The 72,089-nt window shown below is 34.7% G+C and overlaps 3 protein-coding genes and 1 long non-coding RNA gene across 6 annotated transcripts; 2 read left to right on the top strand and 2 right to left on the bottom strand.

The window, feature by feature from the left end:
- Positions 1 to 33,452: 33,452 nt before the first annotated feature.
- Positions 33,453 to 38,487, bottom strand: LOC108211486 (silicon efflux transporter LSI3). 3 transcript variants are annotated; one of them, XM_064088545.1, is made up of 4 exons: positions 38,331 to 38,487; positions 35,633 to 36,861; positions 35,292 to 35,481; positions 33,453 to 33,937 (listed from the first exon to the last, which is right to left on the bottom strand). In XM_064088545.1, exons 2-4 carry the CDS (start codon positions 36,797 to 36,799, stop codon positions 33,735 to 33,737), a joined length of 1,560 nt encoding a protein of 519 aa, XP_063944615.1. In that variant the 5' UTR covers positions 36,800 to 36,861; positions 38,331 to 38,487; the 3' UTR covers positions 33,453 to 33,734. The 3 variants fall into 3 exon arrangements, with proteins under 3 accessions (XP_063944615.1, XP_063944616.1, XP_017238583.1); XM_064088546.1 differs by having other exon boundaries at positions 33,453 to 33,932; XM_017383094.2 differs by lacking the exon at positions 33,453 to 33,937 and adding an exon at positions 34,743 to 35,115.
- Positions 38,488 to 46,376: 7,889 nt separating this feature from the next.
- Positions 46,377 to 50,012, bottom strand: LOC108210703 (uncharacterized). The gene is made up of 2 exons (XM_017382094.2): positions 49,774 to 50,012; positions 46,377 to 48,052 (listed from the first exon to the last, which is right to left on the bottom strand). The coding sequence occupies exons 1-2, from the start codon at positions 49,867 to 49,869 to the stop codon at positions 46,703 to 46,705; spliced, it is 1,446 nt and encodes a 481-aa protein (XP_017237583.1). The 5' UTR covers positions 49,870 to 50,012; the 3' UTR covers positions 46,377 to 46,702.
- Positions 50,013 to 61,172: 11,160 nt separating this feature from the next.
- Positions 61,173 to 63,077, top strand: LOC135151504 (uncharacterized). The gene is made up of 4 exons (XM_064089986.1): positions 61,173 to 61,962; positions 62,011 to 62,099; positions 62,240 to 62,374; positions 62,643 to 63,077. The coding sequence occupies exons 1-4, from the start codon at positions 61,173 to 61,175 to the stop codon at positions 63,075 to 63,077; spliced, it is 1,449 nt and encodes a 482-aa protein (XP_063946056.1).
- A 405-nt stretch (positions 63,078 to 63,482) lies between these two features.
- LOC135151736 (uncharacterized) lies at positions 63,483 to 66,203 on the top strand. Its single transcript, XR_010290623.1, has 2 exons — positions 63,483 to 63,795; positions 66,091 to 66,203. It is a non-coding gene; the product is annotated as an uncharacterized LOC135151736 (long non-coding RNA).
- Positions 66,204 to 72,089: the final 5,886 nt, after the last annotated feature.

Raw genomic sequence — 72,089 nt, 5'->3', positions numbered from 1 at the left:
TAATACTCTCGTATATCAGAAGAAATCCTTTCACCACAGTAAGACAATTATTAATTATTAATAAAAGTAAGGTCCTGCCCAAAACTTTCCAGTGCTTTCCGATAGAAACTTGAAGTTAAAAATAAATACAGTAGAGTGTACAACTTCTATCAGGATCTAGTATCCATCACAAGTCTATAATCTGTACTATTATTATAACACCTACTCAACCACATGTACGTGAATAAATAATTAATCAAATCAGTAACACATATCCCACTGGAGGTTATCCGCTAGCAGAAAAAATGATTTTGTTGAGAACAAATAAGATTAAATCATTTTTATTATTTAATATCAAAAATCACATTTATTAAAATCTATTGGCCCAAAATCAAACACAAATATTAAGTATAGTAAATGTCAGGACATAAATACTATTATAATTTTTATATTGAAAATAATCATTTATGAGCGTACGAAAATTAAAGACCTTCGAGATATAATAATAAATATCTTTATCAGGAGATCACATATATATGATGATGATACCTCAATTAAAAATTTAAACTACTTATACATATTTTAAGTAAATAAATAATACTTAACGCATCAAAATTTACTATAATAAATGTCACTAGCAAAAGAATAATTGATCACAATAGCAACCGATTTCAAGATAAATTAATTATAAAATATAAAATTTTATCAAAACAGTGCAACTGAACTGTGCTGTGTATAACAGATCCACCAGCAATTAACAGAGGTACTCATGCATGCACGACAAGCAAGACAGTGAGTAACAATTAAAATATACCGCCACGCCTCTGACTTAACCAATTCAAACCCAGCCTTACGAAGAATAAAATCTCTTGATTGTAGAAAGAATAAAAATAAATGTAATTTTATCGTTTATGAACGTCGCAAAATAATAATTTAAATTAATCATTTAACCCAACATGAAAATAAGAAATATTATAATAACACGCATATAATATTTATATCCTTAAAATATACAAATTCTTTTGCTTACCTTAATGGAGTCAAATAAATAGATAAAAATGGTGTAAATATTTGTCAACCTGTAACACACAAAGAAAGTTGGAATTAATATAAGCTGCAATACAAATTACAATAGAAATAACTAGTGCAACAACCTTAATATTGATGCACCTCCCAGTTTATGAACGCTAGCGGATAATTCTCAATGACAGTGTGCTTTTCATTCAATTACCAAGCATTCAACCAAACTCCTTTTTTATCGATCCGATCAATAGCTTAACTCGTTGACCACATGAACTCTGCCGGCCGTATACTTTGGTTCATGCGTGCTATAGTCGCGTAGTATATCATATAAATAATACTTGTATTATAGTTAGATAAGTATGGATAACTAAAATGTGAGAGACGTGTGATCGTTTAAATATTACTATCACGCAGTAGCTGATCCTAATTTTATGGCTAAGTTATAGAGCCAATAGGATTATCCAAACAAATTGATGTTTAAGATACAATTATAATATTATAATAACAAATAAATTAATAAATATACCGGTTATTATAATTCAGGCCTTGATCCCATTCTTTGATCAACCTCAAGGTGAAGAGCCAGTCATGATTGAACCTATCTCTGCATTGCCACTTGAAACAATGGCAGCTGACATCCAAATGTCAGAATCAATCCCTGAATATCATGATCAAACAGCAGTGGCAAAATCAGCTGAGGTGTTGAAGTTGAATCAGGAATCTCTGATTCAACATGAGGAGATTACTGCAGCTGATACTCATGGGTCAGATAAAAATCCTGAGGCTCAAAGTAAATCAGAAGATGCCCAAATAGAGGTTGTGCTAAAAATGATTCAAGACTCATTGATTCACTCTGAGGCTAATGTTGCAGCTCCTGTTCAGGAGGTTCCTACAGCTGCAAATTCTGATGCAGCTACTGAAGCTCTGGCATCTCACACTCTAAGCATCTTTGTTGATGATAATGAAGCTGATGATCCAACAGAGGTCACATCCATTCTTATGCAGACTTCTGATCTTCCAATTCCTATCTCTGATCCAGTCAGAGATACTACACAAGTCAGGGTTGATTCTCCAGTTAAAGCACTGTCACCAGTCAGAGAATCTTCTCCTCTTAGAGCTCCTACTCCAGTTCCAAGCTTTCCACTTCCATCTTCTATGCCTGCACAGAGAAGAGTCTGTCACTTAACTTACTTTCAGTGGATGTGCAGAGCTACACCTCCTTCTGTTGAAGACAGACTTGCGTCTATTGAGGCCACCCAGACATCAATACAGCATACTCTGGCTGATTTGAGCTCCTCAGTAGCTCAGCTGGTTCAAATTCTCACATCTGCTGATGTCAAAAAGGGGGAGAAAATACCTAAAGACAAATGCAAATCTGACCAGCAAATGACAAAGAAAAAGCCAGATGGTGATGAAGAAGGCAATAGGGAGATTGCTGAAAAGCAGTTAAAGCTGCGGCAAATCAAGGATAAGGAAAGGAGTGATAAGGGTGCAAACTCTGAGAGACCCAGAGATTCTCAACAAAAACTCAAGTCTATGGAGTTGATTGTTATGTCTCAAGTTCAGAGCATAAGTGAAGTAGTCAGAATTTCTGATGTTATATCTAAAGAACTTGCTGTTGTGAACTCTGAGGTTGAGAAGAAGAAAGAAGATCTGATTCTTGAATCAGATAAGCTGATCACTGATCTCTCACAGAAACAGACAAGACCAAAGCAAAAAGAGATAGTGATCAGTGAGGTGAACTATACTGATATCAACAGACCAAGAACCAGATCTCAAACTCAATCTGAGACTGATTCAAAAGACAAAGGAAAGAAACCTGTTGATGGAGTTCCTCCTGTGATCAAGAAGTCAACTGTCAAGATAGCATCAGAGAATCCTTCTCAGAGGATGATAAAGCTAAGCAGAAATGCAAATATAATCACCGATGTATCTGATCAAACAGAAGAAGAAGAAAATGGATTAACCAGAAGAAGAAAGGGTGAAGACAAATCAATCTCTGATATAACTTACCTCTGACAATGCTCAAGTTAAAGTTCCAGTAACAGAAGAAAAGACTAAGACTGAAGATGCTAAAGTCTCTTGGCTGAAGATAAAATCTGAGAAAACTCAAGATCAGAAAAAGAAGAGTCTCTTTGGAAGCCTTGGTACAAGTCTGTACAAGGAAAGCTCAATGCTCACCAGGATCAGAACTCATGGAACCAGAGGAAAGGAAGCTTATGATACTACTGGTCTAGGTCACAGAAAGGAGAAGATACAAACAAGTTCAGCAACCACCTTCAGAGATCCTTATCCTCTGACTAAGAAAGTGGGAGAAGTTGTCACTCAGAAGGACTTAGATAAAGTAGAATCAGTGCAGATCCTCATGGATACTCATGATGGCACAGGAGACAAAGAGAAGATTGCCATATTTCTGGAGTCTGGCAGAGTTTACAGAGTCTCAGAAGCTGATCTATTGCTGAAATCTCTGAGAGAGTTTGAACACTTTCACTATATGCTGGAAATCAAGAATGAAGCTACTCAGAGATGGTCTGATCTAATGAAGAGGACTATTAATGAGAAAAGAAGATTCTATGGGATAAAGTCTGATGAAGAATATATTCCAAGAATAGCTCAAGATGATGGTTCTGAAATTCTTATGGAGAAGAACAGCTCTGTGATGGAGACTATTGCAAACACCAGAAACTTGGGTTATAATAATGATGTAGACAGACCAAGAGTGATTCAGCTGGGAGATGCAATGGCAAGAAGCAAGGTGAATGCATTGAGAGCAGCTATCAATCAGACTGGGGATGAAACTGAAGAACTCAGAAATGTTAAAGCTCAGATTATACAGACCTTAAAGCTGAAGGAAGAAAATCTGATCAACCAGTTTGTCAGAGAAAGTTTTGGATATAGGTTGATTTGATAGATAGTTCTGCTGGTCCTGTAAGTTGTAATTAGTTCTGTAAATTAATTATTTCATGCATTTGTCCTTGATAGTTTTCGACATCATCAGTTTATATATATAACTTGTTCATTTTGTCTAATGTACAAGTTGGGGGAGATTGTTACATATTTGATGATGTCACAGGTATCTAACTTGTTTAGTGTGCAGAAGCAAATATCAGAGTTTAACTGGAAATCAGAGTTTAACGATTGCCAGCTGGATCAGAGTTTATTGATGATCAGAGTTTGCAGGCGGCTGATTTTCAGGAGCAGATCTGGATAAACAAGGAAGATCAAGATCAAGGAAGATTATGCAAATCAGGACAGTAAAAGGATAGCTACTGATTAGATTAATTTAGGAAGCAGATAATTATAAGTCAATCAGTAGATATCATGTAACTGTGTATATAAACACAGATTAGGGTTTACTCTACAAGAGTTAGAATATCGAGAGTATTATTCTTGTAACCCAGCAGCTCTTAGTGATAAGTTATAAATCACTAAGAGAGTATTTGTACCCTACTGAGTTTTGTGAATAAGAGTTTACCTTGTTAATTCTCTCGTTTGAGTATTCTGTTATTGATTGTGTTCACTATATCAATTCATATAGTGATTAATTTCGGCCTAACACTTTTGGCTTACTTGAAGACCAAGAAAGTAAGACATCTCACCAATCATACTCATTTCATAATTGCTCTGCATTAACTTAGCAAACCTCTTGCATAAGTTATCGTTAGTAGAACCAAATATAATATCATCAACATATATTTGTACAAATATCATATTATTATCATACAGTTTATAGAAGAGAGTTTTGTCTATGACATCTCTAGTGAAATTGTTTTCAATTAAAAACTCAGAGAGAGTGTCATACCATGTCCTTGGTGACTACTTGAGCCCATAGACAGATTTGAATAAGAAGTACACAAAATCAGCAAACTCTGGATTTTCAAAGCCAGGGGTTGTTCCAGATATACTTCTTCTTCTAGCTTTCCATTCAGAAATGCACTTTTGACATCCATCTGATAAACCTTGAAGTTGGAATGTGCAGCAAATGCAAGAAATATTCTGATGGCTTCAAGACGAGCGACTGGAGCATAGGTTTCATCGTAATCAATTCCTTTTTCTTGAGAATAACCCTTTGCGACTAATCTGGCTTTGTTTCTCACAACAATGACATCACCATCTAACTTGTTACGGAAGACCCGTCTAGTTCCAATCACAGACTTTCCCTTTGGTCTTGGAACAAGGGCCCAGACTTCTTGTCTCTCAAATTGATTGAGTTCTTATTGCATGGCAAGAACCCAATCAGGATCAACAAGTGCTTCATCCACTTTCTTTAGTTCTAATAGTGATAGAAAACCAGAGAATAGACATTCATTTGTCGTGGCACTTCTAGTCCTTACAACAGCATCTGGATCACCAATAATAAGATCAAAGGGATGATCTCTGCTCCAAATCCTTTCCCTTGGAAGTTATGTCCCTGATGATTCAGCTGTATTGTCAGTAAGCTGAAGTGTGTGACTAGTTGATCCACCAGCTCCCCCTGAGTTGCTGCTAGGTTGACTTGAAGATCCACCACTAGCATCAGTGGAATCTCCAGCATTATTGTCATTTCCTCCACCATTGCTTGGATCATTATCATCATTGTTATCATCTCCTGTTACAACCTCATGTGGCATATCATCATCTGAATCAGAATCTGGATAGTTGTCAAACTTCAGAGATTCAGATGGATCAGCAGATTGTAGACTTGGAAGTTTAGTGTCATCAAATGTTACATTGACACTAACTTTCACTAACAGAGTATCAATTACAAAAACTCTATAAGCAACGTTTGTATAACCAACAAAGATAGCTTCAGATGCCTTTGGTTCAAACTTATTCAAGTTCTCTTCTCCATCTTTGAGAACATAGCACTTAGCTCCAAAGACATGAGGATGTTTGACATATGGTTTCTTGTTGTTATACAGCTGAAATGGAGTTTTCATATGATCCCTATTGATCAAAGTTCGATTCTAGGTATAGCAGGCAGTAGTCACAGCTTCAGCCCAAAAGTACAGAGGAAGCTTTGCTTCAGCAATCATAGTCCTTGCTGCTTCAATAAATGTACGATTCTTTCTTTCGATGACTCCATTCTGTTGAGGAGTCCTTGGTGCTGAATACTGCCATCTAATTCCCTTTTCAGAGTCAAAGTTGATTAGGGTTTGATTCTTGAATTCCGTGCCATTATCTGACCTTATTTCTTTCACCGGCGCACCCTTTTCCAATTTAACTTGCTTCATATGATCAATCACTTTAATCGTAGTTTGCATTCAGTTGCAAAGTGTCCCGGTTCACCACAGTTGAAACATTTAAACTTGCTTTTATATACCATCCCAGTCTTGTATCCTCCCTTGCTTGTAGAAGATGTGTAACCTCCTTTTTGAAACCGGTTGACAGTAGGTTTGTACTTGTAGGAGGAGTTCTTCTTGAATCTCATGTTTCCAAATTTCTTGGCAAACAGTGATAGAGATTGATCTTCTAACTGTTCTAGCTCTTCCATTGTATAGGACTCTTCATCACCACTGGAAGAAGCAGTCTGACTCATCTCAGGTACAACAAATTCCTGAGGGGTTTTAGAAGGAACAACAACATCCTTCTTTTCTTCCGGTGTAGGTGATTCCACAACTAGAGCTCTCGAGTGGTTCAGTGTTTTACCCCAGCCATATCTCTGCTTACTTTGAACTTGCTCGAGTTCATAAGTTTTCAAAACTCAGTAGAGTTTCTCCAGAGAAATCTCATTCAGATCTCTACTTTCCCTAATAGCAGTGATTCTGTGTTCCAGATGTTCAGGAAGGGTTAAGAGAAACTTCATGTTGACCTCTTTCTTGTCATAGTATTTCCCATTCAGATTTAAGTTATTAATCAGGTTATTAAGTCTGATAAATACTTCTGAAATCCCTTCACTGGGATTGGAACCAAACTGTTCATACTGAGCCATCAGTATCTCTTTCTTGTTTTCTCTAACTTCTTCTGAGCCTTCGTTTATAATTTCTAGCGTACCCCAGATTTGCTTTGCGTTTGTACAATTTACAACAGCATTGTACATGACTAGATCTAGAGATTCGACCAAAATCAGTTGAAGAGCGTCATCTAAATTCATTTGTTCAGTCTCTTCATCTGTGTACTCAGAAAGTTCTTTCGGAACAGTTTTATGAGGTATTAGCACACCATCCTCTTCGTGTGCTAGTATGAGCTTCATCGGAGTAGAAACACCTTTGTTCAGAATCCCGATATATTTTCAATTGGCGGTGCGGAGGAACAACAACATATGCCTTTTCCATAGGCCAAAGTGTTCTTTGCTGAACGGTGGGATTTTGATGCTACTGATCTTTTGTGTACTCAGGTTTAATGATTTGAAGTGAATAGTGTTTGGATGAGATTTGGATTTTTGAAAGAAAAATATTTTAAATCTAAATTAATTATTGAAATAAAATTAATTCGAACAAAAAAATATTTGGACGTTACAGAGTGTGTATAGGATCTAATACGGTAAAATGGTATCAACCACTCTGATGCCAATTGTTAGGTCCTGGAACGATTGTAGAAGGGGGGTTGAATACAATCGTCACAAAATAATCGCGGCGGAATAATATGATTGGATATAAACTTGTTAATCAGATTTTAATTAATTGATATAACAATGTGTAAGTTGTTATATAATTAATATGGTTCGTTTTAATGTCCACTAGTTTGTAGAATAAATTCGATAGGAAGTATTCTAACCTAGCGGTATAAAACAACCGAATAACAAGTTTTGTGATAGCCCAAATCCAGGGTGGAGATTTGGTGTCGCCAACAATAGAAATAAAATAAATAATGAACTAAACTGACAAAAACTTAGTAGATAATTCTGATAATATTAAACTACACCCCTGAACAAGGATCTTGCCAGGTTTAAGTCTGAGATAGGTTCTAACAACTATTACAACTTATACCAACGTCACAAGTTTAGCACAACTTGAAAGCTTTACAATACTTTGAACAAGAACAAATGAAGAGGGGGAAGCCATATTTTTAGGCAAATCCCATGAACTAGCTAGACAATGGTGGCAAAAACAATCCTAAGCTTGCTAAGACAATTTGTCTAATTGTCTTGCTGATTTAAGCCTTGTAAGACAATCTTAGAGATTGTCTACAACTATTAAGACAATCAAATCCATGGGCAAGAAAATCCTAGGGTCAGTAAGACAATTACAAAACTCGGCAAGACAATCTTCCAGATTGTCTTGCTAAGATACATTCGGCAAGACAATCTCAAGGATTGTCCTGCAAGCTTCATTCGGCAAGACAATCCAAGAGATTGTCTTGCCTTGCAATGGCCAAGACAATTATTAGTCGGTAAGACGATCTGTAAGATTGTCATACTGTGTCTTAAAAGAGGGAAAAGTGCTTGGCAAGACAATCCTTTGTTTACAAATAGAAAGAAAATCCTTTTTACTTTTAAATAATTAACCAATAATTATTCACTTAATTATATTAAATGCATAAATTCATAAATTAAATTAATTCGAGATAGAATTAATTTAATAAATAAATTACACATCCAATATAATTATTTTGAGAAGTGAAATAATTAAATAGATAATCATTTATTCCTTTTCTTCTGCAGTAGAGTCTTCAGTCTTCTTTAAACAATTACGATCTTCGACTTAATTGAACGACCACCTTCTTTTGACGTAGAATATTTAATCTGATAAGCTAATACACAAATGTTCTGTCTGGTTCATATGTAATTAACTGAATCAAATATTCCTTGTCAATTAAACAATTAAGTTGTGGCTTGTTCGTCGATTCTTTGTCTTCTGAGTTCTTCTTCATTTGTAGACACACTATGGAATCTTCTGAATAAATAGAGTATTTAAACTTTATACCTTCTGATCTTCTGGACGTGCTAAAAAAGATTATTTGTACACTGAGGCTTGAACATATTAATGAACTTCTTCCAGTGGTTTGCAACAGCATCCTGAAATTCTTCTGACATAAAATCTTCAATAAATCATTTGACGTTCTTCGTACGGATTCCGATTAACAGTTCTTGCTATTTACTTGCTTTCTTATTAGAGTTGAGTTGATACCTCTTAAATACAAATAGGCTTAACATATGCCTTTCACTAAGGCATATGTTTAATGCTCAAGACCAAGAATGTATAAAACGTATTCTGTTGAGTGAGGCTTTTAGTGAAGATGTTGCTTATTGGGGCAAAGAGACTTCTAGGAAATATACTGTCCCTAGCACTTACAGACTTCTTCAGGAGCAAAAATACATGTGGAGAAGTGAATATTAGACTAGTACATAGAGGAAGACTTGGAGAATTAAAGATCCACCTAATATGTTAAATTTTATCTAGAGATCCTTATCAAAATGTCTACCTACTATGGTGAACATTAGGCAAAAAAATGTGGTTGTAAACTCTGTATGTCAGATGTGTAGATTGGGGAATGAAACATTGAAGCATATTATGTGTACATGTGATCTTGCACATCAATGTTGGCTTCGTATTCTACCTCAGGTGTAGTATGACGACGACACCGGCTTTTATTAGTGGTGGGAGAAGGGTTTACAGTTCGGCAACAATGAGAAAAGAGCAGAAATTGTGTCAGTGTGTTGGTCTTTATGGAAAGCGATAAACGATATCATTTGGAACAAAAAATATACTCGGCTAAATGTTGTTCTTGCAAACGCCAATTAGTGTCTTCTACAATGGACTATAGCCCAGAAGAATGCAGTTTAGTCCCGTTTTCCTCTTTCACTTGAGGGGGATGGATTAGAGCTCATGGTAGCACCACAGGTTGATCATATGAAGATTTTGGTGGACTCAGTAACTTTTACTAAGAATAATTCTTATGGTATTGGAATCGTTGCAAGGGATGACAAAGGTGCACTTATTCAAGCGAAAACGGTATTTAAGATTTGAACTAGTTTCAGCGTATATGGCAGAATCTCTAGAAATTAAGGAGGTACTTAGTTGGATCCAAAAAAGAGGATGGAGCAGAGTCATAGTAGAATCGGATTGCCTTACAACTGTTTGGGCAATTCGAAGTACAATTCCTATGCGGTCTCCTTTCAGGCATGTTGTTCAAAGCTGCCATAACATGCTAGGTTCCCTTAACACAGTGTCACTGTTTTATATTAAGCGATCTGCTAATAAGGCGGCGCATGAGCTAGCGCGTATGTCATATTCTTTCCCATATTAATTGTTCGATAATATGTATGTTCATGTTGGTGTCAAGAATGTTTTGAGTAGCGATTTATCGCATTAATAACATTCATACCGTTTGTCAAAAAAAGAAGATGTTAGGTCCAGATACGATTGTAGAAGGGGGGGTTGAATACAATCGTCACAAAATAATCGCGGCGGAATAATCTGATCGGAGTTTAACTTGTTAATCAGATTTAAATTAATTAATATAACAATTTTTAAGTCGTTATATAATTAATATGGTTCGTTTTAATGTCCACTAGTTCGTAGAATAAATTCGACAGGATGTATTCTAGTTTAGTGATTAAAACAACCGAATGATCAAAGCACAGGAAACTGTGGATTTAACGAATAGCAAGTTACAAACAACTTGAAAGTTTACAAGGCAATGAACATTGAACAAATGAAGTGGTGAAGCCATATATATAGGCAAACCATTGAACTTGTATGACAAAGCTAGGCATGACAACCCTTAGGAAGCTCTATGACAATTACACAAGTGCTATGACAAAAGGTATGACAATTACAAGCATTGTCATGGCACAAATGAGAAGGTATGACAATCTAAGGGAAGGTATGACAATCAGAATGACAATCAGTGGGAAGGTATGACAATTACAAGCATTGTCATGCTGATTTTGAATAGGTATGACATCCGTATGACAAACGGTATGACAAACGTGGGAAGGTATGACAATCGAACCTTGGAGGCTAAGTCATCAGGTGGTATGACAAACGGTATGACAAACGGTATGACAAACCAAGGCATTGTCATACCTTGAGACTTCGGTATGACAATGAGCCATTGTCATGCCTAAGTCATTCGGTATGACAAACCAAAGGTTTGTCATGCCTCCTGACTATGGCAGATGACATAGTGCGGTATGACAATCAAATAGATTGTCATACCGTGCTCAAAAACCATATAAAATGCAATTTCTTATATATAATTAATCCAATAATTATCCACTTAATTATATTAATTATATAAATTCATAAATTAAATTAATTCGAGTGTGAATTAATTTAATAAATAAATTACATAACTTATATAATTATTTTGAGATGTGAATTAATTAAAAGAATAATTATATTGAGCACAACTTCAGTAGCAGGTCTTCTGTCTTCCTTTAAACGATCTGATTCTTTGTCTTGATTGAACGACCACCTATTGTTGATGCAGAATATTTAATCGGAGTAGCTGACACACAAATGTACTGTCTGGTTCATCTGTATCTAGCTGAATCAAATATTCTTTATCAATTAAACATTTGTGAAGTGGCTTGTTCATCGAGTCTTTGTCTTCGTAGTTCTTCTTCATAAGTAGAAATAGTTTGGAATCTTCTGAATAAATAAAGTATTAAAACTTTATACCTTCTGGACTTCTGGACGTGCTACAAAATATTATTTGTACACTGAGGCTTGAACATATTAATGAACTTCTTTCAGTGGTGTGCAGCAGCATCCTGAAATTCTTCAGACATATGATTTTAATAAATCACTTGACGTTCTTCGTACGGATTCCTTCAATAGTTCTTGCTAATTTACTTTCTTTCTTATCAGAGTTGAGTTGATACTCTTAAATACAAATAGGCTTAACATATGCCTTTCAATCTCCCCCTATTTGTTTGTTAACATAACATGCAAATTATCGAGAGGATAACTCAACTAACTGATAAGACAAAGGATTAAACATGAATTGTAAATAGCAAAAAGTTTCTGGTATTTCATTAAACATTCACCAGAATTCAAACAAGTACATTAGATTACATAAGGATGTTCTTACTGAACATATATTACAAATTCCTTATCAAATCTAAAGATCAACTTCTCCTTCTTCGTTATCTGAACTGTGAAGGACAGGAGTTGACGGTTCTTCTCTGGATGGCACTTCTGATGTAGTGGACTCACCACGCTTCTTACGTTCTCGTGCCAGAGCCAGTTGATGTAACACTTCCATCTCTACAGGGTCTTCCCGGAAGTCTGATGGCTGAGCCTTTGTAACATTCTTCATCCTCCGGAAATATTGAGAAATATTCCTTCGGGTGCAGTAAGCTAGAATCACATCATCAGCATCAGACTTGGCTTTAGAAGCGAAGCCCTTGGTTCGTAGTAGAGTGGATGCTAGAGCCAGTCGCTTAGCAGGATACTTTGATAAAGCCTCTTCATTTAGATAGACAGTGCTTAAGAGCTCCTTGTGAACGAACTTTACACAATATGGATTCTTGACAACCTGTGGACTGTTGAAGACAGCACAATCCAACAGCTTATCACGAAGGAGTTCGTTCAGGTTGGAGCATCGCTTTACCTTATTGCGAAGTACCCAGAGCTCAGACACAGAGAATGATTTAAGAAATTCAACAGATAATCTGAATGAACCATTTCTCCGTGTATATACAATCAGCTCCCACTGTTCTAGCAAGTTATTGACTCCAACAGTCAAGTAATCAATTTCTAAAGCGAAGGCATGCATAAAGATATCCTCGTCAGGGTTTACCTCTCGAAGATCGTAGATCAGAGATAAGAACTTTCTGTCATTGAAAGACTCCCTTTGAGGTCCATTGAAAATCCTTTTTGCGATGTCCCAGCTTTTTCCAACTTTCCTTCTTATATCAAGATTCTTCTGCTTGCACGCAGCATCATAGATTTTCTGCTTCTCTATCTTGATTTGCTCTTCAGTTATCAACTTGTCCTCTAGAAGTTTCTGGTAATCACGAAGCTTACGCTTCCTAGCTTCATTCTCAGCTTTAAACTTCCGGACATTCTCTTCATGTTCAGGGTCAACAGGTTCTTCATCCTGAAACAGATAGCTCTCCTCAAATTTGCCTTCTTCCTCTGCTTGACGGTAGGTAGCATCGAAGACGTCATCATCATCCATGTCTTGTGGAAAATCATCATAGTTATCAGAATCAAAGACATTCTCAGATTGATGTGCCGGCTCTTTGCCTTTAGACTTTCCAGAATTGTCAGGAGCAGATTCAGAAGTATTCCCTTTGTTACTTTGATTCGAACTATTGCCCCTGTCACCTTTGTCTCCATCTCCTCCTCTATCTCTTCTATTCTCCCCCTTAGTTGAGGGATCCTCTCTGGAGGTATCAGCATCTGACTTTGAGTTACTGAGGAGTTGATCCAGCTTTCTGTCGATATCATCAAATTTTGACATATACAGTGCATGATTAGATCTCATCTCGACAGTCAACTCATGAATTTCTCCTTTAAGCTCATCCCTGGAAGAACTGGATGGGCTTTCATCAGCTTTCTTCTCTAGGGTCACCAACTGTGCACCCTTTAGCCTCTCATTTTCAGCTATCATCCGGGCTAATTCAGCTCTAAGCTTAGACATTTGTTCCTCAAACAGAGCCGGGTCAGTGTGTGCACTCACCTCACGTACACTCATAGCTGTTTCACTAGCCTCACGTGCATGTGTATCGCTCGGTGTTTGCCTTTCATCACTCATTGTTTGCACTCTTCCAGCTGTACCTGTATAAACTACCAATGCCCCCTGAGATGGGTTCAAAGGTAGTGGAGGAACAAACTGTCCTCCGGAAGCCTGTGAGGGCAAGTTTACTTGCACATTGCCAAGTACCGCCTGATCAGAAAAGAAAGTTTGATCAGAAAAGTTTTCATACATGATAAACTGGTTTTGAAAATCTGTGCAATCAGTAAACATTGGAACCTGTGTATTTGTTTGGTCTTGCACTAGCGTGAGTGCTAGCGCAGTGCTTGACTCTGTACAGGGTACCGTGGCAGAGCGGTCAACTTCAATGGCTTCATTCTGTTGAGAGAATGAGTCCAGAGACTGTTTCATTGCCTGTTCCAAGTCCAAGCCTTTTTGGGAAGGCAAGGATGAGGCTGCAGATGTCTCCAGGGCTTCCAACCTTGGCTTCTTAATGGAAGACAGAGCTGCGGGTTGACTTGTTAAACTACTCGAACTCCGTTTCCTTGCAACTTTACGAACAGGTTGCATTGAAGTGTTGGTTGATGTGTTTGGAGAATCGAATATTTGTTGAAGAGAATCTTCAGCTAGGTTATGAACCTGTGTGTTGTCAGGTTCATTGCTGGTAGTCTGGAAAACAAAATCAATGTCACCAACAAAATCAGATACATCAACATTAAAATTAGAGGAGAAGTCAGAAAGTACCTGAGCTACCTGTAGGTCCTGTCGAAAGGACTGCAACTCTGGATTTGATGTTGAGTCAGCAGGTAAAGGTTGGGAGGTTGATTGTGTTTGTGGTATATAGTGGGTGTATTGTTGTTGTGGTAGTGGTTCAGATGAAGACGGTTGAGCTTCGAAGAAGTTGTATTCCTGAGGTTCGTCTTCAAATGATTGTGATTGATGTAGAGGGGAATGGTGTGGTGATTGGTATGGAGATTGATGTGGTGATTGGTATGGTGATTGGTGTGGTGATTGGTGTGGTGATTGATGTTGTTGTAGTTGTTGCATTTGAAGTGGTTCTGGTTCTTGTGGTTGCTGTTGTTGTGGTTGAGCTTGTTGAAGCTGTTGCTGTTGAGGTTGTTGCTGTTGAGGTTGAGCCACTTGGAATTGATGAAGTTGTTGTGGCTGAGCATTGATCTGCTCCATCAGGTATGGAGTCACTATTAGTGGAAGATTCTCATATTTTCTTTTGTTTGTCAGAGCTTTCATCAACTTCGTACAGACACGCTGAGTTGGTGCAATTGGAGAGTTGAAGTATGAATTCTTCTCAGCGTCCGTCATCTTATCATTCAAAAACAGCATTAAGAACCGAGGGTAAAAACAGACAACCCTGGGATTCTGTGCAACGGATCGACTACTGAGTGGTCCCAACTTCTTTAGAATCGACTGAAGAATCAACTTGCCAAAGTTGATTCGTCGATTGTGAACAATGCAGAATCCAATGATTTGAAGAAGGGAGGATATGATATTGAAGTTACTTCGAGTGGTTGGGGAAAAGACCTTTGCCAGTGTATCGAAGAATAAATCCCACTCAGGTTTCAAGTTCCCTTTCAGCATTCTTGGTAGATGTATCTCTCCCTGATAAAGAATGGTCTGAAAGAATTGAGTAATTTCAGCATCTGTCGGAATCTCAGCAAAGTTGTTCCGTGGAAACCCAAGAATTCTGTTGACATCATCAACTGAAATGGTAATGCTCCGACCACCAGTAATATTTCCAGAAACCCTGTAGCTGTCCAAGAGAGTGGTATTAAGTGCAGAGGAGTAGAAGTCTTGGAGTGGACGAATCTGTAAATCAGCATGAGCAGTGATGGCCGTGCTGACTAAGCTTTGACTATTCAGAAACCTCACCCAAGGTCGGAATCTCTCTAAGCTGGAATCAGGGTCCAAATATCCGTTGTAGTTTGTCTCACCGATAACAAATTGGCCAGCCATTTTATAATTAAAAATTGAATTAAACGAGAATTTTTCAAATAAAATGTTAATTCTCAAATTTCTCGCAAATTTCAATTAATAATTAATTAACAATTAACCAATTAATTAATAATTCGAATTAATTGATTAAACTCGAATTAAAAATTAATTAAATTGTAAATGGCCAATTCAAATCCACAATATCCCAATTAAGTCCCACTAATCTTTACTAAGCCAAACAAGTCCCAAAATCCACACGAACCCTTCAAAATTCGAAACTTCACACCTCAAAGAATTCGAAAAGATACAAACTCCAAATCTGTCAAACTCTTCGCAATGCAGATGGAAATCCCAGGAGAAGATCACAGTAAAGATTTGAAGTCCCAAATTCGAGCAAGAGTCGCGTATTACAGCCTCGAAATCGTGAACGAGGGTTTGATTTTTAAGAAAAATTTGGCATTATAACGGCTTAGAACTTGATAAATCAGTAACCAGCAAGCGATTTAAGCTTGAAAAGAGAGTAACCAGCAAGTTTATAACGAGAAAACTTGAAAAACTCGGCGAAGAAACAATGGAGTAGTGTGTATTTCGGCAGTGTGTATATATATGAATTAAACAGCGGGTATGACAATGATAAGCATTGTCATAGGGGATTTTGACTTCGGTATGACAATGCTTAAGATTGTCATACCGAGGTTTTGATACGTCGTGTGGTAGGTGAATAAAAGACTCGGTATGACAATCCTTACGATTGTCATGCCGAGGTTTTGAAGCGTATAGGATACACCACTGAAACGTTAATATGACAAAGCAAAGTTTGTCATACCGAAGTAACACAGAACTCGTATGACAATCGATAATTGTCATACCGACGGAAATTAACAGAAATAAGCACACGGTATGACATTTTGAAAAATGTCATACCGAGTTTTTTAAAAGAATAAAAACTGAAAAAAAATACAAATATTATGATTTTTGATTTTCTTTTGAAATAAAACCTTTTTACACATAAAATCAAAAACCTAATAAATAATATCTAAAATATTACACAAATATTTTGTAAAATTCAACTTTAATTAAATATAAATATTTATGAATTTAACTTTAATTCATTAAAATGAATTAACTTAAAAACTAATATTTATGCTTAATTAATTTTGAAAAATACAAAATAGACACAAAAAATTATCTAAATGCTTGAAAAATAATACAGGGGAGTATGCAGCACTTAGAAAATTAACAGAGACATCTATGAACATGCATAATTACACAGAAAATTATCAGATAATTTACAAACAATTATATAAAATCTAATAAAATACATATAATTACACAGAAAATTCACAAAAATATATTATAATATATAAAACAAATATATAAAATATACAAAGAGAATCATGGCATATTTAACATCCCTAGCTCACAAACCAACTTAGAGAAAGTGGATTCATCAAGTGGTTTAGTGAAGATGTCAGCAATTTGATCAGCTGTGGGTACAAAATGTAACACCACAGTTCCATTCATGACATGTTCTCGAATAAAATGATACCTGATATCTATGTGCTTGGTCCTGGAGTGTTGCACTGGATTGTTTGAAATGGCTATGGCACTGGTATTGTCACAAAATATTGGAATTTTGTCGACAGAAATACCATAATCATTTAATTGATTCCTGATCCAGAGAATCTGAGCACAGCAACTGCCAGCAGCAATGTACTCAGCTTCAGCAGTAGAAGTGGACACAGAGTGTTGCTTCTTGCTGTACCAGGAAACCAACCGACGTCCTAGAAATTGACAGCTTCCAGACGTACTCTTTCTATCAATCCTGCAACCTGCATAATCAGAATCTGTATAGCCGGTTAAGTCAAAACCAGTATTCTTAGGGTACCAAATACCTAAACCAGGTGTACCCTTAAGATATCTAAAGATTCTTTTGACGGCTATAAGATGTGATTCCTTAGGATCAGCCTGAAACCTAGCACATAAGCATGTTGCAAACATGATATCTGGTCTACTTGCAGTAAGATAAAGTAATGAGCCAATCATACCTCGATAGCTTGTTATATCAACTTTCTTACCAGATTTATCCTGGTCAAGCTTTGTGGCAGTGGCCATGGGTGTCTTTGCCGGAGAAGAGTCTTCTAGATTGTACTTTCTTAGAAGATCTCTGACATACTTTGACTGGCAAATGAATATACCATCTTCCTTTTGGCTTACTTGAAGACCAAGGAAGTAGGATAGTTCACCCATCATACTCATCTCATAATTACTCTGCATTAACTTAGCAAATCTCTTGCACAAGTTATCGTTAGTAGAACCAAATATAATATCATCAACATATATTTGAACAAATATCATATCATTATCATGCAATTTGTAAAAGAGAGTTTTGTCTATGACACCTCTAGTAAATTTATTTTCAATTAAAAATTCAGAGAGGGTGTCATACCATGTTCTTGGTGACTGCTTAAGCCCATAGACAGCTTTGAATAGGAAGTACACAAAATCAGCAAATTCTGGATTTTCAAAGCCAGGGGGCTGTTCCAGATATACTTCTTCTTTCAGCTTTCCATTCAGAAATGCACTTTTCACATCCATCTGATAAACTCTGAAGTTGGAGTGTGCAGCAAATGCAAGAAATATTCTGATGGCTTCAAGACGAGCAACTGGAGCATAGGTTTCATCGTAATCAATTCCTTCTTCCTGAGAATAACCTTTTGCAACCAGTCTGGCTTTGTTTCTCACAACAATGCCATCACCATCTAACTTGTTACGGAAGACCCATCTAGCTCCAATAGTAGATTTTCCTTTTGGTCTTGGAACCAGGGCCCAGACTTCTTGTCTCTCAAATTGATTGAGTTCTTCTTGCATGGCAAGAACCCAATCAGGATCAGCAAGTGCTTCATCTATTTTCTTTGGTTCTAATTGTGAAAGAAAACCAGAGAATAGACATTCATTTGTCGTAGCACTTCTAGTTCTTACACCAACATCAGGATCACCAATAATCAGATCAAAGGGATGATCTCTGCTCCAAATCCTTTCCCTTGGAAGTTGTGTCCTTGATGATTTAGCAGTATCATCATTAGGCTGATGTGTATGACTAGTTGATCCACCAGCTCCCCCTGAGCTGTTGCCAGGTTGACTTGATGATCCACCACTAGCATTAGTGGAATCTCCAGCATTATTGCCATTTCCTCCACCATTGCCTGGATCATTATCATTGTTGTCATCACCTGTTGCAACCTCAGGTGGCACATCATCATCTGAATCAGAATCTGGATAGTTATCAAACTTCAGAGATTCAGATGGATCAGCAGATTGTAAACTTGGTAGTTTAGTGTCATCAAATGTAACATTGACACTAACTTTCACTGACAGAGTATCAATTACAAAAACTCTATAAGCATTATTTGTATAACCAACAAAAATTGCTTCAGATGCCTTTGGTTCAAACTTGTTCAAGTTCTCTTCACCATCTTTGAGAACATAACACTTGGCTCCAAAGACATGAAGATGTTTGACATAAGGTTTCTTGTTGTTATACAGATGAAATGGAGTTTTCATATGATCCTTATTGATCAAAGTTCTGTTCTGGGTATAGCAGGCAGTAGACACAGCTTCAGCCCAAAAGTACAGTGGAAGCTTCGCTTCAGCAATCATAGTCCTTGCAGCTTCGATCAGTGTACGATTCTTTCTTTCGACGACTCCATTCTGCTGAGGAGTCCTTGGTGCTGAATACTGCCTTCTAATTCCCTTTTCAGAGTAAAAGTTGATTAAAGTTTGATTCTTGAATTCTGTGCCATTGTCTGACCTTACAGCTTTGACTGGCACACCTTTATCCAATTCAACTAACTTTATATGATCAATCACTGTCAACGGGGTTTCATCCTTAGAAGCCAGGAAGTAAACCCAAGTAAATTTTGAGAAGTCATCCACAATAACCAAGGCATATCTTCCTCCATCAATGGATGCAACATTTACAGGGCCAAACAGATCCATATGTAACAAATGAAGTGGATCTGTAATGGTATTGATGGTTTTGCCTTTGTGAGATGCTCTCTTCGCTTTTCCTTTCTGACAAGCTTCACAAAGATCATCAGATGAGAATTCCAGGGAAGGCAAACCTCTCACTAGATCTCTCTTGACTAGAGAGTTCATGGTTTTGAAGTTGAGGTGTGAGAGCTTCTTATGCCATAACCAACTATCTTCAGCAGATGCTTTGGCGTAGAAACAGTGAACTTCGTTTCCTGGTCCTGAAGATAAATCAGCTACGAATATATTGCCTTTCCTTATGCCACATAGCGAAGGACGCTTATCCTTGATATGTTTAATGATACATATCTCCTTTTCAAAATGAACATAATATCCTTTGTCACAGAATTGACTGACACTCAGGAGATTATGTTGAAGTCCTTCAACTATTGCAATATCTTCTATGATGATCCTTCCAATTTTGTACTTGCCATATCCCACAGTACGACCTTTGCTATTATCAGCAAAACTGACTGTAGGGCCAGCTCCTTCTCTTATGTCCTCCAGCAGGGATTTGTTGCCAGTCATGTGCATTGACGCTCCACTGTCAAGCACCCAGGTAACACGAACAATTCCACTGGCACCCTGCAAAAGACAACTTGATTAGACATTCTTTGGGACCCACACTTGATTGGGTCCAGCAAACTTAAAAAACTGATTTCTATCAGGTGTAACAACAGAGCCCCTTGGACTGATACTTGGTTCAGATTTGACTGAACTTACTTCCTTAACAACAGCCTTATAAACCTTGGTTTTAGGCTTTGGAACATAAGTTTCCTTTCTCTTGTGAGAAGGACTAGCAGTCTTTGATCTAGCATGCTTGTTGTTTGTGTGTTGTCTAGGTGATGTGTTTTCATTTTTCGCATGCAAATTTTTAAAATAAGCAGACATCAAGTTGAAAGCACAAGTCATACAATTATCAACACCACAGTATTTATGACATGCATCAAAAGCAGGAACAACAGGAGTATCAGTCATAGTAGTAGGAACATCAATAGATTCTACTCTAACCTTATTATCAGATTTAAAGTTCTCAGTAGAATGACATCTATTGTTCTTGTTCTTACTATTCACAAAACTATTAGGCTTGTTGAATTTGGTTCTTTCAGAGTTGACACCTAAACCAGCTTTAGGCAACCTAACATTGCCTTTCACTTGATTGGTTTTAGTGATGTCGGGATCTCATCTTTCTTCTCATTACTCTCTTTCATTTTAAGGTCTTCCTGTTTGAGTTCATATTTAATGACAACAGGAGTTTCTAACAGAGGTTCAGCTTCTGAGGCCTTAAACAAAGGTTGAGGGGAATCTTTCAAAACAAAAGGAATTCCTCTCTCCTTTGCACTCTTCTTAAAGGGAGTAATGTTACTAGCCTTACCTACAGATTTGTTATAGTCAAAGCCTATTCCAACAGTTCTCTTGATCTCTTGTTTATCATTAAGTTCTTTGACTATCATGGAGGCATCTTTAAAGGCTTTACATTTCACTTTCTCTTCGTCTAGCTGAAGTCTTAAAGCAATCTCACCTTTCTCTAGAACTTTGACTTTAGCACATTGTAATCCTAAATCCATAGTCAATTGTTCTATTTTAGGTTTTAATACTTTCATCTCATTCATTTTATAAGCATGAATATCCAAGACTAAAGTATCAATTTTAAGATTGGCAGCTTTCAACCTTTTAATAGCATCATCTCTTTCGAGTCCTAATTGCATAAACAGTTTAGGGCATGTAGGATCTACCTGAAAGCTTCCAGCAGGAGGAGGTGAAGATGATCCAGCATTAGCCATGAGAGCAACATTCCCAATCTGCTCTTCTTCATCACTATCTGTATCATCCCAGCTTTTCCCTTCTGCTAGATATGATTTGCTCTTGAAGCTTTGACTTCCAGAAGTACCATGATGCTTTCTAACCAGTGCATCATACTTCTGCTTCAGCTCATCATACGAATCTTTTCTTTTTCCTTGAACCTTGGGCTGTTTGCATTCAGTTGCAAAATGTCCAGGTTCACCACAATTGAAGCATTTGAACTTGCTTCTGTCCACCATCCCAGTCTTGTATCCTCCTTTGCTTGTAGAAGATGAATAACCTCCTTTTTGAAACTTGTTGACAGTAGGTTTGTACTTGTAGGAGGGGTTCTTCCTGAATCTCATGTTTCCAAACTTCTTGGCAAACAGGGATAGAGATTGATCTTCTAACAGTTCAAGCTCTTCCATTGTATAGAACTCTTCGTCACCACTGGAAGAAGCAGTCTGACCCATCTCAGGTACAACAAGCTCCTGAGTAGTCTTAGAAGGAACAACAACATCCTTCTTCTTTTCTTCCAGTACAGGTGACTCAACAACTAGAGCTCTCGAATGGTTCTGTGTTTTACCCCAGCCATATCTCTGTTTACTCTGAACTTGCTCCAGTTCATAAGTTTTCAAAACTCCGTAGAGTCTTTCCAGAGAAATCTCATGCAGATCTCTGCTTTCCCTGATGGCAGTGATTCTGTGTTCCAGATGTTCGGGAAGGGTCAAGAGAAACTTCAAGTTGACTTCTTTCTTGTCGTAGAATTTCCCATTCAGATTTAAATTATTTATCAAATTATTAAGTCTGATAAATACTTCTGAAATCCCTTCACCGGGATGGGAACCAAACTGTTCATACTGAGCCATCAGTATCTCTTTCTTGTTTTCCCTAACTTCCTCTGAGCCTTCATTGATAATCTCTAATGTATCCCAGATTTGCTTGGCGTTCGTACAATTTACAACAGCATTGTACATCACTGGATTTAGAGATTCAACCAAGATTAGTTGAAGAGCATCATCTAAGTTCATTTGATCACTCTCTTCATCGGTGTACTCAGAAAGTTCTTTCGGAATGACCTGATGAGGTATCAACACACCATCCTCTTCGTGTGCTAAAATGACCTTCATCGGAGTAGTAACACCTTTGTCCAAAATCCCGATGTATTTTCTGTTCGCAGTGCGGAGGAATAGGAACATGTGCCTCTTCCATAGGCCAAAGTGTTCCTGGCTGAACGGTGGGATTTTAATGCTACTGATCTTTTGCGTACTCATTTTTTAAAGATTAAAATGAATAGTGTTTGGATGAGATTTGGATTACTGAAAGAAAAATATTTTAAATCAAAATTAATTTTTTTTAAAAAAAAATTAATTCGAATTAAAAAATATTTGAAATTGAAGTGAATAGTGTTTGGAGAGATTTGGATTTTTGAAAGAAAAAATATTTTAAATCAAAATTAATTTTTGGAATAAAATTAATTCGAATAAAAAATATTTGGACGTTACAGAGTGTGTATAGGATCTGATACTGAAAATGGTATCAACTGCTCTGATGCCAATTGTTAGGTCCAGATACGATTGTAGAAGGGGGGGTTGAATACAATCGTCACAAAATAATCGCGGCGGAATAATCTGATCGGAGTTTAACTTGTTAATCAGATTTAAATTAATTAATATAACAATTTTTAAGTCGTTATATAATTAATATGGTTCGTTTTAATGTCCACTAGTTCGTAGAATAAATTCGACAGGATGTATTCTAGTTTAGTGATTAAAACAACCGAATGATCAAAGCACAGGAAACTGTGGATTTAACGAATAGCAAGTTACAAACAACTTGAAAGTTTACAAGGCAATGAACATTGAACAAATGAAGTGGTGAAGCCATATATATAGGCAAACCATTGAACTTGTATGACAAAGCTAGGCATGACAACCCTTAGGAAGCTCTATGACAATTACACAAGTGCTATGACAAAAGGTATGACAATTACAAGCATTGTCATGGCACAAATGAGAAGGTATGACAATCTAAGGGAAGGTATGACAATCAGAATGACAATCAGTGGGAAGGTATGACAATTACAAGCATTGTCATGCTGATTTTGAATAGGTATGACATCCGTATGACAAACGGTATGACAAACGTGGGAAGGTATGACAATCGAACCTTGGAGGCTAAGTCATCAGGTGGTATGACAAACGGTATGACAAACGGTATGACAAACCAAGGCATTGTCATACCTTGAGACTTCGGTATGACAATGAGCCATTGTCATGCCTAAGTCATTCGGTATGACAAACCAAAGGTTTGTCATGCCTCCTGACTATGGCAGATGACATAGTGCGGTATGACAATCAAATAGATTGTCATACCGTGCTCAAAAACCATATAAAATGCAATTTCTTATATATAATTAATCCAATAATTATCCACTTAATTATATTAATTATATAAATTCATAAATTAAATTAATTCGAGTGTGAATTAATTTAATAAATAAATTACATAACTTATATAATTATTTTGAGATGTGAATTAATTAAAAGAATAATTATATTGAGCACAACTTCAGTAGCAGGTCTTCTGTCTTCCTTTAAACGATCTGATTCTTTGTCTTGATTGAACGACCACCTATTGTTGATGCAGAATATTTAATCGGAGTAGCTGACACACAAATGTACTGTCTGGTTCATCTGTATCTAGCTGAATCAAATATTCTTTATCAATTAAACATTTGTGAAGTGGCTTGTTCATCGAGTCTTTGTCTTCGTAGTTCTTCTTCATAAGTAGAAATAGTTTGGAATCTTCTGAATAAATAAAGTATTAAAACTTTATACCTTCTGGACTTCTGGACGTGCTACAAAATATTATTTGTACACTGAGGCTTGAACATATTAATGAACTTCTTTCAGTGGTGTGCAGCAGCATCCTGAAATTCTTCAGACATATGATTTTAATAAATCACTTGACGTTCTTCGTACGGATTCCTTCAATAGTTCTTGCTAATTTACTTTCTTTCTTATCAGAGTTGAGTTGATACTCTTAAATACAAATAGGCTTAACATATGCCTTTCAGAAGAAGAAAGGCACGTGTAACTTCTGTGATTATTTTCCCGGCACCGGCGAGGCAGAGTAACATTATTCCGGCTTCCTTGCCTGGAGGCTTTGCAAACTCAGTCCCTAAACACCACCGACCCGCCATCTTTTTCGGTAGTTGCAACCCTTGTGAGCAGCCTGTCATTCATATAAAAATAACGGATACCCCTTTAGTTAAGGCATAAAATTTTGGGCGTGTTGTATCAAATTCTCTCACAACACCTTGGAAACTCATTTTCCAGCTGCTGAGAAGTGATTCTGCGTGATGCATCTTTTTAATAATTGACTACTTTAATATGCACATGGAAAATGTTAAAAATGTAAAACTCAATCATAAAATGTCACATGCACTGCCTCATTATGTAGTCTAGTACTTCTTTATTTATTACTCCATGTTCATAATTTATTATTGTCAAAAGCTAAACTTAAATGCTTTCAATGGGTCATCAAACAAGCCTAAACCTCAGTGGAGAGGAAGTGGCTTTAGAGAAATTTGCAAATCTGTTGTATTTGTGAATTGGGTTAAATATCAAGTAGGTGACTAGTTGCGTCCAAAAAATTCAAATAGGTCACTCATTGTAAATTTGACTCAGATGAGTCACTCATTTGAAAATTTTTATCAAATATATCACTCTATCGTTGGTCGAAATTCTTAAAGTAGTATATATTGAGATTTGCACATCTTTTATGAATGGTATTGCATCCAAATGAAAGATTCTGAGTTCTAGTATTTTTGATAATATTGTTAGATTTTAACATTTTTATCAACTATTTATTTTTAATTTTTTATTTGATTAAATAAAAAACATTTTTATCAACTATTTTTTTTAATTTTTTTACTTGATTAAATAAAAATAAATAGTAGATAAATTTTTAAAAATCTTAAAATATTATCTAAAATACTAGATACGGAATTTTTCATTTGGATGTAATACCGTTCATGAAAATTGTGCAGAATTTAACATATAATACTTTAAGAATTTCGACTAACGATAGAGTGATATTTTTGATAAAAAAATTTAAAATGAGTGACTTATTTGAGTCAAATATATATGTAATGAGTGACCTACTTGAATTTTTTGGACGCAGCCAGTAGGGCTGAGCAACACCGAACCAGAACCGAACCGAACTGCGAAAATTCGGTCCGGTTCGGTTCTTTTTTTTCAAAATTTTGGTTTTTTCGGTTTTTCGGTCCAGACCGAATTAAATTTCGGTTCGGTCCGGTCCTTTTAAAAAAAATTCGGTTCCAGACCGAAAGAACCGAACTCTATATATTAATTAAATATAATATATATTAATATATTATAACTTATACGTGTACGCGTTCAGCCACACAACAGAGTAGCAGAAACCCGATTCCCACTTCCTTTCAGCCGCCTAAACAGTAAACCCTAAGTTCTAACTTCTAACCAAGAATCAATCCAAGCACAAGCATACACGATTTATACATATCTATCCAAGAATCTGTAATCAAGCATCAGAGATTCGATCGGAGACTCAAATTTTAGACTCTAATTGTTTGGTATTGTTCTAATCAAAGTATGTTGTTTCTGTTTTATCACCAGATAAATCTTTGTACTTTCTTTTGTTGAAAAATTTCTGTTGATTTTAAACCTTTGTTTCTTAATCTTGTATGTCATGGCATTTCCTGTTTGTTTTCAGTGTTCAAGTTCTGTTCGCTCTTTTTTTTTTGTTTTCTAAACGTGTTAATCGAAATTTGTTAACACTTTCAAACCTCCGAACTAGCACATTTGATTAGATTATGATTGTAATGATTTTTAAGTTTTGTAGAATTTGATTGCGGCTGCTGTACCTGTTGTTTGTTTTTTTAAGAAAATTCGGTTCTTAGAGAAAGAACCGAACCGAACAGAATTATTTCATATCGGTTCCGGTTCGGTCCATAACATAATTTCGGTCTGGTACGGTTTGGGAAAAAATAATAATTCGGTTTTCGGTTCTTTCGGTTCGGTCCGGTTCTGGACCGAACCGACCCAATGCTCAGCCCTAGCAGCCAGTCACGTACTTGATATTTAACCCTTTGTGAATAATAACCGAGAAATTTTCAACAATACAATTAATCCATTTAGTGTTTGTTTGGGGTTGAAGTTGTAAACCACACAGCAGCTTTTTATCAAACAACTCGTATAAAACTGTTTGGTAAACTCTGAAACAACTTTTTTTAACCACGCTTTTTGTCCAAAAGTTGCTTTTACAGAAAGCTGGTGTATCCCTACTTTTCACAAAAGATGCTCTTGCGCGCAGCTGTTACAGTTCCTGGTAACAAACCCTCACACTTGCAATTGTTTTATATGTAACTATGTTCTAGGGTTTATTCTTAAAATAAAATAACAAAACTAAATATTATCACTTTGTTGGTTCATTAATTTTAAAAAGAATTAATCATATTTAATTAACAAATTTGAAGAAGTTGATGAAAATATTGAGTAGAAATTGTTTTATATTATAAAAGTTGTTTTTATAAGCTGATGCACATATTTATAGATGTTTCGACTGAATACTAAAAATTAATATTTTTTTAATTATATTTTATGAATAAAAATTGATATTCAAAATTCATTAAAAGAAATTACAAAAATAATAATTTTTATCAGACAATCAATTTCACTAAACTTGTGTATCATGAGCCAAAGCATAAAATCATTACATCTAAATAAAAGTAAAATATGAGAGGGGATATTATAAAAGTAAAATGGTAGAAATATGAGAGGGGATATAATGATTTTATATTCCAAATAAAAATAAAATAAGATTTAGTACTCCAAATTAAAAATAAACCATTTCCTAAAATTATTAAATTAGCACTGTAAAAAAGCAAAAAACCTTCATAAATAGAAAAAATAGAGCGAAAAATAAATTGCAGTATTCAAGTACATGTAAAACACTTTTAACAATGTATTATAGTAAAAAAAACAATAACTCACTTTCTTATCAATATAGGGTGTTGGCCCTGAATACCCGTATATTCATGATTAATGCCCTAAATATCAGGGTCCAAAAAAATGGCCCCCAACTATCATTTAGTAACACCACATCGTCTAGCGTCTTGGTTATTACCAAAAACGTTAGACGATATAGCGTTCTGTTAGGTTATCCTGACAGAACGCTACATCGTGTGGCGTCTAATTAGGTTAACCCTAATTAGAACGCTACATCGAGTCGCGTCTTATTAGGTTAACCCTAATAAACGCTACACGCCGTAGCGTTTTGCTGGGGTTAAAACAGCAAAACGCTACACTCTCTAGCGTTTTCATCCTAAAACTGAAAATGCTAGATTATCAGCGTCTCTAACTGGTATTTGAGGATATTTTTTCCAACTATGTTATGTTGGACATTACTCCAAGAATATTTGAGATTTGGGGCCATTTTTTATCAGTATATAAGGTAAGCATGATCCTGTAAAGTTTGAGTTTGTTTTAAAGACAGGGCAGGGCAAGAAAAAAGAAACTGAGCAACTGTGGCTACGGTTGAAAAATAACTGGTACGCTCACTTCTCAATAAACTCATGTATATATTATTCATGTAATATTATGTTTTTGTTGTGCTTGTTCATGCTGCACTTAATTTTGTTATAGTTTCTGTACATAGCCGACCTAAGTAAATATTTTAGCTACAAAGTGGTGCCCATCCTCTTCCTAGCAAAGTTTTCTTATTGTTGCTTATTATGTACGAGTACGACATGATTTTCCAAATCTTGTATGATAAATATCTTGTTTATTACAAGTTATATGAGTGGTAGGGTAATGCAGAAGCCATAACAAGTCAAAAGATTTGCGGCCATCTTGATATAAAATTTTGTAATCATGTTTATATGTTCATTGCTCCGCTTCTGTTTCTTCTGTTTTTGCATTCATCTCGTATCAAATGGATCAAAATTCATTCGCTTATTTTTATTTATTTTAGATAAAATATGGCACAAAACACAGAAAAATAATCTACAGAGGAACCTAATGATACTACAAAAACAAAGGCCAAATGGACAATGAATACAACACATATATTTTGTGATGTTTGCATAGCTGCCATCAACAAAGGATTGCGGCCTTCTACACATTTTAGTACAGAAGAATGTATTGTTGTTTCTAACTTTCAAAAATTAAGTGGGTTAAATTATGAAAAACCGAAACTAAAAAATAAGTGGGACTTAATGAGGTCAGAATGCAAACTTTGGAAAGAATTAATAGGCAAAGAAACTGGATTGGGTTGGGATCCAAGATTGGAGACCGTGGATGCATCTCCTGATTGGTGGAAAGCAAAAATTCAGGTAAATTTTATTTAGTAATTCATTTAGTTTTTTTTTTATCCAAATGAATTTAAAAAAATATTAAATAATATGTATTGATGATTCACTTGTAGATGAATAAAGAGTGCTTTGGATTCCAAAAGAAGGGAATAGATCCTGATATCGTCAGCAAAAATGATTTTATGTTTGGAAGTACAGTTGTCACAGGAGAATTTGCTTGGGCTCCTTCTTCAGATGCAGATGTACTAGCAAAAAAGGATCAAAACGAGGATGATATTATTAGTTTGAATGATTCTTGCCGATGATCCGTAAAAAAGAGTATGGTTAGCTTCATAGAGGAAGATGATATTATTTCAGACGATAATTTTAACATTGGTAAGAAACGGAGAACACACAAAAGAAATATTGAATCTGGTCAGGGTACAGGTACAAGTACAAAAGATAAAGGAAAGAAACAGAGAATGAGTAGTGCTTCAAAATTACGTTCGGATATATCAAAACTGGTGGAAACAATTGAAAAGAGAAGTGGTACCTCTGAAGTTGGTTGTACTATAAAAGGAGTTATGTATGATTTGTATGCCATTCCAGATATCCCCAAGAACACTGAATTGTACTATTTTGTTGTGACGATATTTGAACAGAAAGCAAAAAGGGAGTTGTGGAAACACCTAAAGACAACAGAAGCTAAAGTTGGTTAAAATATCAAAAAGAACAACAAGACATGAGAAATTCGAAGTATTAATTAAATTTAGTCATCTCAGAATACTTTTATTTACTTAAATATTTGTTGAGGAGTTTTAGTCTCTTATATTCAGCTTTATTCCCTGACATTGAAATCTAATTTTGGTGTGTTATTATTTTTTATGAACTATTCTAGCTTATTACTAAATATTAGTTGTTTGCCAATTTTTTTTGTATTGTTATATTGATATGTATAAATGACGTGGGTATTCAAGATCACATCACAGATGAGATAGTTGATGATACAGATGAGTTCTTGGATTTGATAGTGTGCACAACTGCTGCAATTACAGAGTATTATTGCACATTTATTCATAAAATTCCTTGTATGACATCTTATCAAACAGGTCATAAATGGATGCAATAAATATTATCTATGAATGACATAGGTGCAAGATTATGTCCAGGAAGGAAAAAGAAACATTTTTCCAGCTCTCTCATGACTTGGAAAATATTTATGAGCTAAAACCATCCCGGAGGATGTCAGTTATCGAAAAAGTCGGAATTTTTGTGTTCATTTTAGCTCAAGGTGCGTCAAATAGACATGCAAAAGAACGTTTTCAATATTCTGGTGAAACAATAAGTAGAGTTTTCCATGAAGTTTTACGGTCAGTCTGCTCATTTGCAAAAGAACTGATAAAACCTGACGATCCAGAATTTAAGAAGATCGCATCCCATAGACTTAATGATCAGAGGTATATACCTCATTTTAAGGTATAAATTTTTTTCACAACTTCTTTAGCATTCTCCTATAATAACTATGACGCTACACCTATAATTATACTTTAACAAATATATATTCTATGTCTATGTAGGATTGTATCGGTGCTATTGATGGTACTAATGTGCATGCATGTGTACCCATAAATGATCAAGTGCAATTTATTGGAAGGAAGAATTTACCAACACAAAAATGTGATGGTTGTATGTAGCTTTGACATGCGCTTTACCTTTGTTTTAGCAGGCTGAGAAGGGACAGCTCATGATACCCGTATTTTTAATGTGGCAGTTAATACGCCACAGTTGAATTTTCGATCTCCACCACAGAGTAAGTTCCATTAATACACACGTGTGCACACACATAAAAGTATTTGTTAGATATGATTATCATTTTACTTTTATATGTAGAATATTATTGGGTAGATGCTGGATACCCACAAACATTAGGATATCTTGGTCCTTACAAAGGAGTTAGATATCATCTTCCTGATTTTCATCGTGGACAAGCACCAGAGGGTTACCAAGAAATATTTAATAAAGTACATTCATCCCTTTGGAGTTGTATTGAAAAGAAAATTTGGAGTTTGGAAGAAAAGATGGAAGATTTTGGCATACATGCCACAATATTCATTTAGATCTCAAAGAGATATAGTTGTGGCATCCATGGCATTGCGTAATTACAACAGGTTGAGCTCTATTAAAGATACCATTTTTCATGAAGTTGATATGCATCCAGAATTTGTGCCAAGAGATATTCTTCTAGATCGTCGACCACAAGTTTTAGAGTAAAGTCAAAAAAATGATAGGGCAAGTGAGATGAACATTATCTACCATCAAATAGCTCATAGTTTAATGATGTAAAACTTATAAATTATATATTTTAGCTTAGTAAAAAAATTACACTACTCAATTTATTAAAGTTTGACTTAATTTTTGTCAAAATTATTTTTTTATTTTCTAATTTTTACACAATTATATTTGTTGTTCAATATTGGTCTATGAAATAATAAATAAAAGATTCTTTTATTTATAATAATAACTCTAAACAGCACTTTAACAAAAAAATTACCAAACAGTTTGTTTTTAACTTTTACTCAAACAACACATTTGAAATCAAGTTTACCAAACAATCTCAGCTTCTACAAACAGCACTTTTTTAAACAGCACTTTTACTCACAGCAATAGCAATTTTGAACATCAACCCCAAATAGACCCTTAGAGGAATGGGAATTGTTACGATGTTCAAGTCGATCCACACAACATGTATGCAAAGAATTGAAAGAAGGAAATCGAAAATGGAGGCTAGCTAGAAACACTGATTTCTGTACAGAAGCCTTAAAAGAACTTGACAAGTAAGGTTCACTGACCTTATTTATTATATAATTTACAAATTATAATTATCTATTATTGGATGTCTCATGACAAAAATTATAATTGGTTATAGGGCAATGAGGCTTGTTATAAAGGCAAGGCCTGTGTGGAATGGTGGAGACAAATTTCTAGTCATAATGACGATGAGAGGCATGAAATAGTCGTGGACTTGCAGAACTGGGAATGTGCTTGTCGAAAGTGGCAACTTAAAGGTATAGGCTTAATGCTCTGTTTGGTCACTATACTAAACCAAAACTTTCAGTTGGCCTACCGAGTGAAAAAGTTTTCAAATAAAAAATTAAGTATATAAAAACTTTCAATAACAAGATCAAGTTTAAAAAAGGTTTCAACATCGTTAAGTAGTCTTTGACTTTAACGGTAAACGTTAACTTTAACGGAATTGCATGTTTTTATCAGCTTGCATCCCTGTTTTTGCTTTAGTTCTCTCATCTCTCTCATTCAGCCCGCCCCGGCTTGCACTCTGTAGAAAAACACAAGAGGAACAACGGGTAAGCACATATATAGGTGTTACAAACAAATTACCTAAGAAGCAAACTTGTGGAAGCTCTTAACTTTCTTGTCCAGCTTTGTGTTCCCAAGCTTCCTGTTGTCCTCAACAAATATAACATGCTGAGCTTGTACATACTGGGATATAACATGCGTCAGGTCTTAACATGTCTTTGTCTGCTCAGAAATCTTCCATGCTTGAAAGATCTTTTCATAGGACTGGTAAGAACTAGACCTTACTTTAAGAAATGTGGTAAGAACTAGACCTTGTTTTAAGAAATGTGGCAACAAGTTTCGATCCACCAGCATTTATGTATTGTGATCTGGTACTTGAAGAGAACATATATTCAATTGTTTATTTAGCTGATTATTTTACAGAAAAGAAGTACATGAACTACATGCATGATTGTTATAAAAGAGAGCGTTATCTTAATGTCTGTAACAGAATATTGGAACCAATAAATGGTTAGGAGTTTTGAGACCAAGTAGATGAATTAGGTACTCTTCCTCCACTTATAAAAAAGGCTCACGGGAGGCCTAAAAATATAGAAGCAAAAAAGAATGATTTGGAGGTTGAAGCAAGACAATCTGACCCCACAATGTTAAAAGAAAGCACACTAGTTTAAGATGTGGGATTTGTCAAGAATATGGTCACAATTCAAGAACTTGCAAAAAGAAGGTATGTAACAAAAATTTAGTTTTGATTTGGTAATTTGATCTAATTAACCTTTTGTATAATTTACTGAAATTTAGGCTGAGAATAATGAAAAGGAGATGGAAGAAGTACTAGGTTTTGTTGGTGATGAAGAAGTAAGTGGAGTGGACAATTCCAAAAGACCACCAAAATGTAATTATTGCAAAGAGATGGGGCACAATTCCACGACATGTAAGGTAATTACTACACTATGTGTTCAATTTACTAATTAATTTGCCATAATTATGCATTTTTCTTACACGTGTTCTATTTCATAAACTTGATGAGAAGAACAAAAAGAAAGAAACATTATTTGAAAATCAAGGAGCTCAGACCTCACACTAAATGGACACTAATAGCAACACAATAATCAGTTCCAACATGAAAGGAGCTACACATGGAGGTACTGCCAGACCATTTTAGCCTCCAGCAAACTTTGGACCTCTAGGTGTAGAAGATAAATCCTATGTTTCAAAGAAAAAGACATTTACTTCTTTGAGGAATTTAGAGAAGGCTACAATTAAAAGGCAAATGGGACTTGGCAAGAAAGATTGATCATTGAATTTTTATTGTCTAGGATTATGCTTTTGAAAACTATGTATTATATTTCTTAGACTTTGTTTAAATCAAGTATGTTGCACATTACAACTATGAACTACCAATTATCTCAAAATTTATTTCTGATACTTGGGAATATTCGAATGGTTAACTTTTGGTACAATATGTATTTGAATGACTAGCTCCGACAACATGTTTATGGAAATATTCAGTTATTTAACTAGTGTCTTCAGACTTCTTTTCACTCATGTTATTACACAAAGCAGCACATCATTTTATAATAAAGTCTATTATTATCACATCCCTTCAACATCAACCTTTTTACATATCATATAGGAAATAAGTGCAACCAGAATGAAGAGGGAAAAGCTACAGGAACAATGGATGCTTCCATTTTTCTTAAGGACATGTTCTGCCAGTTTTGCTTCAAACTCCGTTTTTTCTTCTTCAAGCTGTTAATTCTTCGAATAAGACCTGGGATAATAACCTGAGCTCTACTACAAACAGGTTCCTCCAACCATCAGAATGACTTGTTGCACCTACGATCAACATATGCCGCAAAACACCTCCCAAGATTTGATTGAGTCCAGGATGTTTGTTGGACCACAATATTGCCGCATAAACATTTCTCAGCCACGTTTGAAGCTGTGCTAATTAAATTAAGTGGAGAGGAACAAGATTTCAGAGCCTCTGATGTATTCCATGTCGAAGGAGATACATACAAGCATAATACATAAGTATAAACGTGGCGGGTTTAATAAATAAGGATTGCAAAGTGTATATCTTCAAACGTTTAGGTGCAAAGTGTAATAAGATAAAATTAAAGGGGTACGAACTGCAATTAAGTCAATATAAATTAAAAGTTTTTTTTCAACAGTCTCAAACTGGGAGCCATTATATGACTATTGCTTATTTTTTTTATAATAAATATTCATTCACTCCATTTTGAATTTGAATTTTTATAATAGTCGAGTTCACACAAGAACGAAATATAGTATAGAACGTGAATAAAGAGCATGGTTGGAATCTAACACTATTAATAATGTACTAACTTGTTAAAAATTTACTATTTTATATTTAGAATGCATTTTGAAGATAGTCTTACCTGCGTAGCTCAACATCTGAGGGCCGCGGCTCTGAGATGTTTGATTTGGTTGCAACCATTTTTGATTTGGTTTACATATTTAAACAATTAAACCTAATATTTGTGCGACATGATGAAGTCCATTGGTGGATTATCTATCCGACTCCATAAACCAGTCCAGTATCTAGAAAGACAGCCTGACCTATCTGTCCGACCTATAAACCAGTCTAGCATCATATATCCAGTTCGTATGAAAGTTAAAATAAACCTTTTTTAGCTAAACATGTAAATGAAATCATGTAAACAGATGTTCTTTCTTAGAAACATTACTTCTAGTTGTTAATTAAAGCTGTTTTTGTTAAGATAAGCCAGAACAGACCTAACATCTCCACAAATACATTACGCACTGATGCAACAAGACCATACAGTGATCATGCAAACATTATACAACAAGATTATCAAACTAAGAACATAAGTATCATCCCCTTATAAGTGTTAAGCCAATAGCTGTAACAATTAGAGTTGATGGCACTCCGAATTTAAGGTGGCTCCAGAATGTAAGATTGTATCCAAGGTGTTGAGCGCGGCGAGCTTGTTCACAGACAATTAAGTTTGCAGCTGATCCCAACAGTGAGAGATTTCCAGCAACAGTACTGACCCAAGCCAAGATCAGCCAAGCCGTTTTCTCTTTTTGTGGAGATATTGCAGCAGCCGATATTGCTACCCGTCCTCCAAGCAACAAAACTGTAATGGTAGGAGTAGTTAGTGAGATTATATTATTGTCTAGGATGCATGCAGCAATAAAGTACTTTCCTATATCCTATTTGACAAGTGACTTGTTACTTTTGAACAATTATGCCTATCATAAGCAGAGAATCACTACTATATCTAGATATAACAAGGAGGCAGCACTGACGTACCAGTTGGTACATTTGAGGCCAAATTTGAGAGAACTAGTATGACAATTGCAAGTATTGCTACCCCAGAAACATGATCAATCTGTGCAAGAGGCTCCATGAAGTCCCATAGAGCACTCGGAATTCCTGTCTTGTTAAAGCCATCAACAGTAATAAACATCCCGCAGAAGAATATTAAGAGTGAATAAGATACCTGGATACAGAAGCAAAATATGTAATGAATAATAATTTCGCAGACCAACACCATAAGATGTTGCCTACTGTGCAGACGTTCACTTAGGTTAAGAAAAGGATCTTTCATATATGTACATATTAAGAGGATGATATGCAGTTGTAATTATTACCTTTTCCAAAGATGGCCGAGCGTCCTTAAAATCAAGAACTATGAGAGCAAGTGCAGCTGTTACAGCAGTCCATGACATATTCAACCCCATAAGCAAAGCAATCAGCATTCCAACAGTAACAAGATACACACATGTCTTCCACAAAATTCTCCTCCATTTTGTTTTCAGTCCTTTCTCCTCTGCCATAGGCCTAACAACATTATCGATATTAGCCAAACCATTTACCGATGGAACCGGACTTGAAAGTGAAGTTCCTTCCTCTTTCTGCAAAGGCTCGACTATTCTTGTGTCTTTTGGTTCTATCTCTCCGTTAAGGCCTTTGTTGTTCAGGAACTCACTTGCAATACTACGGTTCCTAAGTGTATCGTCAGCAGACCAGTTAATATTAGGAGAGCCTCTAACACTCAGTGATTCTAATGTATATCTTAAATCTTCAGAGTTTAAAGAGGTGAGATGTGACATTGTTGCGGGGGAAAAACGATGAGACACCACTTCTTCAGCAGGAACAACTTCACAGGAAGCATCTTCAACATCCTTCGGATCAGATAACAACTTCCAATACATACATAAAAGAACTAAGGTATTCACAATAACTCCAACAGCCATTGCAGGAAAAAGTCCAATTAAAAATTCCCCAAAAGTAATCTTACTCTGCACGGCTATAACAAGGTTTTGAGGGTTCCCAATTGGTGTTGCTGAAGATCCAATATTTGCACTCGAGGCAAGCGCTAAAAGAAAAGGGTGAGGTGGAAGGTTGTGTTGCCTCGCAATTTTCAAGACAAACTCTGTCAAAACAACACAGGTGGTATCATTAGTAAAAAGAGCACTGGAAATGGCAGAAATAACACATAGCCGACAAAGCAAGTCTTTGGGTCCCTTGCTTTTCCATGACAGCAATTTACCCAAGTATCCAAACATATCAGCTCTTTCTAGATAGACACTAACCACCATTGTACCAAATAGCAGACCAAGTATTGGAAGATCAATAGCAGCATATGCTTGATCTGGAGTCATGACTTGAAAAAGAACCATGAGCATAGCCCCAAGGAGAGACCCTGCGGTTCTTCCAATAGGTAAGAATGGCACAGCTGGAAATACTGCCAGTACCCAAAAGACAGCAAAGGCAAATGAGCCTAGAACCACTTTCACTGTAGGAGCCATTGCCATGTTCGCGACCTTATGAATTTTGCTATTAATATGAAACTTGAAATTTGCGAATCTACAAAGACCTGAAATACATGAAAAGCGAATTTATACACAGAAGTGGTAACTTAAGTATCAACTAGTCTATATACTAAGTGTAAACTTGAGTGGAAAGTAGGTATCAGCTAAGTATATTCTTGAGTGAAAATTAAGTATTAACCGAATTACAACTAGTCTATATTCTTTCTTTCAAGTGCAGCACTCAGCAGTTAGAAGTATACACAGAAATGACATAAACTAAATTTTAAGCCGGAAGTTTAGAGACATGACCTGGAATACACAAACAACTAAGTATAAACACCAGTGGAAACTAAAGTATCAAGTAGTCTATAAACTATTAAGCAGGAGCCAAGTACCAAGTAGTTTAAGATCTTTCTTTCACATGCAGTGATGCAGCTATCCATAATCAGAAATTTACATATAAATACATAATTGACAAATAAAAACTCCTTTCAAATCTACAGATTCAGACAGAAGATCTGATATACACAAAAGAAAGTATAGATGAAATGGAAGCAGGCACCAATTAATTTATAAATCTTGAGTGGAAACTAATTTACAACGAGCCAATAATTCAATCCGCTAGTCAAAACATCTAATTCAACCAGCTAGTCAAAATATCTAATTTAATCAGCTATCAGCTAACCGCTAATTCCTAAACAGGGATTGGAACTCCTCTTGAGGCTAGATATTTAGAAAGAAGGTCTAAAATACACAAACAGAAAACTAACTACGCATAAGTGGCAAGTGGGAACTAATGCTCAGTCCAAATTGAAATGAATTTTGCTATCTTGTCAATAAAAATTTCACATTGTCAATTCAAAGAAAATCAAAATCACGATCCATTCAACCATAACCTATATAAACTAGAATTCAATCTCATTCAGATTCAGAAAAGAAAAAAAAATCGAACATTTCTATAACCTATTCATATCCTTGATGAAAGTGATCAAAGAAAATCACGCTCTTTCATTTTCAACCACCACCCCCTCTATATTGTTCACTCTACATTCATATTTGTTAACAACAAATTTGCTCTTATTCCGTTCCTTTCGACCATTAACCATACAGAGCATATCTGCGCTTCCGATTTTCGGTATACATAATTGTCTCAATGAGACAATGAAGTAAGACACTTGTATACTAAATAGTGAAACAACCCAATGAAACTAAAAAGGCAGATCAGATCATCACTCATGTTCAAGAAAAGCCCCAGAAACATTGATCTCCGTTACTCCTCAAATTATTTCAGCCGCAACTAAAATTCAAACGCTCATCTCATCTAAAATCTTAACACATCAGATAAAAGCGCGGAATAATATAAGCATAATCTAATATTATTCGACACTCCACTCAATCGTACGATTCAAAAAACAATAGTTAATCAAACTGGATGAAAGGACTCAAATCCGAAATAAGTAACTAGTTTATTTTAATATCTTAAAAATTAAGATGAGAATAAATAGTAAACAATTCGAGCGGAGATATTAAGTACCTGAGCAGAAAGTAGTGAAGAAAAGCTTAAAAGCAGAATCAGCAAAAGTTGAAGTGGAGATGAGATACGGGGGTTCTCAAGTGCTGCAAACCCAAAAAGAAATAATAGAACAGTTTTGTATCACGAGTCCGACGTATATCAACTTTACAATCAGCTCAAAAACGACACGTCAGTTCCGCATGATAGATCATCACATCAATAATACTACTAGGGTCCTGTTTATACCCTAGGCTTCTCCTTCTCTAAAAAAATGAAATTATACTCTCCTTTTCAAATTTATGGATTTAGATGATTATTATGATTAAACTAATTTTGTTTTGAATAAATAAAAATTAACTTTATTTTATATTATATGTTTAGAATTCTTTGTTTATATATTTTTAATAATTAGTAGATTATTATTAAAATTGTCATTATTAACTATACATGTTATGTTAGTATTTTATTATAAATTTAATTATTTTTTTTAAAGTTTTTTTTATTGATTGACTAATTTTTTTGTGAATAGTTAATATATAATTTTTATTCTTGTCACATATTATATATTATAAGTATTATTTATTTTTTGTGTTATATAAAATATATTTAAATTTAATTTATTTAACAAAAATATAAAATGCTACTTAGACAATGTATATTTTTTAGACGTTTTTCTTGTTTTAAGTTTTAAATTAATTTAAAAGAGAATAATATTTATGTGGTATATACACTCCATAAAAGAGAATAATATTTATATACTTTACAGAGAATAATATTTATGTGTTATATACACCGCATAAAAGAGAATAATATTTATTATATATTCTCTTTAAGTACATAAATATCACCGTAACCACGAAGTCCTTTACAACATTGCACAGCCTTGTTAAAGTAAAAGAGAGAAACAATATAAACAGCAAACCATGCAGCTAGAAAGCAAGAAGGATCGAGAAAATACAAAAATATTTAGCATAAACGTCTAAAAACATACATTATCTAAGTAGCATTTTATATTTTTGTTAAATAAATTAAATTTAAATATATTTTATATAACACAAAAAATAAATAATACTTATAATATATAATATGTGACAAGAATAAAAATTATATATTAACTATTCACAAAAAAGATTAATCAATCAATAAAAAAACTTTAAAAAATAACAATTAAATTTATAATAAAATACTAATATTAGAATGTATAGGTAATAGTGATAATTTTAATAATAATCTACTAACTATTAAAAATATATAAACAAAGAATTCTAAACATATAATATAATATAAAATAAAGTTAATTGTTATTTATTCAAAACAAAATTAGTTTAATCATAATAATCATCTAAATCCATAAATTTAAAAAGGAGAGTATAATTTATTTTTTTGGAGAAGGAGAGACCTAGGGTTTTGATAGTTAATACATATGTGTGTTTTGTCCGCTGTTATTAACCGCGGATAGCCCTGTGTGTCCCTAGTGTCAGCGGTTATTTACCGCGGATACTTAAAAAGTTTACTTTTGTTTCAGCCGTTGGATCGTCGATCCAACAGCTGAGACACAATGTGTTGTGTGAGTGTTCCTGACAATCAATTGTCAGGGAATAAGACCCTACTAGTAGTACCAGTTGCTTTGTGTTGTGTGTCCATATGACTAGGGCTGTTCACGAACCGAGCCGAGCCGAGTTTTGATCGAACCGAGCCGAGTTTTAATTTTTTTTCTGACGAGCCGAGCCGGGCCGAGCTTTTTTATCGAACAAAAATTGTGTTCAAGCTCGGCTCGTTAACTAACGAGCTGAACACGAGCTTGTTCGCGAACAAATACAAGCCGAGCCGAGTTGAGTCAAGCCGAGCCGAGCCAGAAAAACAATAAGAACAAACCGCTAGTTGACTCTTAAAATAGCTAACCAAATAATTTTATTTTTTTTTGAAAATTTGTTTATATCATTAAAATATATATATGTTAACATCCATACGGTTCGATCGGTAAGAAATATTTTTTAAAATATTGAAACACTAAATTAGGATTAAACACTAGTTAGCGGTACTAGTTAACCTTTTACCTGACTGTTAAAATAACAAACCATATAAAATTATTATTTTCTGAAATTTTGGTTACATCACTAAAATATATATATGTGTGTGTGTATATATATATATATATTATATTATATTATATATATATATATTATATGTTGAATTCTGAGTTCAATAACATATATAAATTATAAAAAAAAACCCGAATTTTTTTTTTTTTTTTGAGCTTTAACGAGCCGAGCTCGAGCCGAGCGAGCTCGAGTCGAACTCGAGCCGAGCTCGAGCCGAACATACTAAAAGCTCGGCTCGAGCTCGTTTACTTAACGAACAATTTTTTGTGTTCGAACTCGAGCTCGTTAACTCAACGAGCCGAGCCGAACGAGCTCTTAGCGAGCCGAGCTCGAGCTTGTTCGCGAACAGCTCGGTTCGTTAAACAGCCCTACATATGACTATAGAATAACGTTATTTCTGTTTCTAACCTCATTTTTCAACTACTACTGCTCTGTCTCGATAATTAATGTTTGCAAATATCTAGGAATTTATGACTTCCTTTTCTTAGCCCCAAAAGAAAAGCAAATCACTTACATTAATTAAGATAAAATACAATTGCATTAATTAATTAGTACTACTACTTTTAAATTTGCATGATTATCAGTATATATGTATAGACAATTCAAAATTCTATTAGGTACTTATTAAATGCTCCCTCTGTCCCATTTAATTTACGGCACTTCCTGGTTTCATCTCAGAAAGGTAGCCCCAAACTCTTTAAATTAATAATCAGTAAATTAATAAATTCTCTAAAATAATAAATTTGTCCGGTCTCGATTTGGACCAATGTAAAAATTTGAAAAACTCGATAAAATAATAAGATAATAATTTTTTAGGAGATTCCTTTATAATTTTCGGTCCCAAGAAAATCATAAATTAATAATTCATAGAAACTGAAAAAAAATATATATATATTACACTCTATTGAAATATGATTCAATAGTTGTCTATATTTTTTTTAGATTTCGCAACACCCTTTAGATGAGAAGTCATCCCGTGAGATGTGGTTTGAATACTCTAACATATTCATGTAATTTATATGTATCAGACTTGTTTAAGAATATATTGAATATATTTATTCTCTTGTTTACATTTGCTGTGTAGTACTTTAAAAGTCATTATAATTCTAAGAGACTAATTTGTTGTATAGTACTTTAAAAGTCATTATTGATTAATTTGTATAGTTCGCTGCAATATAATTCTAAGAGACATAGACTAATTTATCCTTTTGTTTGGCATATTAATTTATATACCATATGTTCTTTTGTGATATACGTACAGATAATCGGTTAAAAATTCTTTAAATTAATAATTATTAATTTATCGATAAATTAATAACTCTCTAAATTAATAGATTTCCCCGGTCCCGACATTATTAATTTATAGAGTTTTTACAGTATACGTTTATTTTTAACTGCTCGACACGCATTTCAATGCTCTTATAAAATATATTCCGTAACTTATTTTTGCGAATTTCTTTTTCTATATAAAAATATAAAAATATAACATCCAAACTTTAATTCAGAAAAGAAAAATTTTAAAAATAGATTGCACAACTACACTTTGCATGAGCATTAAAGTCCGTGTCGCATCCCCGTCCCCCAATGTATACTACTCAGGGGGACAGAGGGAGTATATGTTTACTTTTATTTATCTTCAAAATTTTATATTTATAATAAAATATTATTTTATTTCAAAGTACACATGCTTCTAGAGCTACTCGATTAGTTACAAAAAATGGGAGAACATACAATAAACATTTTTTCATATTTCATATAAAAAATTTTAATTGATTTCATCCGACAAACAATATTGAGACCCCTTGCATTCACATTAATTTTTTATTCTTCTAACTAAAATCAGCCAATTTGATATTTAATAATAAATTTATGAATTTTTATTATTTTAACATTATTAAAAAAATATAAGTGATAATATTATTAGAATAATGAGCTGCTTTGCAACCTGATCATTTAACGTATAGAATTTAAAAATTCTTAAAACTTAAAATAATGAGCTGCTTTGTTTCATGATCATTTAACATATAGAATTTAAAAAATTTTAAAGTTAAAAATAAAATCAAAAGATATTCAAGCAATCTGAACTGTATAACATTCCAGAAAGCAGCAATATCAGAATTGATCTTATAAGTGTTCAAAAATCCTAATCGCATAAATTGGGATAACGGGAGCGACATCCCACCTATGACATATCACATAAACTGAGATGCGGGGACCGACACCCTACCTATGACATCCAAGATACTAGCCATAGACAGGGGTGGACCGTGTGTAGGACCATGGATGGCCTTGGGCCCCCCATAGTTGTAGTATATAATCTCTGTATAATTAGTTGTAAAATCTAAATATGACCCCATCTTTGTTTATATACATCTGGCCCCCCTTATACTTCTAGTCTGCGTCCGCCACTGGTCATAGACATGCTGAAAAAATAAACCTAGTAGATTAACAATTTAATTGTAAAAAATAAGCTCTTGTTATAATTATCACCGCCTCAGATTTGATACGAGCTTTCTAGATTTTCAAAATCATCAATAAAATCATTAACCAACATGGAATAAATTTAAACAAACTAAACAAAATTATAACACAACATTTCAAAAGAAGAGACGCACAAATACTCTAAAAGATGGAACGACCCAACACCCAAAAAATTAGATTTTACTGAAAAAAAATAACGAAAATGAAAAAAACCACAAATGATGAGAGCTTTCCACGGCATAAAAACCGGTGAAAGCTCCTTTACTGACCTTTTTTTTTTTTTTTTGAAACCAGCTCTTTAACTGACTTGAAACAGAGAATGAGAACCGACTAATTGAACGCTAATTTTGAGAGAAATGCGTAATCAAACTCTCCCTCTCCCAAAAAACCCTAATCCTCTCTAGCCTCTCTCTTGTCGTAGCCGCCTGGGGCTTCTATCGGTTTTCACCGGTGGAAAGCCCCGAATCAGTTAATTACTTTGTTTTATTCTTAGTTTTTGAATAATACTTCTTCTCAAGAAACTTAGATCCAGAGCCATCGGAAATTTCGTTGTCTCTCTTCCAAGCGGGTGAGTTGCAGTTCGATTTTTCTTGTTTTTGTGGTTCTGCTCCAAATCTATTCTCGAGGGATTCTTAGATATAAAACCATCGGAGATTTCGCTGTCTTTCTCCTTTATTTCAAGTGGGTGGACTTTCAGTCGGATTTCTCTTGTTTCTGTGGTTTCATCTAAGATTGTTTTCTCTCCCTGGTGAGAGCTTTGTTTTTCGCTTCTTAATTGTAAGCGGGGTTTGATTTGGTATGAAAGTTTGTATGGAATCGCAGTTCTGGTCGATAGCTCAAATGATAGCTCTATCGGTGCATGATGAAGAGGGTACCAGTAATTCAACGAGAATGCATGAAGCGGGTACTTGTATTTGTACATACAATTTCTTCAAAATATCGTTTAACTGTCTCATTGTGAGATCATGCGATTGCAATTTACTGTTTGTTCGACTCGATCATTGGTGTAGATGCCGTATGGCCTTTTATTATTAGATTAACACCTTTGTTTCAAAAAAAAAAAAAAAAAAGTAAAGTGAACCAAAACATTCTTGCATTTCATGTCAGAATCGTAGAATATTTCATTTTGTTTTTTCGCTTCGATTTCATGCCAGTCGCAAAAACTTAGGATAGATAAATGTAATTTTAACAAGTTTGAACCAATTTCCCTATATTTTCAAGAAATTTGATCCCGCAAAATTTTGTTGGATCAGTCTCTAAAATTCGGCGCCAGATGTTATTGATATACTCCCTCTACTTTAAAAAAATCGCATAGCTTAAGAAAAGTGAATATTCACAAATTAATTGCATTAAATGATCAACATATGTGGAGTGAGATTGATCTAGAAAATATAAATAAAAGATATGTGTAGTAGACTTGACTTTGAAAATATGATTTTGTATTGAAAGTTGAAGTGGACAAGTAATTTGAAACAAATTTTTTTTTTGAAAGTGGACATGTAAATTGAAACGAAGAGAGTATTTTAGTATTTTAGCATTGTATTAAACTCTATTTAAAGTTTAGATTATTTTTAAACATATAAAATTATAACCAAGTACTGAAATATCTTTTTATATTTTATTCATTAATATAAAAGAAGTCATACAGTTATGTTATTTTAACACAATAGTTAGTAGAGTAATAAAATCGAATTTGATTTGATGCAACCATTATTAATATATTCCAAAAACAAATGATGAAATGAGTGTATATTAAACTTGCTCCAGTTGGGGATAAATTAAATTTATACCGACAATTGATGTATGTGTTGCTTGAGGCAGGCAATATACAATAATTGAAAGGAATCGGACAGATTTGACAAGTAACTTAAGAGGGTGTATTCGATTGGCATTTTAATGGATTGTTTTTAGTTCATAGATTTTAATGGATTGTATGTGATTTTGATTTTATGCAGATTTTTGATAAAATGTAGCAGAGTTTATAGGATTTAAGCACAATGCTTCAAAATCCCTTTGATTTTGATGGAATTTCAAAAAACTTAAAAAACACCGAAGAATGCCACAAAATCCATCATTTTATGAAATCCAAAAAAATCCATCAGCATTTGAATACCTTCAGATTTTAATGGATTTTAAACAACCCCAATTGAATACCATCAGATTTTAAAGCATAATTTGAAATCCTAATTGAATACCACTAGATTTTGTTGCATAATTTAAAATCTCAATCGAATACCTCAAGATTTTAATGGATTTCAAACAATCCCAATCGAATACCCTCGGATTTCATGAATGAAAAAAAATGCTTTAAAATCCCAATCCAATACACCCCTCTAAATCTGTGAAGACACCGATGCAAACAACCTTGAAACAATATATAAACAGTTAATTATTTTCGATTTTATAATGTGTTCGTGGACACATGCTAAATATATTAAATTTAGAGCTTAATATAATAATTATTTCATGACCAAACTAATCTTGCCACTCTCTCTCAGCAAGAAGTATGGCAACCATTCATAATTTTGGACCCAAAAAAGTGATAATTTTTCAAAGAGGTCCCGACGCAAGAATCGAACATCTAACAAGTCAAACATTTTAGTCTTTGAAAAAATGAATTATTGTTATGATTTATGATTGTTGATGTATATGTCACTATTTCTGTTACTTCATCCAGCATACTCTATCCCTGATCTTAGCCGGTGGATTTATAATATCATAATGAGAATTAATATAAATATATGGATTGTAGTCGTTCTTTGAAAATGATATTAAAAATAAGTTATAAAAATATTTGATTCATGATTTCAAAAAATAAAAAAATATATATTTTGATTCATAATCAGGAAGCTATCTAAATCCCAATTATGTGTCTTGTTTTATGAAATGAGATTTTCATTATATACTTAATCAATTTATTACAGACTATTTGAGATAGATTTATTAACCCTTTATTACAAACTATTTGAGATATCCCTTTTATGATCTCATTTGCATACATATAATATCATTTGCCTCTCGTCTTCGTTTCGATCTCTATTTACGTATATCTGGTCGCCATTCCTAATCTGCATATATCTGGTCTCCATTCCCAGTCTCTATTTGCATATATCTCTTCTCCGTTTCATATCTCTGATTTTCTATGCTTAGTTTTTATATTATTCGAAGTCCTTGGTTTAATATCGAATTTCTTGTAAGCAGAAATTTATAACAATTATAATATATAAAATACCATCCCGATTAGAAGAAAATGATTTAGCAAAAGAAAGTTGGAAGAAAATACTAGGAAAAGGGAAGATGAAACTTTAGGTATGAGAAACTGACTGGGGAGAGGTGGTAGGTGGTACTGAGAATTGAGAACATAAGGTGAATAACTGAAGAACCTCCTTTAACTTGAAGCACATTTTGACCCAACATCAACAGTTGTAACTTGTGTGATACAATTTATACTCATTTATTTTTTTCATTTAATGACAAATGTGCAGACCAAAGAATTTAGAACATATTTAGTTGTACATGTACTTTAATGTTCAAAGTATGCATAAGAAAATGAAAGAAAATTAAAGCAGCTAGACCCACTGTTCTTGTAAGTGATCGCATTTGGCAAGAGGAGCTGGGATCCTGCGGCTGCCTTTGAGTGCAAGGTAAGAAGGATGTAATTTTCTCAGATTGTGTTTTCTCTAACTCCGAATAAAGCATCACTTAATGTCGAGATTGATCGTGTATATGTTCATTTTTCATCAATCTGTATCCAGACCAAGGACGCTAAGAGGTGAAGGAACACGTGTGTTGTAATTCTTGAGTCTTAACTCAGCTGAGCTCTGGCTGTAGCATTGGGAAGAATGTCCAGTTCTTGGAACCTGACTCCTTACCAACAACCTTGTCACTGGTCCACCATTCATCACTTTTTGTGCTATCGAATTTGAATTCCTTGCTCGAACCATGTCTACCAGAATTATTCTTACACAAACACTGCTTCTCATGCCCTTCTATAGCTTTTCCAGGCATGATAGCCTCGCTCTCCCCTCCACAATTACAAGTATTCATTGCTTTGTCTGATACTTCTTTGTCTGTTCTCGCGCATTGGACTGTCACATCATGTTGAAACTCTGATACGGTTTCTTCGGTCGAATTCAAATTCTTTTTTAGACACGTTTCAACATCCTCACAGCGCAATTCGAATGATACTCTATGACCAATAACGATTTCTTCATCTTGAGACCCACTGTCTGAGTTGGCAAGTGATGCCACCTCAGATATTTGGTTCACAATCAGATCGTCTTTAGACACAGGCTCAGTTGGAGTCATAGAACCAGAGCCTGCCTTTGAATTCAAATCATTTGGCGTCAAAGAACCAGAACCCAACCTTGAAACACCACCATTGGGTGTTAATGAGCCAGAACCTAACCTTGAACCCAAACCATTTGGAGTCATGGATCCTGAACCTAACCTTGAACCCCACTTCTGAGAAGTATAATATTCATAGCCCAAGGATTTTGGAGTTTCCCCTACCTGAAACTCAATGAGAGGTAGCTTATCTGGGAAAGGCGTTGATGTGCCGGAATTAGGTATTGTTGAGCCTGGAGATATGAGGTAACTGCCTGGGCTTCCCACCTGATAGGGCTGGTACTCATACTGCGACAACAAGAACTTTTGATTTGGCCCACTGTTCCTTCGGGGGCGGCTTAGAGGGTGTGCTAGAGATGATGCCAAAAGCTGCGCAAAAGGCACTTCAGGGGATGAAGGTGTCGTCAATTGCACAGGTTCAGGAGGGGGGGTGAAGGAGGCTGTAGATGGTTCAGTGGTGAAGGTAGAGAAGACGGGCGGTGAAACTAACTGAGTTTCATAAGCATAGGGACCAATGGCAAATATGGAGCCACCTTGGGAGCGGACATTCGCAGAAAGAGATGTGAGGGACATCAATCCACCTGGCGTCTGAATGGCAGAGGAAGGATCTGATTGGAGTAAAGATGAAGGAGAAGAGGGAGGAGCTATAAAAGGAAATGCCGTGGTTGATGTGTGGTTTACAGTTTCAGTAACAGGAGCTGCAGATGCAGGAACTGTTGGCTCAGGAACAAGGGTGGCGTGACCAATTCGTTTGCTGGGCTTTGAAGAGCCAAAACAAGAGGGCAAACTCCAGCAGCTTCCCCATCGTTTCTTCTGTAATCAAAAATTAAAATTTAACATTCTGTAAGTTACTTATTTCAGGCTTGCACCAGCTTATCTAATTAATATGAAAGTAGGTGAAATTCGTATATATGGTGGACAAGAGACGAATAATCATCAACTCCATTTTTCTAAAGCACTTTGATAGATCCACAATATAAAGGACTTCTAATATGCCAGTGTGCCACGAAAGCTACCAAGGTGTAATTCCATATTCTGTCTGCCTAATGTCAGGGATACTATGTCATGCAGCTGTGTCAATAAGTAGCTGCCAAGAATAGTAACTGGCAATTTGGCGTAAATTTACAATAACAAGAGTTTGATAAAGTTCGCAGCAGGACCATTTACTGATTAATTGTTCACTACACATTGCTAATCACCAGAGATGCAAAAATGATAACCATATATATTTGTGATACTATTCCTTTAAGTATTTATATGCACAATTAGGTACTTTACAGTCATGTATATCATCCGGATGGCAAGTATCCTTAAATTCTTACGAAACCAATATTATAGTCTTTGTATGTTACAACCCAGAATTCCTGAAAGATGCATACTGAAAGTATAGTAAATGCTGTATGTATACAGTATACTTGTAACATTATGTACTGAATAGTGAATAATTAAGTCATTAGTAAAAAGATTAGCAAAATCAGATAATCAAACTTGGGAAGCCTTCAAACAAGAATGATAAAGCTTTTAAATGCATAAAACTTCGTCATGCAAGCAAGGGTCTAATCAAAAAATTTAACCGCATCACTTCATTTCATTATACTTATCACCAAACCAAATATGAATAGAGTATCAACTAAATCCAACTTTTCTAGTCCTAAAAAGGGGCTAAACAACAAATATAGAAAATCTTCCTCTTGTAAATTACAAGACCAAATTGTCCAATTTTAACTTTATGGAATTCCTTAGAGAACTAAAAGGCGCTGCAAGGCAAATTACCTATGTACATATGATATTGAACAATGGCCTACACATAGGAAAAAAAAAACATACGGAAGCCTTTATGATCATGACCCAGAAAATCTTCGCCATGCATACCACCAAGACCTGATTGTCTCATTTTTGACTCTATCAACTTCCTCAAAGAACTAAAACGCGCCGCAAGGCCGCTACCTATGCATATCGAACACATGGCCTAACTGTAATGTAATTTACCCCTTTCGAGTGACCTCACGAAAAAAACAAAAAATTTCAAGGGTTCAACATAATTGAAAGATGAAATTTGGCTGAAACTATTCCCAGGAGAAAATATCCATACAAGTCAAGTAAATCACTAGTGTTGGTAACTCAGTCATGATTCTATTTTTACTTTTTCTTTTTTCCTTTCTGATGCATAGAATTCCTAAACAAGTGATGGACCACACCTTTCTAACTAGGAAACCCCCATCTTTATGCTCTCAAAAAATACTAAAAGGTATATCCACATTACAAATTTCACCATAAAAACATTAGACAAAACACCCTTTTCTTATTCTAACACCAAATTAATCAGTGATCGAACCCGAGTTCATTGATAAGCTTTTACCACTAGACTTTCCGAATCATTTAGACCAAGCAAGTCTAATCTACATACTGAATTACCAAACTACCCCAGTCACCAAATAATCAAAACAAACCATAAAGATCAAAACTTTATCACCCAGCAATTATATATACACATAAAATCAATCAAAAATCACATAAAAGATGTGATGAATCACCTGAACACTAGTGGGCTGGACTCTACTCTCAGCATTCACAATAGCAGTAGCTGCAGCATTAACAGTCTCCACACTGTTGTTTGATAAATTACTCATCCTTAATCCAGATCAACAAAATCTTCAAATTTTATATATAGTTTTTGATAGCAGCCCGATTTACTCGAGCCCAATTTATCCCCCAGAACTGAATCTAAGAATCAAGATTTTAGTATACATTCAACAAAAGAGAGAGATATATATATAGAGGGAGGGGGAGAGAGAGAGAGTACTAAAAGCTAAAAGCTTTCTATCTCTAGCTCTTATTTTGTACTGTATGAGAGATAGATGGGGCCAAGCAAGTCATTACAAAATGATCTGTAGTGTAATAAAGATAGATAATGAGATGATTAGTTAATGTTGTTGGTAATTATGGGAAGTGAAATTACAAGTATAGCCTTGGATGATGTGTTGTGTTAATGGCAAGAAACTGACGTTGGCGGGATGTTGGAGTACAGTTGTCCTTATTCGACGGTGAGGTTTAAGCTTATCCATGGATGATGTTTAGCGTGTTGGTAGTTGTATTGGGGAAATCTGCGATCGACTCGTATCTCATAATTTTGTCAAAATTAAATAAAGTATTATTGTATACTATGATTTCTTTTGTGCAAATTCATTCAACCTCATCCAACGCAAACATACCAACGTAAATAAGGTTGAATTACATATTTATATTTTATGAATTATATTAAAAAAATGTAATGTTGAAAGATCAAAATGTTATGTTTAAATTTGTCGACAGATGGGAAATGTCCATCTCAGGATTGTCAGAGCATCTCCAACGGAGTTGACTATAATCGTTGGCTAAATTGGATCTGTAAGACATTATGTAAAATTTGTTTAATCTGTAAGACATTATGCTTCAATGGTATTGGCTATATTGGTTGGCTATAATTTAAAAATAGTATGTCATTAATATTTTAAATTGTTGAAATAGAATATATCAGTTCAATATGGTAATAAATGATGTGCAATTTTCCTACAGATTTTTTACAGACATGTAGAGGTTCGACAAATATAGTCATCCATAGGAGGTTGACTAAAATTATAGATAACAGATATGTGTGGTTGGAGTGTGAATTTTTCATGAGGTTGGCTAAAAATTTTATTTTTAGTATGCCAACTAACATTTTAGTCAATGGTTTTTTACGGTTGGAGATGCTCTCAGAATATGTAGTGATGGTTTCGTGTAGAGTAGAAGGAGTGATTGCTTACATACCATAAAGAAGTGAAGTAAAAGTGATAAATAAACTAATAAATTTAAGTTATTAAAGTGTTTGGAAGAAAGTATAAGTCGTAAAGAAAGAATATGTGCATGTTTGCCGAATAAGGCTTATGGTTTTTTCTACCAAGAAGCCGACTTCTACTTTTCACGACTTGCATTTCTTTTTCAAACAGTTTTTTAATTACTTATAAGTCTTAATTTACTTTTCAGTTTTAATCCACTTTTTACTTTAACGAAGAAGACTTTTTTAAGTTTATCCAAATGATCCCCGTAGTTATTTCTACTTCTAATTTATTTCTTACAACTTGTTAAAAATATTTCTTACTTTTTATACAAATAATTTAAGTAGAATAGGAGCAACTTTCATTGCCCAAACAGGGATGTAATATTAGATGATCTGAGACTTCGATGAAATCCAGTCAAATACAGGCAAATCCATACTTGTCATGCATAGGGTTAAAAATGGGATGAGTTCGGGATGGGGACTTCATTTTCCAACCTCGTCTCATATATATTTTCTTCGCCCAATCCCTATCCCATCTCGTGGGGATATATTCTTAATCCCCATCCTCATCATGCTAGGATCTTAAATATTTCCGTCCCAACCGTGTTTCCCACTCCTATGTATAATTTTAGATAGTTGTTTATAAAGATAGTAATCTTTTCCATGAATATTTAATAAAAGTATACAGTACATGTATGCTAGAAATACATACATTTCATTTAGCCAAACACTAAATAAATTCATGTACGTCAAATTAGGACAACATAATCACCATGCATAATAATTTTAATATTATAAATAATACATATGTTATAACAAATAATATAACACACACTTTTCCTGATTATGAATCCTTGGCAAGTTCAAAGTTGCCATATTACAGTAGTAGTCATTATCTTAGACACCACCGGCACCGGTAGTGCCTGTACTATAAGCATTTTTAAGGAGACATGCACGTGCCGATAGATAATTTATTTACCGCCATAGTGCCTTGTTGAAACGTTCGGTGTGCTTCTAAAAATCTCCTTGTATAGTTGGATAAAATATTAATTAAAATTTCTTTTGCGAGAGAAAAATAAGTTTGATTATATTATAAAATCATTTTACACAAATATGACTTTACTTTTTTCCAATTATGTTTTATAATCTTCACCCAACCATAATCATGTACTTAAGAGTATAATAATACTTTCATTGTTCCATTATATAAGTCGCCTCAATTTTTACACACACTTTTAGGAAAATTGCATATATTTAAAATTGGTGTTCTTAAATTTTAATTTTTCTAGCTATGTTATATATTTGTTACAAAAATTACAAAAATATTAAAATATTATTATATGACCAAATTTCTTAAAATTACGTGCAAATAATCAAACGACTTATATAATGGATTACAAAAAATATAAAAGTCAATTTTTCCTTCTTATTTTAGTAGTTTAGGAATAAAAAATTATTGCTTATCACAAAAATCTAAGCTAAACTAATAAAATATTTATAAAATTTTGACAAAATTATGTTTTAAATTCACTTCGATATGGTTAAAAGTTTGAACATGTTTATCAAAATATAAAGTAAATTAGAAGGAAAGAGTATTATATTATTAAGAAACCAAAACTAAAATATTAGAAAAGCCTAGCCACTATATATACACACATATATATATTTTCATTTTGTCACATATGTTTAGATTAAATAATATAAATGAATTATTAATTTTGTTGCCCAGATTCCTAATTATTTTTCGGCCTATTCTGTTGCTGCCATCCTCCTTCCCAGCTCTTCTGTGTGAAGGTTGTACTTATCAGTCAAAATATTCATATTTCTCTCGCATGTCTAAAGATGACCATTACCAAAACATCACTTCTCCGTGAACTGCCACTAATAATTCCTTCTTACGTGTGAGTTTCACGAGTTCCATCGAGAGTTACAAGGATTCTTCTTTTAGACTCAACCAGTCGAGTCCATTTGAGTCATGCTAACATATCATAAGCTAACCGTAAAACAGAATAATCATTGGAGTTTCAAAGGTGGTGTTTGGCAGGCAAATATAAGTCGACTTCTGAGCTTACAAGTTATAAGCACTTATTCGTACCGTTTGTACCGTTTGTGTAAAAAGTAGAGAAGCACTTAAAAAAAGTTAGGATTACTAACTTTTGTTTCAGGATTTCTGCTTATATACCAAACAGTTTAATCACTTATAAGTCTTAACTTGCTTCTGATTTCTACTTCACTATTTTATTTTAAACGACCCCAAAGTCTTTTTCCATGCCTCCTTTTGGCAAAGGACGTCTTTTTTGTTCATTTCGGTTGCAGCTTTTTTTCACCTTTGTTCTTCTATCTGGTTTATTGAGATCTACACGTTTATTGTCTTTGAGGAAAAAGTTCTTATCAAATTATTTTTTGGTATAGTTGGTATGTATTCATGATTAAATACCTAAGAGTAAAACCATTGAAATGAACACAAATGTATATATATGAATTTTCAACTTTTAAACTTTCTAAATCTTCTAAAGATATGAATTCTTTTAAAAGAAAAAGTTGTTTCATGAAATTAATTTTAAATATTATATATCTATATTTCAATTATTATTCTATAAAATTAAATATAATAGTATTGAGCAATGATCAATTATACTTATTTTCTAATTTCTTTGTCATTTTAATCATTTGAAATTTGTTATAACATGATTTGCAACTACAACTAGGATTTTTTTTTAAAATATGATTTGCAATTAAACACGAACTTTTCAAGGTTATATTACTATTACATTGGATGTTGATTTTTGGTTGCACATTTGAATTTTATTATATTTTAAATTATTTACGAAATTTGTAATTAAATATAACTTTTATATGATTTGCAATTAAATACAATTTAGTCCAACCTTATTCTTAAAAAAAGAAGTTGATTTTGCTTGTATTGAAAGTTGATTTTTTTTATTTAGTTAAGTTTTGTTGCAACATCAAAATATTACGAATTCATGTTAATAATTACTAGTGCCAATATATCCAGAAACCAGTGTTACAGAAATCGGGAATCGGACCAAATCGGTTGAGTTACTGATTCAGGATTAATCGAAAATCGGGGATTAATTATAAGGATTAATCGGAGTGAAAAGCGGTTATATTTTAATATTAAAATATTATTTTTAATATTTAGTTCTTATTATACTAGTTATTTGATAACAAATATATTTACAATGTCATAAATTCTATGATTGTTCATATTTAAATATATATAGTATTCAATTATAATAATTTATTATATATACTTTGATTGAGAAAAAATTTCTAAAGATTAATTGGATGTCAAAAATCGAATCGGTTAGGCACCTTGTGAAGGATTAATCGGTTAAATCGGGGGTTTTTAGAACACTGCCAGAAACCAAACATGGGCATGTTTGTTTTTAATAAGTAGAAGTTGCTTCTACTTTCTGACCTCTCTCTTAACCCTAATTTTCTCTAGCCTCTCTCTTCTCGTAGCCGTTTGGGGCTTCCATCGGTTTTCACCGGTGGAAAGCCATGAATCAGTTAATTATTTTATTTTTTTCTTAGTTTTGGAATAATAATTCTTCTCGGAAAACTTAGATCTAAAATCATCGAAGATTTCGCTGTCTCTCTTCCAAGAGGGTGGATTTCAGTCCAATTTCTCTTGTTTTTATGGTTTTGCTCCGAATCCATATATTCTCGGGAGAATTGTTAGATCTAAAACCATAGAAGATTTCGTTGACTTTCTTCTCTATTCCAAGCGGGTGGATTTTCAGTTCGATTTCTCTTGTTTCTATGGTTCCGCTTCAGATCTAAAGTTTATTTAACTTTGGTTATTATTTTGGTTCGATGTAGTCTCTCCTGGTGAGAGTTAGGTGAGAGTTGGGCTGTTTCTATCCTTGGTGAGAGTTTTTGTTTTCTCTCTTTTGTTTGTTAAAGTATGATCATTGATTTAGTGATAAAAGCTGTTGAGGGATTGCAATTATGGTCGATAGCTTAAACAAGATTAATTTCAACCGGATGTGGAGAAAAGGATGTTTGTAAATATCTCATCTTCAACAAATAGTGTGATTCCATGTAGAGTGGATTAATCACCGATTGTTTCTGTTTTATGTTTTATGTTTGTTTGACGCTGCTGTTTTTTAGATGCCGTATGCGATATGGCTTCTGACTTATGCTTTCTTGGCCAGTTTTTTTAAATAAATTGAAGCAGTTTTAAAAAGCTAAGAATGTTATCTTCTATGAGAGTTTCGGTTTTTTTTCCAAACACTTTATTAACTTATTTACTTCTCACTTCTAATCCACTTCTTCTAATTCATTTCTTTACTTTAAACGTGAAATCATTTTTTTTAAAATTTTTCCAAACGGACTACATATATAATACGTCTTTCCAATAAAACTAGTTAAACCACAAAAAAAAATGTATATTCCAAAAGTTCTGAATATACAAATACCGTAAAATTCGTAGAAGTTAAGAGAGAGAGAAAGAGCTTACTAAAATCTGTTCTTTAAATTCATTAATAGAATCTAATGCAATCTGAGAAAGCATGGCAATATATGGGAATAGCATGGGTGGGGTCTTATAACAATAAAGCTCCATCAACAGACATGTCACATGTTCAATAAAAGGTGCAGGTTTATCCCGGTTGTATATATATCCTTTTATAAATCGTTATTGAATAAATTGTATTGTAATATAATATAAAAAATTAATTTCTTTCCCATAAAATAATATATGTACTATATTATTAAAACCAAAACATTAAAAACTTGATCAGTCGGTACATGGGTCAAACTATGAGCCTATTTATATAATCAATTATCTTTTTAACTAAAATATATTACCTTTTTATATATTTTAACTAAAAAAACACAATCTTCCAAAAACAATATTGACCAACATACCATTTACAATCAATATATAAATAAAGAGCGCACTGCCCGTTTAGCATTTTAACCTCGGTGTAATCTTTTTACAAGGTTTTACCCGGTTCACAGCGGTAAATAGCTTTAAGACATGATTCGTTTTCAGAAAAATAACCTGAATATAACCGACTTTACCAAAGCATGCCTCGAGCTTTCCTTTCTAACGAACCCCCTTAATATGCGACAGACACGAACAATCACTGCGGCGTCAAATCAGGAACTCGTATTTTCGTCCGGCGATATGAAATTATGGTAAGTGATTGTCTTAAACTGAGCTTGTTGTGCTATGGTTGTTTAATTTCGAATTTCAAAATTATTGCCTGATCATGGACTATCGAAGAGCTATGCTCTGAACTCATTGTTTACTATATTCTAAAGAAATTAATGTACCATGGATTCAAACTCCTACCTCGGCCAGCCCCATTCTTGTAGCGCATGTTGATAGAGAGTTCAAAAATGCATATGATAATTTTGAATCTTCTGAGCACATTATTGTTGTTTCGTTATAATTTTATGACAAAGATGTTTTGACAATAGCTGATGGATTCGATGTACCAGGTCGTAAAAGAAACAAAGAGAATCATGCGAAAGGCTTTTTTTTCCGGTGATTCTCGGAACATTCAACTTTTCGTGGGAACACCACGTGTTTGATTTATGAACTCGCAATGTTTGTATGTTTCAGGCTTCAGAGAGTATACAGGCGGAATGGCGTTGGATTCATTTCTACAAAAACGTGCCGAGAAATCAAGAAATCTAGAACCAATCCTCCAAGGTTTGCCAATGTCGAAAGCTCTCTTAAAGATAATGGAGGTGACACTTCGTCATCTACGCAGGTGTTGATGTTTTCTGTTGAATTAAGCACAAGTTTTTTAACATTTGCCTTGCGTTCTTTCTGCACAAGATGTAGTCGGTCCCCGTTGTCTATAGTTGATCAGAATTCACATTTTGCGTTTGTTCTGAAATCCACAACCAAAGGTAACGTGCAGTGCGCCGTGCTTTTTTCAGTCCAAAACATAATTTGCGTATTTCTTCCACGACAATACATCTATTATTCTATGTAGTTTTCTATTCAAGATTCGTGTATTTGACCATTCAATATTTATGTACTTTGCAAAGATACTCCCCTATCTAGCATTCATTTTAATGGGAATTATGGACATAGTGACGCGTCCCAGTTAACAAACAGAGGTAACTCATAGGGATTGACATCCATTTTTAGTTGAAGTATGTTACAAACATATAAAGTTAGTTTCACAATCAGTTGACTTGCTACTGTGAAATTCCTATTCGTATGTCCAGTTGCATCATAATTCCACCCAGGTTTTATTAAAGATGTCAGAACAACTTCCTTTTCTCATAAGTAGTCACTGGATCATGATTTTCAAGATGAAAGATGTAATAATACCTGGAAGATATCTCAGATGGACATTATATTAAATGATCTGGTTAAGCAACTTGACAGGGCTGACAAAGAAGTTGTAAACTCTGAGCTCAAAGCTCATTTAAAAGTCTCTGTCTTTGGAGTAAAATATCTTCCATGGTCTTCATCAACAGACTCATTCACATGTCAACTCTATCAAGGATACACTGACTACTCATGCTCTCACCTTAGAGTCTTACAACAAGAGAGTTTTTCAACCTCTGATTCAAAAGGTTTCTACTATTGAAGCCAATCAGATTTCTATGAATCAAAAGATTAATGGTATTTAAGAATCTGTGGCCTTATTAATTTCTTTTCTTTACTCTGTGATGACAAAAAGGGGGAGAAAGTTCATAGGACAAAAGTGTTCAAATGAGAAGACTTTGAAGAAGTCAAATCCTGTTGATGCTGACAATCAAGGGAAGGATAGAAAGAAACTTGAAGACTCTGATAAAGATCAACAGCTGATTCTAAAATCATCTGTCAGCACAACTTCTGATAAAGGTGCGGATCAGAGAGGTCATAAGGAAGGATCAAAACAAGTAACTTTTCAAGATCAAAATCAAAGTCTGATGATACATGGTCAAGAAGCTGGAAACTCTGAGACACTACTTGAAGCTGGAAATTCTGAGACTCAGAAGTTCTTACAAACTTTGAAGTATAAAGGAAAGGAAGCTACTTTGTATTACAAAGATCCAAAGCTTCAGAAGTTTGATGAAACAGTTGCAAGGAAGTATTTTGAGAAGGAGAATCCAGGAGTTGATATTGAAAAATTAAGAAAGGAAGAAGAAAGGCTGGCTGCTGAGAACAAGAAGAAGGCCAGCAAGTCAAAGTTTGATCAGCAACAAACAAAATCTGATAACACTCAGAAGCCTTCTAGGCCTAAGGAAAAAGGAGTTGTAATTAAAGAATCAGATAGCTTAGAGTTCAACAGGCCAAAGACAAGATCTCAATTAAAACCTGAGACTGATCTGAAGAACAAGGGAAAGGAGAAGGTTGATGCTGTTCCTATTCCAAAAGAAGTTTCTCTTCCAGTCATCAAAATCACATCAGAAGTTCCTAGTGAAAGGCAGATAACTTTTAGAGACTCTAAGATTTTAACTAGAATTGATGATACTACTGAAGATGAAGAAGACTGTGGTGCATTGACAAGAAAGAGAAAGTCATCAGAATTAGTCGATGATAAACCTGCTGAGTTAAAGTTAGCCTCTGACATTGCTCAAGTTAATGTGAAACAAGGGCAAAAGTCTATTTCAGATGTTGCTCAAGCAGAAAAGATATTAAAAAACTTGTATATTGAATAGAAGAAGAAGAAACTCTGGAGCTCTGCTGCTTTTAGAGAATACAAAGAAAGTCCTTTGCTTACTAGTATGAGGTTACAAGGAACAAGAGGAAAAGACGCATATGAAAAAACAGGATTTGGGCACAGAAAGGAAAGATTGAAATCAGGTTTCAACTATGCTTAGAGATCCATATCTAATTACTGATAAACAAGGAGAACCAGTTACTCAGAAGCACTTGGACAGAATTGAGTCTGTTCAGATTTTGCTAGATACACATGATGGAAAAAGTGATAAAGAAAAACTAGCAATTTTTCTGAGCAATGGAAGAGTGTATAAGATTGCTGATACAGAGCTGTTATTAAAATCTCTGAGAGAACTTGAGCATATCCATTTCATGCTGCAAGTGAGAAGTGGAGTAACTCAGAGATGGTCAGAACTGATTCTTGATATTTGTTTTTGACATCATCAGATATATATATATATATATATGCGTGTGTTAACTTGTACATTTTGTTTATGCACAAGTTGGGGGAGATTGTTACATATATGATGATGTCCTGGCTAATCTAATTGTGTAGTTGCAGATCTATACAACAAAGTGTATCTTGGCTCAACTGGAAATCAGAGTTTGTAGCCTGCAGACGATATCAGAATTTGAGCTGATCAGAGTTTGAAGGCGGCTGATTTCTAGGAGAGAATCTGGACGATTTGAAGAGGATAAATATCATGCTGTGGACAACTCGGATTAACCAGTATTAGTTATTCTACTGGAATATCTTAGGAAGATGATTTTTATCATTTCATTTAGGATAATTATGTAATTGTGTATATAAAAACAGATTAGAGGTTCACTCTAGAAGAGTTGAAAATAAAGTACATCATTCTTGTAACCTCGCAGCTCTTAGTGATCAGAATATAAATCACTAAGAGATTATTTATATACTACTGTAATTGACTTTTGGTAAAAGTAATAAAAGTTGAGTTAAGTTATTCTATTATTCTTGTAATTCAGCTTTGATTGTGTTCAGTATATACATCTATATATTGTTAGAATTCGGACTAACACTTTGACCATTCAATCTTTATGTACTTTGCAAAGATACTCCCCTATCTAGCGTTCACATCAATAGGAATTATGGACATAGTCTCGCGTCCCAGTTAACAAACAGAGGTAACTCATAGGGACTGACATTCATTTTTAGTTGAAGTATGTTACAAACATATAGAGTTACCTTTACAATCAGTTGATTTGTCGGTGTGAAATTCTCAATCGTATGACCAATTGAATTATAATTCCACCCAGGTCTTGAACGTACCCCTCTTAGTAACATTGACCACAACGCATCTGCTGGCCATGTGTTGGAGTCAAGAGAAAAAGGTAAGCATTCAAACTTTCGTTCTTGCATCTTAATTATGACATTGTCAGCAAATAAGTTTGAATAGCCTTCTAAGAATTAGAGCAATTTTCGGTTTTTATTTGATGCTGTGTATTGGACCGAGTTATACCACGCTCAAATTAGTAGTTGACAGGTGAAAGGCGCAGAGGTCATGGTCCATACATTAAAGCGTTGTTTCATAAAAAAAGTAAAGCGATCATAACAGGTTAAAGATAACACATACATTCTACATCCGTACTTTTCCGCACACCCTGATCAGTTGATAGAAATATTAGAGAATTTAGATTATAATTGCATTTGTATTACAAGTTTTTTAACATTGGCCTTGCATTTTTTCTCTACAGGATGTAGTCGGTCTCCGTTGTTTATGGTTAATCAGATTTTACCCTTTGCATTTGTTTCAGAAACCACAACCGAAGGTAACATTCTCTACTCCGTGCTTTTTTCAGTCCAAATCTTAATTTGCGTATTGCTTCCACGACAATATGTCTGGTATTCTATGTAGTTTTCTATTCAAGATTCATGTCTGTGTGTTACATATATGATGATGTCCTGGCTGATCTAATTGTGTAGTTGCAGATCTATATAACAGAGTTTATCTTGGCTCAGTTGGAAATCAGAGTTTGTAGCCTGCAGACGATATCAGAGTTTAAGCTGATCAGAGTTTGAAGGCGGCTGATTTCTAGGAGAGGATCTGGACGATTTGAAGAGGATAAATATCATGCTGTGGACAACTCGAATTGACCAGAATTAGTTATTCTACTAGAATATCTTGGAAGATGATCTTTATCATTTCATTTAGGATAATTATGTAATTGTGTATATAAACACAGATTAGAGGTTCAATCTAGAAGAGTTGGAAATAGAGTACATCATTCTTGTAAGCTCGCAGTTCTTAGTGATCAGAATATAAATCACGAAGAGATTATTTATATACTACTGTAATTGACTTTTGGTAAAAGTAATAAAAGTTGAGTTAAGTTATTCTTTTATTCTTGTAATTCAGCTTTGATTGTGTTCAGTATATACATCTATATAGTGTTAGAATTCGGCCTAACAAGTGGTATTAGAGCCAGCTTTGTTGATATACCTACAGTGAGATCTAAATCACACAATCATGTCTGAGAAATCTCAAAACACAAACAGTAGATATGAAGCTATAAGGGTTTCGATCCTTAGGGCATCTGAGTACCCAGTATGGAAGGTGAAGATGAACATGTTTCTGGAGGCTGCAGATCCTGAGTATCTAGACAGAATCTATGGTGGTCCACATATACCAACCAAGCTCTCTGTTTCAGTTGGAGACCAACCTGAGAAGATGGTTCCCAATGAGAAAAAGGATTACACCCCAGAAGTTATTTCTTCCATCTCCAAGGATGCCAAGGTAAGGCACTTACCGCATAGTGCACTTGATAATGTAATGTCTAACAGGGTAATTGGATGCAAAACTGCAAAAGAGATACGGGATGCTCTGGAAATCAGATGTCAAGGAACCAAAGTAATCAAGAAGAACAGAAAGAACATACTCACTCAGGAGTATGAACACTTTGACTCAAAGTCTGATGTGACATTGACAGATCTGTATGACAGATTTGTTAAACTGCTGAATGATTTGTCCTTGGTTGACAAGGAGTATCCTCTTGAAGACTCAAATTTGAAATTCATTCTGGATCTTCCTGAGAAATGGGACTTAAAAGCAACAACCATAAGAGACAATTATGATCTTGGTGAGATGTCTTTAGATGAAGTGTATGGAATGTTGAAAACCTATGAGCTTGAAATGGAGAAAAGAAGCAAAAGACATGGAGGAAAGCCCAAGCCTGTTGCTCCGAAAGCTGAGGAGCACATTCCTGAAGGAACAGCTGCTAGAAGGAGCAAAGGAAAGGCTCTTGTCACAAAGTCTGATAGTTAGTCATTAAACTTTGATAATGACTCAAACTCTGATAATTCCTCAGACTCTGAGGACAGTGATTCTGAGATGATGCAGCTGGCAGCACTGATGGTAAGAGCTTCAACAAGATGGCTTACAAGAACTTTAGCAAAGGCAAGAAGTTTTCAAGAAAAGACATAAACTCTGAGAAGAAGAGTTTCAAGCATCAGGAAGGAAAGTCTTGAAAGGTTGACAAATTCAAGTTCACATGCTTCAATTGTGGTGAAAAAGGTCACTTTGCTACTGAATGCAAGATAGGGAAGAATGACAAAAGTCAAGCCTTCATCACAAAGAAGGAGAACTGGGCAGATGCTTCAGACTCTGAAGGGGAGTTAAATTATGCTCTGATGGCAAATACTGAGAACAACTCTGAAGCTGTTGAGATGAAGGTACCTCACTCTACACTTTTTTTTTGATATTGAAGATATCACCGAGTTAAGATTGTTTCTTAAAAATATGCATGTTAGTTACAAAGATCAGACTTTTGAAAATGAGAGATTAAAATCTAAAAGTCTAGATATTAAGAAAAGGAATGATTATCTTAAAAAGGAGTTAGTTCAAATGTTAGAAGTTTATAAAGAAGGAGATGAAGCTGCTTTTGTCAAAAATGAATTACTAAAGAAACATTCTTTTCTTGAATCAGAACTTGCTAAATAGAGAAATGTAATCAGAACATGGACTAATTCTGGAAAGACTACTCAGGATATCTTAGGAAGTGGAAACTGGAAGAAAGGATTAGGTTACATTGAAAATGATAATGAAGCTGAGATGTTAAAACCAGAGTTTACCAAAAGAACTGTAAAGCCTAAGGTGAACACAGTTAGATTTGTTCCAGAGTCTATTAAGACAGAAAAGGATAACCCTAAATCAGAGATTAAGAAAAATTCTCACTTTGACAAATGTAGACAGGTAAACATAGGTTTGTTGACTCAGAAACAACTCAAACATAAATTCAAGGAGGTGAAACAAGAAAACAAGGTTAAGGTTCCTAGAAAGAACAGGATTGGGAAAGTAGGCATAAATAAAAGCAATAACTATACACCTGTTCTTAATGCTCCTAGAAAAACTTGTCATAATTGTGGTAACTCTTAGGGCTGTCAAAAAAATCCGAAAAATCCGATATCCGTCCGAAATATTTGTATTCGTATTCGGAAAAAAGCGGATATTATCTGTATCCGAAGTGAACCGGATATTATCCGTATCTGAATTTGAATGTTTAGGATACAGATACGGATATAGGCACATCCGCATCCGAAAATATCCGGATCCGAAATTAATTAATTAATCAATTATTAATTAATTAATTAATCAATTATTAATTAATTAATTAATTAATTAATTAATTAAATATTAATTAATTAATTAATATATTTATTAAAAATATTGAAATATAATATTTTATACTTAAGTATTTTAAATCATATATTCATAATTCATATTTGATTTATTAAAGGTTAGACACTACTTGACTTATTGCCTACTTGTCCACATCTGTAGTTCACGACTTCACGCGTCACCCTAAAATCTAATCCCTAATTTCCAAGGTCTCCAGCAGCCGCCTCTTCATTTTTCTCTCAAGCCGCATCTCGCAATCTTCTCGGATTCTCTGAATCTTCGATACTTTTCTCTAAAACAAGGTTCGATCCACAACCCTAATTTTAATTTCTTTACTCGACTAGTTAAGATGAATATGGTATATAATTACACGAGGCTTTAATTTACAGATCTATAAGGCTTTGACTTGCATATCTACACTTTGATTCTTAAAGGATTACTGATTAGGGTTTATGTCAAGTGTCAATGGAACAAGGTATACTTGTATAGTTATATTCCATCTTTTGTATATCGTGTTTGAATTCTATATTATCTTTTTATTTTATCATCTTACACACTTTTATTAAATTGCAGCTAATGCTTCAAGTTCGACTCCATGTGCATCATCAAGTACAGTTGAAATGATATCAACAAAGTGTGCAGAAAATATATCTAAGAGCGCTGATCTGGATTGCATAATTTTCTCATCAGAAGATGATCTCACTGCTAAGAGTTCATAAATTTGATCCTGCTGTTGAGAGAGCTTTGTTTGCTAAAATGACTGCTAAACATGATTTGCCTTTTTAATGGCATAATATGATTACTTTCGTCATTGGATATCTTATGTAATGCCTGCTTATAAATATCGGTCCCGAAATACTGTGAAAACTGACTTGTTGGGTGTGTATGCGGCTGAGAAAGAGATAATTTATAAAGAAATTGAAAATTTAACATCAAGGGTTAGTCTCACCACTGATGGGTGGAAGCCGAAATATCAAGCAAGATCGTATTTTTGTGTCACTATATTGATAAAGATTGGATATTGCACAAACGAGTTATATCTTTTCGTGTTGTCCCCTACCCTCATGTTGGCGTTAATTTAAGTGCATAGTGAAAAGATAGAATCTTAGAGTGGAACATTGATAACAAGATAGCTTCAATTGTTGTTGATAACGCGTCTAATAATGCGGGAATGCTTCAAGGTATTAAAAGTTGGTTGAATGGAAAAAAGGCTCTTATTCACAATGGTGACATGTTTCACATGCGTTGTGTACCACATATTCTTAATTTGATCGTTAAGAGTGGGTTGGAGATGCCAGACAATTTAATTGAAAAAATTCAAAAAACAACAAGATATATTGGATCTCCTGCCCAGAGGGATGAGAAGTTCACTCTTGCCTTGTCTCAAACTAAGCTTAATACTAGGAGACGAATTCCTTCAGATGTAGACACTCGTTGGAATTCAACTTATGAAATGATTGTAGCAGCGCTTGAACTACGGCCTGCTATTAATCGTCTCAAAGAATTAGACCCTGAATATAAGTGTTTGCCTTCAGAATTAGAGTGGGAAAATGGAAAGAAAGTGTGTGATTGTTTGAAATTTTTTTCAGATATAACAAAAAGGCATTCTGGTGTGAAATATCCTACAGCAAATCTGTATTTTATTGATGTGATTCAGATTCGTAGGAACATTAAAATGTGGGCTGAATCCAATGATGATTGGATTAGAGCAATGGCTGATAAGATGCAACTTAAATTTGATAAATACTGGGAAGAATGCAACAAGTTGTTAACTATTGCCGTTGTTCTTGATCCTAGATATAAAATGGCGACTGTATCTTATGCTTACAAGGGTATGTAGGAGCTTCATGCTGACTTTTATATAGATGACATACGTGACTTTTTAGCCCAAGTTTTTGATGAGTATTCTGAGAAATATGGAGCTGATATAGGGTCTGTAGAACAATCTGGTCATAAAAGTTTTGGTAATACAAGTTCAGTTGGGGGAAAATGGTTGGGAGGTTTCCAGGACTTCATTGCAAGTAGTAATTTAAAGGAAAATGCGAAAAAAAGTGAGTTGGATGAATATTTAAACGAAGGGTTGTTTCCAATGGATAAAGAAGTAGAATTTGATATTCTTCGTTGGTGGAAACTTAATGGTCCTAAATTTCCTATACTTGCAAGAATGGCTCAAGATATCTTAGCTATACCAACTTCTTCTGTTGCATCTGAGAACTCTTTTAGTAAGTGTCGTAGAATTATCACGGACACTCGTTCCTCTCTAAATGATGACTCGGTCGAAACCTTGATGTGTGTTAAAGATTGGCTCCCGGACTTGAAGGATGGTACGTTTTATATTGACTGCTTATACATGTGTTTTAATGTAAAATGACTTATGAATTTTACTCTTCAATTCTTTATAGGTGGAACTGGAAAAGCTTCCGAGGATGGTGATTCGAAGACATGTGAGCTAGATTCTGAATGGGAGAATGAATGGGAGACAGACTTCTAAGCAGTAAGTAAAAGTGTATGCTCAATTTCTCTAATATGTGCTACTGTCCTACTACTACAATTTTCTTGTTCTTAAATTTGTCAATGTACTATTCTGTGATTTGGCTGTAGTTTTTTATTGCAATTAGTCTTGACAGAGTTGGTAGGCCAGGTCTCTGTATTATAGGGACTGATTCATAAAATTCACCTGATGACAAATTGAACTAGTCTGCCAAAACAATTTAGTCATAATTCCTATATCTATGTTGCATCCTTGTTTATTGTTTTATTTTTTTGCAAGGCACCAGGCACCAGCATGTGAAACTCTGGCAATTTGCAAGCTCATTTTGTGTAGCAAGAGGTTTTCAAATTATGGCAGGATGGCATTCTCTAAATTATAAGTTTGAAGTGGTAGCAAGATAATTGATTAGCTGAAGAAATTGTAGTTTGTTTAATCTTAATTTTTTGTTAATTCTGATGAAACGACTTGCATGATTCTGATTGTCTGGGTTATGTACTAGTAACTTATCTTTGTACTGCTCCTGGTGAAAAAATTGTTTCATTTGTTTGCAAAATTTTATCTTATTTTTTTATTTATTTTTCTGGTATTTACAATTTTTATAAAAAAAATTCAGTTTTTGATAAATGATTTCGGATCCGGATAATATCCGACGGATTCGGATACAAATATTTATTTCTGGGATATTTCCGGATGCGGATTCGGATTCGGACTTTCGGATTCGAATTCGGATATAGCCATATGCGTATCCTAAATATCCGTTTGACAGCCCTAGTAACTCTAACCATCTTGCTTCTTTTTGCAGGAAAAATAAAGACATAATCTCTATGTCTCCCAAATCAGAAGTTAAGAATAAAGTTGTTAGATTTAGACCAGAAAATCCTTGTTTTCATTGTGGTAGTTTATGGCATTTCATTTACACTTGTAAGGAATACCATAGTTTATATTATGATTATTATGAACTGAAGCCTTCATCGAATAAAGTTAAAAACTTGTCTCCATATACAAACTCTGATAATAAGTCTGTTAGCACAAACTCTGATTTAAACTCTGATAAATCTTGCGCTGCAAATGTTAACAAACTTGTCAAGACCAAAGGATCCAAGCAAGTCTGGGTCCTTAAAACTAATCATTAGTGGTCCTTGTGATTGCAGGGCAACAACAAAAACATCCTGGTACTAGATAGTGGATGTTCTGCACATATGACTGGCAACAAGGCCCTGCTATCAGAATTTGTGGAGAAGGCTGTCCCAAATGTTTCTTATGGAGATGGCAACATAGGAAAAACTTTGGGATATTGCAACATTAATCTTGGAAATGTCATCATTGAATCTGTAGCTCTAGTCTCGGGACTTAAGCACAATCTGCTAAGCATAAGTCAAATCTGTGACAGAGGGTATCATGTCAACTTCTTTGAAGAACACTGTGAAGTTGTTAGTAAAGACACAAGCAAAGTTGTTCTGAAAGGATACATACATGGCAATATCTATGAAACAAAGCTTTCAATAAACTCTGAAACATATGAAGTCTGTCTACTAGGCAGAGCTTCTATTGAAGAAAGCTGGAACTGGCACAAGAAACTATCTCACCTCAATTTCAACAACATCAATGAATTGGTAAAGGAGGATCTTGTGCCCAAATCAGTATTTACACCAGATGGTCTCTGTGATTCATGTAAGAAGGCAAAACAGAGAAAATCCTCATTTAAAAGTAAGACCGAGTCCTCAATTCTTGAGCCATATCATTTACGGCATGTTGATTTATTTGGACCAGTCAATGTTATGTCCATAAAAAGAAAAGATATACTCTGGTTGTTGTTGATGAATGCTGTGACGTCCCGAACATGGGGTTAGAGTTCTAGAGCCACTAACCATATTAAAACACAAATCTGAAGTTTGTCTAGCAAATATTATTAAGTTCACACAACAACTCCAACAACAGGATCTTTATCAGGTTAAGTATGTCACAGGTTTACAACTTATATCATAAACAAACCAAGATGTGGGATAATCTCTACATGAGATTACACCATAACCCTTAAAACCAACCTACAGAAATATCTACATCAAGCCAGAAACCTAGTTTAGATATGACTCCAACCACCTGGAACTACTTGAGAGCTACTGAGCCAGAACGAAGAGCTAGAGGAACGTTCTGGGCTACTCTTACGGCAAGAAGGGCGGTTTTGATGTATCTGAAAAGGGTTAGTAATAAACAAAACAAGGGTGAGCTCAGGAATGCTCAGCAAGTGCTACAATAATCAAATGTACGATAAATAGTAAGAAAATTGTGATGTAAACGAATCAGTAAGTAAAGCTGTATAGTAAAACGAGTATGGAAGCAGCATAGTAAAACGTAACAGTTCAAAATAGTTTAAAATCAACTACTATCTACTTTTCAAATCAAGTTGAAGCCTCCGCTTCTAAATCAAAAGCTTTTCAAATCAATTTGGAAGTAACCCTTCCTCTAAAAGCTTTTCAATTCAGATAGGAAGTCCCCCTTCCTTTAAAACCAAAATCTCGAACCTGTTTACATATTGGATTTAAATAAGACGCAATGGTCTGCGAAAGATGATCAGTCCTTCACAGGCCCCAACAATACCTAAACACATTAAATAATGTTGAACAATAATATCCTTGGATTCACATATACAACCAGATCTGTTAAAACTTAGGACTGGCGCCTCATCCACTTATTAACGTACCAAATGCCTTACAAAGTTCGAGTAGTTCCCAGCTTTACATTTTCAAGAAAAGGTTTATTCCCCCAGAAGTGTACTTATAACATATAAGCATGAGAGGAACTAAACCGAGCTGTGAAAATCATTTATAAATATTTTGAAACCATGTGTACCAATTTGGCAAATTCAACCTTTCAAATCAAAACCGTACTTATATCATGCATTTGAAATAAGTAAAAGTTTTACGGAAAGTACACTTGCCTGAGCTGAGCAAAAGACACAAGGTGTGGAGTACTACTGCTGTCGGGAACCCCTTGAAACCGAAAGTGCTTGAAAGTCACTAACATAATTTGTCCTAAATACTCCCCGAATTTAGCACACTTGATTAAATTGCAAAGATAAATGTTTTTGTGGTTTTGGAATTTTGTAAAATAAAAGAAAGGAAAAGAAAAGAAATGGGAGAGGGGGTCTGGAAAGGGAAGAGGGGAGAGAGCCGAGAGGGAGTGAGCAGAGAGGTGAGAGAGAGTGGAGTGGAGTGGTGTGAGGTGTGTGTGTGTGTTTTTTTCTTTTCTTTTTTAAATACAACTAAGGACACTTGTCCTACATGCATCTCACCACATGGGTGAGTCATCCCCACATTAAATCTGGTTGTGACACTTGTCACTCATGCAAATTCTCAGCTCCCAAAAGATGCCAAGTGTCCTTGGCTCGTGTTTTATCATATTTCGTTTCGTTTTTAACGTAACAATTACGATATGCAATTTATTCGAAAAATCATCTAAAAATCACGAAACATTTACCACATCTAGATAATATTACTAAAAGCTTATGAATAAATTTTCAGAATTTTTAAATCATTTTTGGATATTTTTCAAATTTTGAAAGTTTAATACAAAAATATTTCACAGAAAATCCAATTTTTATCAAAACTAATATTTCAGAATTTTTAAAAGTCTTAAAAATAATTATTAACATTATGGAACCTTAAAACAAATATTTGAAATTATTTTTGTATTTTTCATAATTCATTCTCTAAAATATCAATTTTCGGAAGTTCACAAATAATTATTAAATAATTGAAGCAAACTACTACAATTGTATTTATCCACATAAACACATACGAGTAGCATGTTAAGGTCGCATAACACAAAATTTTCACTCTTAACAAATAATCACATAATTATCATTTATTATTTAATAATCTAGCACAAAATTACGAGTCGTTATATCCTCCCCCCCTTAAAAAGATTCTGCCCTCAGAATCTAACCTAGTCAAATAAATGAGGATATTTTTCTAGCATCTCACTCTCTAATTCCCAAGTAGCCTCTTCTACTCTTAGATTTCTCCACAATACCTTAACTGTAGGTATCGACTTATTCCTAAGCACTTTCTCTTTTCTATCTAGGATTTCAATCGGTTGCTCGATATATGACAGATCAGGTTGAATCTCTAAAGGCTCATACTCTATCACTTGAGTTGAATCTGAAACATATCTCTTCAACATCGACACATGGAACACATTGTGAATATGGCTCAGGTGAGGAGGCAACCCTATCTCATAGGCAACACTTCCAATTTTTCTCAAAACTTCATATGGTCCAATATATCTGGGGCTTAGCTTTCCTTTCTGGTCAAATCTTACTAATCCTTTCCATGGTGATACTTTTAACAGTACCAGATCTCCAACTTCAAACTCGACTTCCTTCCTATGAAGATCGGCGTACTTCTTTTGTCTATCTTGAGCTGTGATCAATCTTTTCTGAATAAGTTGAACTACTTCCTTGGTCTGTTGTACTAATTCTGGTCCAACTATCTGTCTTTCTCCAACTTCTTCCCAATAGACAGGGGACCTACATTTCCTTCCATACAAAGCTTCGTACGGTGGCATTCCAATGCTGGCATGGTAGCTGTTGTTGTAGGAGAACTCAATCAATGGTAAATGTTCATCCCAATTTCCCCTGAAATCCAAAGCACACACCCTCAACATATCTTCTATTGTCTGAATCGTTCTCTCACTTTGTCCGTCGGTCTGAGGATGATATGCGGTACTCATTTTCAAATCAATCCCCAAGCTCTTCTGAAATTTACTCCAAAATCTTGAATTGAACCTTGGATCTCTATCAGACACAATCGACATCGGAACTCCGTGTCTAGACACAATCTCATCTAAATATAACTTAACAAGCTTATCCAAAGGATATTTCTCACTGATCGGAAGGAAATGCGCCGACTTAGTTAATCTATCAATAATAACCCAAATAGCATCATGTCCCTTCTTGGTTCTTGGCAATCCCACTACAAAATCCATAGCAATCTCTTCCCATTTCCATTTGGGAATTTCTAAAGGTTGAAGTAATTCGCTGGGTCGTTGATGCTCTGCTTTAACTACTTGACAGGTGTGGCACTTACTAACCCAAGCAGCTATCTCCTTCTTCATTCCTGGCCACCAAAAGTTCCTCTTCAAATCTTGATACATCTTGGTACTTCCGGGGTGTATAGAGAACTTTGAACTATGCGCTTCTCGTAGAATTTCCGTCTTCAATTCTGGTACGTCAGGAACCCATATTCGATTAGAGAATCTAAATATCCCTTGTTCATCCTTTTGGGCACCAAGTTCTTCTCCCTTCAATACATCTGATTCCTGATTCCTTGCTTCCTCTTGGTATTTTTGAATTCTTTGTATCAGTTCTGGCTGAAAGGTCATCTCATACAAGCTTGCTTGAGCCATTCTTGGATTGCATACTTCAATTTTCAACTTCTCCAAATCTCTGGCCACTTCTTCCGCCATCACCATTATACTTAACCTCTCCTTCCTACTTAATGCATCTGCTACCACATTGGCTTTACCGGGGTGATAACTTATAGTACAATCATAGTCCTTGATCAATTCCAACCACCTTCTCTGTCTCATGTTCAAATCTTTTTGGGTGAATATGTACTTTAAACTCTTATGATCCGTATATATATCACACTTTTCTCCATACAAGTAATGTCTCCAAAGTTTCAGTGCAAACACAATCGCCGCCAATTCCAAATCATGCGTTGGATACTTCAATTCATGTGGTTTTAACTGTCTGGACGCATATGCAATGACTTTATCATGCTGCATCAACACCCAACCCAACCCTTTTAAAGAAGCATCACTAAAGATCACAAAATTTCCTTTTTCATCGGGCAATGCTAACACTGGCGCGGTCACCAACCTTTCTTTCAATTCTTGAAAACTCTTTTCACACTTATCATCCCAATTAAACTTCTCATTTTTCCTTGTCAATTTAGTCAATGGTGCTGAAATCTTTGCAAAGTCCTTAACAAATCGTCGGTAGTAACCTGCCAATCCAAGGAAACTTCTTACTTCTGTCGGCGTCTTAGGTTGTTCCCATTTAGCTACAGCTTCAATCTTTGCCGGATCTACTTTTATACCATCCTTACTTACTATGTGGCCCAAAAACTGAACTTCCTGCAGCCAAAATTCACACTTCGAAAATTTGGCATAAAGCTGCTTCTCCTTTAGTCTTTGTAAAGCAATCCTCAAATGTTCCGTGTGTTCCTCTCTTGTCCTTGAATAAATTAAAATATCATCAATAAAAACGATCACAA

This window comes from Daucus carota, chromosome 3 (genome assembly GCF_001625215.2).
Source record: "Daucus carota subsp. sativus chromosome 3, DH1 v3.0, whole genome shotgun sequence".
Classification (NCBI taxonomy): domain Eukaryota; kingdom Viridiplantae; phylum Streptophyta; class Magnoliopsida; order Apiales; family Apiaceae; genus Daucus; species Daucus carota.
The sequence above is the reverse complement of the archived record's forward strand: the minus strand, read 5'-3'. Positions and strand labels throughout refer to the sequence as shown.

Coding starts and splice junctions, on each gene's coding strand:
- LOC108210703 (XM_017382094.2), bottom strand. CDS start 49,869: ATGAGTAATTTATCAAACAACAGTGTGGAGACTGTTAATGCTGCAGCT. Junction 48,053..49,773: donor TCCAGCCCACTAGTGTTCAG/GTGATTCATCAC, acceptor TTTTGATTACAG/AAGAAACGATGGGGAAGCTG.
- LOC135151504 (XM_064089986.1), top strand. CDS start 61,173: ATGTCTGAGAAATCTCAAAACACAAACAGTAGATATGAAGCTATAAGG. Junction 62,100..62,239: donor TTACAAGAACTTTAGCAAAG/GCAAGAAGTTTT, acceptor ACTGAATGCAAG/ATAGGGAAGAATGACAAAAG. Junction 62,375..62,642: donor CTGAAGCTGTTGAGATGAAG/GTACCTCACTCT, acceptor CTTGCTAAATAG/AGAAATGTAATCAGAACATG.
- LOC108211486 (XM_017383094.2), bottom strand. CDS start 36,799: ATGGCAATGGCTCCTACAGTGAAAGTGGTTCTAGGCTCATTTGCCTTT. Junction 35,482..35,632: donor CTCGGCCATCTTTGGAAAAG/GTAATAATTACA, acceptor TTCTGTATCCAG/GTATCTTATTCACTCTTAAT. Junction 35,116..35,291: donor GGCCTCAAATGTACCAACTG/GTACGTCAGTGC, acceptor CTACCATTACAG/TTTTGTTGCTTGGAGGACGG.